Source organism: Tachysurus vachellii, chromosome 24 (genome assembly GCF_030014155.1).
Source record: "Tachysurus vachellii isolate PV-2020 chromosome 24, HZAU_Pvac_v1, whole genome shotgun sequence".
Classification (NCBI taxonomy): domain Eukaryota; kingdom Metazoa; phylum Chordata; class Actinopteri; order Siluriformes; family Bagridae; genus Tachysurus; species Tachysurus vachellii.
This window is the reverse complement of record NC_083483.1, coordinates 13,383,958-13,456,046: the sequence shown is the minus strand read 5'-3', so window position 1 is coordinate 13,456,046 and position 72,089 is coordinate 13,383,958. Positions and strand designations below refer to the sequence as shown.

At 40.2% G+C, this 72,089-nt stretch overlaps 3 protein-coding genes and 1 long non-coding RNA gene across 5 annotated transcripts in view; 3 read left to right on the top strand and 1 right to left on the bottom strand.

Annotated features, from left to right (window-relative positions):
* pibf1 (progesterone immunomodulatory binding factor 1) overlaps positions 1-2,953 on the top strand; it is a 30,138-nt gene extending 27,185 nt beyond the window's left edge. The window contains exons 17-18 of the mRNA XM_060860927.1: positions 1,723-1,875; positions 2,762-2,953. Of these exons, the coding sequence (XP_060716910.1) occupies positions 1,723-1,875; positions 2,762-2,815 (207 nt within the window). The 3' untranslated portion in view covers positions 2,816-2,953. The remainder of the gene's footprint in view (positions 1-1,722; positions 1,876-2,761) is intronic.
* Positions 2,954-4,783: 1,830 nt separating this feature from the next.
* On the top strand, positions 4,784-11,603 carry klf5a (Kruppel like factor 5a). Of its 2 annotated transcripts, XM_060860983.1 has the most exons (5): positions 4,784-4,943; positions 5,145-5,254; positions 6,695-7,565; positions 8,320-8,379; positions 10,456-11,603. In XM_060860983.1, exons 2-5 carry the CDS (start codon positions 5,183-5,185, stop codon positions 10,632-10,634), a joined length of 1,182 nt encoding a protein of 393 aa, XP_060716966.1. In that variant the 5' UTR covers positions 4,784-4,943; positions 5,145-5,182; the 3' UTR covers positions 10,635-11,603. The 2 variants fall into 2 exon arrangements, with proteins under 2 accessions (XP_060716966.1, XP_060716965.1); XM_060860982.1 differs by lacking the exon at positions 4,784-4,943 and having other exon boundaries at positions 4,972-5,254.
* Positions 11,604-44,774: 33,171 nt separating this feature from the next.
* Positions 44,775-68,591, bottom strand: klf12a (Kruppel like factor 12a). The gene is made up of 6 exons (XM_060860123.1): positions 68,289-68,591; positions 59,184-59,250; positions 55,885-56,467; positions 53,681-53,819; positions 47,040-47,197; positions 44,775-46,365 (listed from the first exon to the last, which is right to left on the bottom strand). The coding sequence occupies exons 2-6, from the start codon at positions 59,247-59,249 to the stop codon at positions 46,184-46,186; spliced, it is 1,128 nt and encodes a 375-aa protein (XP_060716106.1). The 5' UTR covers position 59,250; positions 68,289-68,591; the 3' UTR covers positions 44,775-46,183.
* LOC132839248 (uncharacterized) lies at positions 65,842-69,383 on the top strand. The gene is made up of 3 exons (XR_009647718.1): positions 65,842-66,009; positions 68,995-69,285; positions 69,365-69,383. It is a non-coding gene; the product is annotated as an uncharacterized LOC132839248 (long non-coding RNA).
* Positions 69,384-72,089: the final 2,706 nt, after the last annotated feature.

Below are 72,089 nucleotides of genomic sequence, written 5' to 3'. Positions count from 1 at the left end.
ACACACACACACACACACACGGTTGCCCCTGGGTGTTCCTGCTTTGTTGTGCAGGCTCCGTGGACTGACAAGTAAAATGCCAGTCACACATTAGTGACTTCAGGCCTGTGCTTGAACAAGTCTCTCTTTCCCAGCGTTACCTGTGCTCAGTGAAGCAGATTTGCCAGCAGGGAGGAGGATGATGATGATGATGATGATGCCGCCTGTGCAATAGCTCAGTGTGTCAGCCAACTGTTTGTCTGAATGTTTTGATGTTGACATTACTTGCATGCAAAGGACCGGAGAAGAATTTCCTTTATTTAATTATTATTTTTTTTGTATTCAGAAGCCAACTGGAAATTCCTGTAGCGCCGCTTAACAGGTTCTCATGAATTCTCGCCCCATGTGATCGCTACGATTCGGATCTATTTGTCAACCTGCACTAATAATAATAAGAAGAAGAGTATTAAATAACGATACAAAAGTCAGCTCTGCTCGTTTTTTTATTTTTTTTTTATTCGTTCCTCATCCTAATCCATTCGTCGCTGCAGCTTCGCCGAGTCGAAGGAAGCGGCTCGTGACACGTTTGTGAAATTTGGAGCTATTTTCAACCAAACGTTCCCCTCCCTCCTCCCACCAGCTCGGCCACTGCCCGCTGCTGGCGCAGCCTTTGCAGAGTGCACAACTTCCAGTGGCATGTTGGCATAAAGCACGCAGTCCTCGTGGACAGCTGCTCGCTCGCACAGTGCTTTAACATGCCAGCGCATATGGTGGCTGAGTGATAAATAGAAATATTAAATGACCCCTGACACGCACACAACCGGGCACATCTATATTCATCACCGAAGGGTGTTGGATGTTCTAGCGTGAAGAAATAGCGTACGAAGGTTTGGGAAGAAGAAATCGACTAGTCTGCAACCGCCGAGTAAAAAAAAAAAAAAAAAAAGTCCTGCACCAAACACGTCACGTCTGAACGTGTTCACGTTTTATCGAAGAACTCACCGAAGACGCTCAGGTTTTAAGGGGCAAAATCAAAACCAAAGATGTTTTGGCACAATTCAAAAAAACAAACAAAAAAAAAAAAAACAAAAGTGAGAGTGTGTGTTCTGAGCTCTGATTTTCATGTCACAACATTGACGTAATTCTTTTCTCAGGTATCTTTTGATTGGCAGATACAAAGCGTTGAAGGACAGGAAAGTATCTAAACGCAGCACCGAGTTTTTTTTCTCAACGTTTAATCTAAAGTGTTTGTTTTCTGTATGTCAAGGGAAGATTTACTAATGCAACAAAAGGGTAAAATACAAATGAAGAAAAAAGTGTGTGTGTTTGGGGGGGGGGGGGGGGGCATTGTGATTTGACTCCATCATCCACATCAGCCTTTTTTTATTTTTTATTTTTTCGGGCTTCTGAAGCACACGTCTAAAAACGTGACCCCTAACCGACCTGTAAATGACGTGCTACATCTATTGCTTGTTCAAAATGTGTAGTACGATGGAGACTGAGCAAGACTGAGAAACAGCATCTGCAGAAGATTTGGGAAAGTTCTCTTACTCTTCCAGCAGGTTTAACGTGACTAGGCCACGGCCACTACAGCATCCATGGAGATTCTGCTCAGTGATTCCTGCGCTGCGAGTTTAAAATCCGCAGAAATCAGCGTCCGATATTAAACCGACCGCAAGCTTAAATCCTCGCCGACGGATTTACGTGTCATCTGATCGCGTGCGTCTTCCTCGTTCCTCATAGGAGCTGTCTGCGATGAAGCAGGTGCTGGTCAGCATGCGGACGCGGCACAACCAAGAGCCTGAAGCAGAGCTCGACAGCAGAGCAATGGAACTGAGGCCCAGCAGGACAGCAGACAGGGAGCAGAACCAACCCAGACCCAGACCTACAGTGTTTGTGAGCACAAAATAATAACCGCTAATGTTCGTGTCTGCACAACATGCAGCAGCTTCCTGTTACAAATCCTGCAGCTCATTGTGTTAGTTGTCAAGACTCATGGATATATGTATAGAGCTAGATGTATAGAAATGAACAGGGAAAAATTATACCAAGACCTGTGTTTATTTTCAGAAGGTCTTGAGTAAGGTAGATATAAATGCACGTATTCTAATATGGTACTGTTTCTATGGTAACAACTTGTACAGAGACTGCAATAACAGACAGGATACAAAAAAAAAAAAATAATAAAATATTTGATTATAGAAGGAGTCTCCAGTTTCAGTGTTAAAGCTGCAGCATGGGGAAAAGACAGGCTGGTGAGAGAGCGAGTGTTTATAGCCACTGTAACGTGTGTGTTAACAGGAAGTGACTTTCTCTACACGAGATGTAACTATAAACGGATAAAAAACCGTACTCAGCGGATGTGGTCTAAGAGGAATAAAACGCAAGGTGCGATGGGAAATTTATTTACATATCGAAATAAATATATAAATGGAACTTTATACTCCACTTCACAGGAAATGATGATGGAACTTTTCTTTTTCTTTTCACGTTTTGCGTAAGAGAAGCTCGTGTTTATGAGACCCGACACAGAGAAGGAGCTAATCTTTAATCAGGGCTAATAATCTGTGGTGAAGTTACACCACACTATCATTAGAATGTGGATCTCGTACAACCCGTTGTTCGTATCGCTCCAGCTAGTAAACCCCGTAACAGGCACGAGGTGTTTTTTTTTTTTTTTTTTTTACACCAAGCCGGCGTTTCAGATCTTTTCTGAAAACTCGATACGTAGCAAAGTTCAAAGTCACAGACTGAAAAAAAGCTCGTTTTCTCTCTTTCACAGACCAATAAAGACGTTCCTGAGTGGCACCGAAAGCTCAAGGCCAAGTCCAAGTGACCAGCGGAGACTTGTTTTACCAGAGGAACACAACCTACAAGTTTTATTTACAGACTGCAGAGTTCACTTTGATGTCATTTGTACCTCTTAAAAATCTGATTTTAAAGGGAAAAATAACACATTTTATTTATAGCTGAACGTGTTTGTGTGCGTTTGTGATATACTGCAAATTGTGTCTGTGTCTGTGTGTCATTATATTACAAGTCAGTTTGAAGATGACTTGCAGTGGAAATGTGTAGAGGTTTCAGTCCCTCTCTCTTTTGTCTGTTGAGCTTCATTGTAACAGAAGTCTCAGGCCTCTTCTTTTTAACGGAGAAGGCGCTACACACACACAGAGGTTTATAAATAGACAGAGCCTTGCATACCGTAAGACTCATCTGTCTCCTCTTCTCTCGGTCAGTTGTAGTATTAGCAGGAGGAGGCGAGCTGCTTCGATCCTTCTCATTCATTTTCCAGGCGAGATAAAAATTAATCTATCATCCCTTTTTTTTTTTTTTTTTCTTTTTTTTTTTTGACACAACAAAGGATTACAGTCGTTTGTGCACAAATACGTTTTCCATTTTCCTTCTCTGAGCAGAAATATGACCTCAGACTCTGTTATGTCCTAAACCGCATACTCTAGTTCTAACTAGAAGTAGGGTTGCCAGGGCTTGGCCACAAAAAAAAAACAAAACAAACAAAAACTTTTTCAGTTATTAGAAGAATAACAAGTTCATTACGTTCTACTACACTCTATAATGACTATTTTCCTCTCCTAATCTTTTAATATAAAATACAACAGAAACAGTTCAGTGTATAGAAATCATAGAAACACTCCCTGAACCAACACTTTCCCCAGCCTTTGTTTGAACAAATGGGTTAAAACGGATTTTAAACTATCCCAAATAATATCCACCCACCCGCTTGTTTTATCCACCTGCACCTTGTTCCAAAACTGTTAATTACTCTGAATTACGGTGAACTACGTATTGAATCCTATGTGACCTCAAGCCTTATTGTACACGCCTGGTCGCTATGGCAACCTGGGATGGTGTAAGATACTGTTTTGACATTGGTTTTAGGATGTTGGCACACACACACACACACACACACACACACACAAACTATATTGTAGGCAGTGTCGATACGCCAAAAGCCATATTTGATAGTTTTATGACGCAGGATGCATTGTGTGTGTCACCAGGGATTCTTTTTGTGAGGTGATGCAGAGCTTACGTCATGCAGGTACATCTTAAAATACAGCCTCCTTCACCCCCAGTTTATGTATCTATACTGTGTCTACTTTATATTTTACACCTTTTTTTGTTGTACTGGTAGTAATTTATAACACATCTGCTGTTTAAAGGAGCCATAAATTTGAGATTGATTTCTTTTCTATTTTTTTTTTAACATTACAAATAGACAAATTAGATAGATAAAATACATCTATATATATTTATTCTTTTTTTTAACATTACAAATAAACATTAACAAATTATTATTTACATTAATTTTATTTACATTATTTTACATTTCAAACAGACAGATAGGACAGTTTCATAGCAGAAGACGTATTTGAGATGTTATATGTGTAGCTTCTGAATATTGTGAGATTAAATCCCAGGCCAATAGCCGGCAAAAATAATGACCTGTGGTCTCAGCCACAGAGACACTGACCAATCATGTGCGTCTCTGAGGTCGTGTATGTGGAAGAGGGCAGATTGCGCTTTCATCCAAATCCTACACGTGTCTGACTTCATTCAACACGTGTTAACCTTCATCCTGAAACCCTCAGCTTCATAAGGGGAAGCTGGCTGGTGGCAATTTAAACAATGTTTTTTTTTTTTGTTTTTTTTTTTGATCTAATATTAATTTAATGAAATAATGTAACCAAAAAAAATTGACCTTTAATTCGAATATTTCTTTTGTTTACATAATTTTTTTAAAATTATAAATACAAACTATTTTGTTGTTGTTGTTGTTGTTGTTGTTGTTGTGGCTCCTCTTTAATGCTGTATAATGAGATCTGAGACACGCGCAGAAGCGGTGACAGTTGTAGCTGCTGCGCTCCGCCCATTCAGCAGCCTCATATCACCGAGGCCCTGAGACGGGAGGAGACAGAAACCGGGATATCCGCCGTGAGCACGGGGTGTGTATATACACACACTCACTCACACACACTCACACACACAGAAGCACGCACACTCGAGCGTGCACTCGGTCCATGCGCCACGCACTCACACACACACACACACTCGCTCCTTCTCTGACAAGGAAAAGATTATTATTTTTAATTTTTTTTATATTCTATTCCGCGGACGCCGTCCATCGTAGCGGGCCGTTATGGCAGCCACGCTGTTAACGGGACACGAGGACTTTGTGCCGCTGATGAAAGGCTTTCAGGAGGAGTCCGTTCTGTTCACCGACACCGACAGGGGACTGGCTAACGATTACGCGCAGGTAATCATCATCATCTTCATCATCATTATTATTCCTATTATAATTACTTATAAGAAACACAATGGTTTGTTTATTTATTTATTTATTTATTTATTTATTTAGAAACACCGTGTAGTGCATGAAAGATCAGAGGTGTGTCCTTGTGTCATGTCTGAGACGCATGATGCGTCCCGTGCCATGATGCGTACTTGTTTATTTTACCATTCTGGATTTCCCCGCGTGTGTTTATATATGTATTATATAAATATATATATATGTGTGTGTGTGTGTGTGTGTGTGTGAGAGAGAGAGAGATGATGCAGGTTCAGAGTAGAGTCTCGGGGTGTCTTGGTGTCACTGAACCCTCACTAACATTTGATTCCTTCTCGCCGCCTCGCCCTCACATGCTGGTTCCTCCAGTTCGATCCTGGAGTGAAACTTTCGAGCAATCGTGAAACAGACCAGCTGGGCGTCAAAAAAAGTCCCTTCAGGAGGGCAGACCCGACATTCCGGGTGTCATCCCGGCGTGAGCGCGATCCGGTAACCCGCGGGTCCGTCTTGTCGTTTCCCGCTGATTGCGCGCTAATGATAATTGGCTGAGGTTTATATGGAAAAGCTGAGTGTGTGTGTGTGTGTGTGAGAGAGAGAGTGTGTGTGAGAGTGAGTGAAGCTGCCGGTTTCCACGCGTCAGCAGAGTCTGTTTTGGGCCCGCGGTATGTATGAGCTCTGTTTTACAGTGCAGGGGGGAATGTAGCGGATACCTACTGAAGGCTGTGTGATAAATGTTTGGCTGCTGACTGCAAAAAAAAAAAAAAACCCAACAACCTCATCCGTCCCTCGTCGTAGTTGAGGTATGATCGCAGCAGGAAAAAGTGTTCCCTTGTGTGCAGTCTGGACAATTTTTGAGCCCCTGTTGGAATCATCTGCACCTTTAAACCCTTAACATTTGCTCGTACACTGAGGACCGAGTTCCAGTTCAGCCGTCGAGAGTTAAGCGTCTGAACCAGCTCCCTGATTCCACGTCCACGCGTTTTTGTTTCAAACTTATACTGGAAAAGTGAAGAGCGCTGATGTGTTTGTGACTGTGTTTGCTACATGTCTATTTTAAAACTTTCCCTGCTGTTCTATGTGCATATTTCTGCTCAAGTGTTCCCTGCGTCACCTGCTGCTCACATAGCACACATTCCGGGGTGCTTATGAAATTCGGCTGAAAATCATATCAGCTATATATATATATATATATATCTACACACTCATATTTCAAATTCTAACCAGTTGAACATTAATGCTTTAGAAACCTCATAGTGTTTTATGACACGGTGTTCTATCTGTTCAGGATTTCTTATGAATCTTTGTCGAAATCAGCAGTGCATGCATGCCATCTGTTACAAAATGGTCCACCTTTGACATATCTTTGTGTACGGGAGTTCAAAACGAGATCTCTGCTGTTTTTCCCTCCAGGCGAAGCTTGAGATGGACAAATACCTGACACCTCAGCTGCAGGATTCCCCCGCAGTCAAGAAGCAGTGCCAGGATAGCCCCTCTGTGGAGTTTTTCTGCGATGATCAGGGCTCCCCTTACAGCATCAACATGAACGTGTACCTACCTGACATCGCATACCTGCGTGGCAGCCTGTGTCGCCAGCAACGCCACTCTGTCCCCAGCCAGGTGAAAAGCAAACCTGTGTGCACAACCTTCTCTCCGGCCCCAGACTGTTCGGTCCCTCCGTCTCTCCCCGATTTCACTACCATCTTTAGCTCGCCTTCGGCGCCATGCGCTAACATGGGTGCGGGCGACACGTCCAGTGGCATCTATATCAAGCAGGAAATGCCGTCTTTTGAGCTTCCCCAGGATGGCCATCTGTTTCAGCTGCTCAACTCTGAGCTCGACGTTCCCATTCAGGCCGTTTCGGAGTCTCACACCCATGCCATGTCGTCAGAGGTGCCATCTTTCCATGACCTGCATTTAGCAGCCACACAGACTGCCAACAAGCCATACTGCACCATGCCCACGCCCTCGTACCCGCTCGGCCCCTCAGGTCACTTCGCTCAGGGCCACACGCAGGTCAAAGCGTCCTACCTTCCTCCCTCGCCGCCGACCTCCGAGCCGGGCAGCCCAGACCGACAGAAAGAGCTGCTGCACAACCTGACACCGCCGCCATCTTATGCCGCCACCATCGCATCCAAAATGGCAGGCCACATGCCCGTTCATCAAGCATCCACATCCGCACGGCCGCCCGTGACCCCTGGCGCCGGGGTCATGCCTGTCCGGTACAACCGCAGGACAAATCCTGACCTCGAGAAGAGGCGGATACACCACTGTGACTTCCCAGGTACGGAGAAGTATCAATTACTTCATTCTCAACTCATTATTACAAAACAATTGTTACTGAGAAACTGAGCAGGTGGAAAATTCTAGAATTTTCAGGAAGGCGGCGTTGTTGCTGTCGTCTGAGCTGACTGTCGTTTCGTTTTAACAGTTTGAGTTTTAAACATCAAATCGAAGATACCATCCGCTTCACTCACTAAGTGTTTTGTTTAGGAGCTCTTTCATATTCAGGCGTACGTTTATAAATCACACCGATCGCCCCCTCCGACTCTTTCACCGAGTACTCTCTTCCTTTTTCTCTTGCGCTTCCTCACCAAGACCGATCCGCTGTTGAATAATTCAAACCTGGGCCAAAGCCTTTTAACCAGGCCCCTGAATTAATGTGAGGGAGCTGACGTCAGCCCCCCACAACCCCCGCGACTGTTATCGAATCCTGTTGCATCAAATTGACCGAACAGATTGTAAAACAAGGCAAGCCTCATGACACCATTAATAGTGCATTTACGCTAAGCAGTTCATCTGAAACGCCACGCTCCGCCATTTAGAAGCCATCACCGCTTAGCTGGACGAGAGGAAGGCGGAGGGAGGGAAGGGAGGGGAGAGTGGAGGGGTTTACAGCTAACAAGATGAGATTGGTTTTAGCTTCTCAAATGGAATGGAAACATTACTGAAGCCAAAGAAAATGTTCCCACTTAGTCTCTGTTTGAGTTTACTATTGATGTTAATTTCTCTCATTCATAATGCTGCTTTTCTTACAGGCTGCAAGAAGGTTTACACCAAATCCTCACATCTGAAAGCTCATCTGAGGACACACACTGGTGAGAACAACTCTTCTTCTCTTCTCTTCTCTTCTCTTCTCTTCTCTTCTCTTCTCTTCTCTTCTCTTCTCTTCTCTTCTCTTCTCTTCTCTTCTCTTCTCTTCTCTTCTCTTCTCTTCTCTTCTCTTCTCTTCTCTTCTCTTCTCTTCTCTTCTCTTCTCTTCTCGCCCACACTCTCTACCCCACCCCAAATTAAAGCGGGTTTTTATTTGGTCCTGTCACAACAGCGGTGCTTCTTTATTTTGGGTGTTTCGGGTCATGTTGCCAGGCAGGAGGGAGCTCGCTGGCATGCCCTCGCATTCATTCCTGCACTCTGAAAACTCTCCCGCTCGTATCGACCCCAGGAGATTTCGAGATTTCGTCGGGTCGGATCGAATCCTGAAGCTCGAACCTTTTTTCCGAGTGTCTGAACATCTGGTGTCGCGAGCGTCGTTGTAAAATTTGGGCGTAATATGGGCGCGCTTACACGGTGCGGCCTTGAGCGCGTGGAGGGAAAACAAACAAAAGGCCATCGCTGCTTGTTAGGCCGTTTTTCTAAGAACGGACTTTATGACGGCAAACAAGCCGTAAATCTAAGTGTCAGCTTGCTTCGGTCCTCGGCTCGCATTGAGATTAGATAAGGTCACCCACTCCTGACTCCTGACTCCTGACTCCTGACATGACTGTACAATAAATCTCTACAGATTTTAAACAGAACCAGTTAAAAAAAAAAGAACAAACAAAAAACTCCAACAGACTTCCATTCTTTCTCTCTTCCTCTCTTTTATGTCTCCTAAGTCTCGTTTAGTCATTAATGTTGTCATAGCAGTGAAACACACACACACACACACACGTTAGTTGTGTTGTAAAAGGAACTAAATTATCCCCGCTAACCTCCAAACTGTTTGGGAGTCCACATGATCCTCCTCATCAGCATCTATTAAGCCGGCTATTTGAACTGGTACAACAAGGAGGACAGGTTTCTCTCTCTCTCTCTCTCTCTCTCTCTCTCTCTCTCTCTCTCTCTCTCTCTCTCTCTCTTTCTTTCTTTTCCTCTTTATGAAGCTTCTCTACTGTCTGAGAGAGGCTTTACACTGGCTAATCACCTGAGCTACACTCTAATTCCCCATGTCTCAGGAGAGAGGGGGTTGAAGCCCCCCAGGCGTGCCATGTGCCGAGCCGAGCTCGCCAAAACAAGTCATTACAGGATTCCTCATTAGGGACTCGCTTCACCTGTGCCCGAGCGTCACACGTACGCTTCAACTTAGCGCTTCCACCTAATTATCTTTCAGCCTTATTCTTCTCCTCAAGCTTTCAGACGTTACAGGTGACTCTAACCCATAACACACATTTACTTCGCTTCCAATTTATTCCGTTTGTCTCCGAACGTAGCACTCGGCTCCGAGGTAAAAAAAAAAATTTTTCAGGCTTAGGTTACGTATCTTCTCTTTATCTTCTCTATCATCAGCATTCTTCTTCCTCGTCATCGTCGTCTTCTTTTCTCCGAACGTGATGAAAATCGTTCCCGAGCCGTTTTCATCACGGGCTGGATAAACCTGTCAAGGCTCACAATACATTTCTAGGCCAAGTCTCATTCTTTACCTGCGTGGCATTTAAAAAAAAAAAAAAAAAAAAGAAGCAGATTATCAAACGAGGTCCGTTTCAGAAAGAAGATGCTTTGTTTGGTTTTCGCAGAACTGGCTTTAAAACGCTTGGGAAAGACAAACAGTGCAGTCGCGGCTGTCGTTTTCTTCGACAGACTTCGCATTTGATCTTGACGAGCGCTGCATAGCTGTTTTTTTTTTTTTTTTTTAAAGATTGATCTCTAAGGTTGGATTTGAAGCTGGAGGTTTTTGGCATTGTGTGTACAGGTGTTATTCGGTGTGCTTTACTGACACGGAACAAAAACAAGAGGAACTAACATGACCTCTGATCACATTTTTTAAATTGTATGTAGTGAAGAAAAAAAAAAAAAAAGGTAAAAAGAAGAAGGGATCGTTCTTTGTTGTTTGTATGGACTCATGGAATTTTTTCGCTGAATCTGATGTTTATTGTTTCGTGTTCTTGTTTTTTTTTCCCCTCTCGTTGTTGTTCTAGGCGAGAAGCCATACAGGTGCACATGGGAAGGGTGTGACTGGAGATTCGCTCGTTCTGACGAGCTCACGCGCCACTTCCGCAAACACACGGGCGCAAAGCCCTTCCAGTGTGCAGTGTGCAGCCGCAGCTTCTCCCGCTCCGACCACCTCGCTCTGCACATGAAGAGGCACCAGAACTGAGCACTGCACGCTGAACACCGCTAACACACACACACACACACATTTATAGAGGGAATTACTGTACTCACTCACTCATTCACACACACATTCACACACACACACTAACACACACACACGCACATATATTCACACACATATTTATAGATACATACTCATACACACATGTACACATACACGCACACACACACACACACACACACACACACACACACACACACACAATGACAATCAGATTTAATCGCTACACCCACACATACTGCTGTGTTCATCAGAAAAGACACTAGAAAAACATACACACACACATACACACACACACACACGTACTAGGACGAGCCTTCAGTATGAAGGTGAACCTTTTTCCTCTCTCGTGTTTGAACAAGCTCTGAGCTCCTGACTTTACTGATACAACATGGCCTTCATTACATGTCTTTTTACTTTCTTTCTGTTTTTAAACCAGCCTGAACACACACACACACACACACACACACTCACACTCACACAGACACACTCACACACACACACTCACACACACACACTCACACACACACACACTCACACACACACACACACACATGCACTCTTAGCTCCGATCCTGTTGCTTTGAAGCTGTACGTAAACCTGGATCTCTGGATGTGTGAAACTCCAACAGGCTGCTTTTACTTACCTGTTTAACTTCAACAACACGTTCAACAGCTGTAACTTTTATAAAGCAAAAAGAAACAGCTGCATTCACTTGCTGGCACTCATTCAGTAATGATCTCTCTCTCTCTCTCTCTCTCTCTCTCTCTCTCTCTCTCTCTCTCTCTCTCTCTCTCTCTGTCTGCCTCTCTCTCTCTCTCTCTCTCTCTCTCTCTCTCTCTCTCTCTCTCTCTCTCTCTCTCTCTCTCTCTCTCTCTCTCTCTCTCTCTCTCTCTCTCTCTCTCTCTCTCTCTCTCTCTCTCTCTCTCTGTCTGCCTCTCTCTCGCTCTGTCTGTCTCTCTCTCTCTCTCTCTCTCTCTCTCTCTCTCTCTCTCTCTCTCTCTCTCTGTCTGCCTCTCTCTCTCTCTCTCTCTCTCTCTCTCTCTCTCTCTCTCTCTCTCTCTCTCTCTCTCTCTCTCTTCTCTACGCTGCTAGCCAAAAGCTTTTGAAGGCTGTATTTATGGCAGATTCACAGTTACACTTGAAACAGATGAGCGAGTGATGAGCGAGTGAACTGGAGAAACATAGATTTTTTTTAAAACATCTTTTTATTTAAACAAATTGAGTTGCGGACGTTTGACAGCCAGAAAAAAACAAGTAAATAAATGAATTCAGTGTGCAGTAACTTTTCATTTTTTCTCTATTATTAGAACCTTTTGGAAAGACATCATTTTTAGGCATAAACTTTATTATTATTATTATTATTATTATTATTATTATTATTATTATTATTATTATTATTATTATTATTATTACAAACTTGGACCAAACTCTGAGCTCACACCGATTTGCCCTTTGTGTAATAACTAAAGCACTTATTTATCCTTTCTCTTATTTATCTTATTTCAACCCACATCTGGACACTAGCAGCGGTTCCAGATGTTTAAAAGCTTTTCCCTGGCAGCGTGAACATATTCATATTCAAATATATACATAAAAAATCCCTTCTCCTCGTTTTCTCCGACTTCTCTTCCAACGCCGATTTCTGTTTCACCCAGAATTTCACGGGTTGTGACGGTGCACCGTCTTCGAAATCTGTACAATATTTTGTTTTGTTTTGTTGTGCACTCGAATCGAACTGGAAATGGGTTCAATTATCACTGGATCAAGTACTGTTTAAACTGGATATAAATCACATCGTTTAGTCCGAGACTCTCTCTCTCTCTCTCTCTCTCTGTCTCTCTCTCTCTCTGTCTCTCTCTCTGTCTCTCTCTCTCTCTCTCTCTCTCTCTCTCTTTGTGTCTCTCTCTTTCTGTCTCTCTCTCTGTCTCTCGCTCTCTCTTTCTCTCTTTGTGTCTCTATCTGTCTCTCTCTCTGACTCTCTCTCGCTCTCTCACTCTCTCTGTCTTGCTCTCTCTCTTTGTTTCTCTCTCTCTCTCTCTCTCTTTGTGTCTCTCTATCTGTCTCTCTTGCTCTCTGTCTTGCTCACTCTCTCTGCATCTCTCTTTCTCTCTCTCTTTGTCTCTTGTTCTCTCTCTCTCTCTCTCTCTCTCTCTCTCTCTCTCTCTCTCTCTCTCCGACTGTGAGCTGACGTATTTATAGCTTCTGAAAGAAAGGGATAATAATGTACTGCTACTGAGCTGCAATTACGAGCTGAATTATTGAACGGCGAGTATAAATGGAACGAGAGGGATATTAAAGTGATGCAGACAGCTGGATGATTTGTACAGACCTACACACACACACACACACACACACACACACACACACACACACACACACACACGCAAGCATGCCGACCATTTTGTTCTTACTGTTACTGGTGCATTAGCTTGAATGTATAAGACCACACAAACTGTTCTGTCCGAGTTCCACCACAGGAACGTATATTTCATCTTCAAGTGCCTTCTGGGGTTTTCTTTCTCTCAACAAGTTTTTAGAACAACAATACAAAAAAAAAAATGTTTACTCTTGGCAGCGATTCGGTTACACACGACTGCAGCCTTTATAATTTCTTGATAAAGAGGGCTATCTTGTTCTTCCTGTATAAAAAAGAAAAAAGAATAACTTATTTATTTCGTAGGCTTCATGAAGCGAAATTTGACAAATGGGACTTTTTTTTTTCTTTTTTTTTTTCGTGTAACTAAACTACCTTATTGTAAATATTCTTCATTTTATTGTAAATATTATTTGATTCGTTGATTTATTTTGTTGCTTTTTTTTTTTTTTTTTAATGAAATTGAGGGGCACCAACATATAACTGCATTTTTGTGGTGTGTCAATTTTTTTTTTATTTTATTTTATTTTGTACCTATTTTATAGATTCTCAGATGATATTTCTAAATTCATTGTCTTCAAATTGACAAAAGTTGTTTTCTTTTTGCCAACTGAATGAAACAAAAACTAATAAAATAAAAAAAAAAAAATCAGTGATATTTTCACGTTTTGTGTTTTTTTTAAAAAAAAAAAAAGACCACAGGCTGTTCACATAGTTAAGAATAACACACACACACACACACACACACACACACACACACACACAGTATATACACAATATATTACCTGATATAGATTTTTGCTTCTGTTTAACTCTTTTTATTACTACACTAGACTTCCGGAAATGGACTTATTAGAGATTTTCATTCAGTTTAAACAAACGAATGATTTTATCTCCACAGGTCTGATCTATAATGAGTCAGGACTCTGTTGTCTTTCAGTGTGAGACGTGTGTTTTTCCCTCTGTTGATAATCTTACACTGAATTTTAGTGGTTCAAGATAAACACCTTTAAATTTGAGATGTTTATGAACAAACAGGCCATTTTTAGTTTATTTGGAACTTTTTATCGTCTCTAGTGGTCTAGATACAAACAGAAATAGTTAGAAAACACTACAAATTGTTAAAGTCCTGAGTGTCTACTTTCATCTGAGCTTCATAATAAACACTTATGTGGAGTGAGACATGACAAAGACGTTGAATACCGAAGAAATCCACCAGTAGAACAGGTTGCGATATGTGTAATTAAAATGTGTGGAAAGATTTTGTGGATTAATAACCTTAGATTTGTTTTCTTGTAATGCTGTAAAAGGGAAGCCTGACTGCATTCAGTAAATTTTGTCAAGATTTTTTTTCTTTCCCTTGTAAAAAATGATCGATTATCAGTTTCACATTTTGCGGTGCATAGAGGCAAAATATGACTTTTTATACATGATATTTGATATTCTAATATATATATATATATATATATATATATATATATATATATATATATATATATATATATATATATATATATACGTATATATATACGTATATATATATATATATATAAATGAGATACAGTTTAGCTTTTAGTCATATAAATATACTTTATATTAAAAATGGGGAATAAAACAGTATATATAATTGCTGCCATAATAATAATAAAATAATAAAATAATAATAATAAATAAAATAAAATAATAATAATAATGATAATTATTATTATTATTATTATTTATTTTTTATTATTAGTATTTTATTTTATTTTATTTTAGAGTACTGTATATATAATTACTAATATTTCACTTTTTACTTTTTGTAAAAAAAAAAAAAAAAAACAACAGCCAAACAAAAACATCTATACTCAAGAATTTAATCGTATATAGATTAAAACACTCGTTAAACACAAGACATTAAACTTGAGATGAACACTATCGTACCTGCTAATAAGACTTCTTATTTTTGAGTGTTCCTGTATCTGATGATCAGCAGAAACAAAGGTTTCTGTGGGACGGCATTTCCATCGGTTTAGGCTTTCAGCTACACGGTCAAACAAGGACAGACTTTCTGAACTTTGTTTACAAAACCAGCATCTGAGATGACACCAATTTATAAGGGGAAAAAAAAACATCACGAGAACGTAAGACGCAGGGGAGTCCGCTGAACAAAATAAGTCGTAAGTCGTATATTTGAATATACTTAACAATATATTTAAAATATATGAGTGGAAATATTTATTGATTTGTTGACCTGAGAGTAAAGATGAACTTGAGAAGGATCCCTAAGCAGAAGAAGAACTTACAGTATGTTCACACTGTAAACAATTCGATTCGATTCAGTTTGTATTACGGATATAATAACAACGGACCTTCTGACAAAGCAGGTTTACAGAAATATATAAATTCAGGATATAAATTTATCCCTAATGACGGTGGTGAGGAAAAACTCTCTGAGACGACACGAGGAAGAAACCATGCGGGACTCGAAAGGGAAGCCATCTTCATCTGGGTGAGAGCAGAGTGTGTGATTATAAGTCATTCCTCTTCTATAACTGTGCACTACATGCGAAGCAAAGTGCATTTACACAACCAGGAAATTCATCCTAGTTTCATTTTGTTCACTGATTGCGTAAAATTGATCGTATCAATCGCAGCCCTAAAGCCGTCTTCATGGTTTCTAAGTGGTACCATCCACAGCAATTTCATGTATCTCCAGGCTCCATGTTGGAGGTCATTTTAGAAGCAACTAGTGCTTTCTTAGTAATAAGACTCTAACCAGAAATAGGGAATCAGGATTGATCAGGCAGGTCTGAACAGAAGAACTGGTCAATATCTGAATTCACCGTCTTTTCAACTTCTCTCTTCTGCATGTTTACATCCTGTGAAATGAATGATGCCGCTCATGATATGGAGCTTTTAATTAATCACTGCTGACTTTTTTTTATTGTTTCTCATTGTTTGTTTCTTAATTATGAAAAAAAAAAAAAAACACAGCAAAAGGTCAAGACAAAGCAACCACTGTATAAATTACTTATACCATGGCGGTGTACATATCTGATCCAACGGTTGACAGAAGAAAAAGGAAAAATCTTGCTAGCTGTGTAACTTTAAGGTTCACAGGTAAAAGGAAACAGTAGTTGTGTAACTGTGGTTCCATGAACCCTGGATAACGGCCAGAGGCGGTGAGAATCACATGGATGCCTTCTTGTCCTTGCATGCACGCATGCCGAGATGTTCCAAAAGAGTAACAAAGTAATCTATGACGCAGTATTTGCAATAAATCCTTCTGTCATATAGCTATCTTCACCTGGAAGCTTCTCAACAGATAAGCTCAAAATGAACAACAGTTACATAACTAGCTTTCTATTTCACCCCAACTATGAACTGATGAGAAATTGTACTCTTACACCACGCTACATGTAGCTCTTTTTTGTTATATTAGCCAAAACCTGAGCAAAAACCACACCTCCTCCGCCTTTCCTCCGCCTCCGCCTTGTGTGTGTGGAGTTTGCATGTTCTCCCCGTGCCTCGGGGGTTTCCTCCGGGTACTCCGGTTTCCTCCCCCGGTCCAAAGACATGCATGGTAGGTTGATTGGCATCTCTGGAAAATTGTCCGTAGTGTGTGATTGCGTGAGTGAATGAGAGTGTGTGTGTGTGTGCCCTGCGATGGGTTGGCACTCCGTCCAGGGTGTATCCTGCCTTGATGCCCGATGACGCCTGAGATAGGCACAGGCTCCCCGTGACCCGAGAAGTTCGGATAAGCGAAAATGAGAGAGAGAGAGAGAGAGCCAAAACCTATATTTACGGCATTTGGTAAAAGCCCATATCCACAGTGAATAACTTTTTATTCCGTCTCATTTTATACAGCTTTATTGAGGGTTAAGGTCCTTGCTCAGGGACCCAGCAGTGGCAGCATGGTGGACCTGGGTTTCAAACTCATACCCTTCCTATAAGTAGTCCAACACCTTAACGACTAAGTTACCACATCTCGAAAAACAGCTTTTAAAAATACCCATTGTTGTTCAGTATCTTTTGCTAGGGCTCATAAAGAAAAGCTCCAACACAAGGGAGAGTTTCTACACTAGGCTTTGAAGGACCCATGGTGAATTCATAAAACATTCTCGAACAAAATGCATGCAGGTCCAATGTGCTCTTACATTCAGGAGTTTTTCCAGGTTCCACTAGCATGTAACCTGGTGAGAAGCTACCAGTATCCCTTTATGTGGAATAGTATATCTGCTTGTGGAGGCAGTCATCAAGGTGTTCCAAGCACTATCGAATGCAGCATTAGAAAGCATGGGCTTGCTGATCATTTAGAGGTTATAAGCCATGAGTCTGGGGTCTAGTTGCAGAATTGTGTGTAATGTGTGACGAATCAATGGAAAGAAGTTGAACAGTAGATGATTTGGTTCATCCTGGAACTACTTGGGAACGTATATAACCACCAGGTCCACAAATCTGTAGGCACTACAGTTCAATGTGCAAAGTTTCTGAGCAATGCCATGTCCTTCACTTGCTAATGAGTGCCAAATGTGATGCATTTCATGATTTCATAACTCAATAGTACCTCATCAGTGCATCTGCATTCTGTGCTTTTATAGTATATGTCTGAAATAGGGGTGTAATCCAGTGCCACTATCTGTGTCCGAGTCTGTCCCTGTATTCAGATTCTGTTAATTTAGCTCCATTTCCCATGATATTTTAGTTCAAAGTTAATATTGTATTCGGATCCGTTTATATATCGACAACGGGAGTCAAGTGGCCCAGGACAACCGGCTCATTTTCGCGATATTCATTAAAGCACGCACCAAGGAACAAGTCTTATCTTATGTATTATCTATAGCGGTATGCCATAACCTGAACATACACATATTTGAGATTTTCCCATCATAGAGTACCATTATACTAGAATCATTAACATTTTTAAACAGAACTGAATCTGTTACAAAATGGTTGTATTCACAACCTCTAATTGTAGTGCAGCTTCACCAGGAATCAAAGGCTAATAAAAGTGTATTAGCTGCATATTTAATACCCAGACTCTACTTTAGCTACTTTAACAGCACTAAACAGAAGCATTAACAATAGTCTGAGCTCATCTGAAGGGAGGTTTTTGAATTTCTTCACAGATTTGTTTTTTTCCCAGCCACCTACGGTTGTATTACACCGGCCATCGGTTGTGCGGTCCACATGGATTTATGACACGTGATTTAAAAAATCCACCATCTCCCAATATCCCAAAACTGTTAATGTGAGTTGTTCAACCCATCAGCCTCATTATTTCCAATTTGAAACAGGAACTTACATCTTCAAGTTCCATTTGATTCTCATTAAGATCTTGGAATGATCTTTCCTCCGAGCCCCCGTCTATAGGTTCTGGGACTCTTGGTGTTTTTCATTCTCTTGCGGACGGACGTTGTTTGCTGATTGCACTGTTTGCTTTATGAGACATCGGTACTCTCTCGGGGTGCAACCGAATTACAAGCTGCCAAAACGTTGAGGAACCCCTGTGAGCAGAGAAACAATACTCCTTTTGATATGAGATCAGGAAACACGGCAAAGGAAAATAAATGCTTTCATTGCTCCGAACAAGACGGGGAATTTCTCATATGTTCTTGGTTTGATTCTCAGGACGAACCTCGGCCCCTGTCCCTAATAGACTTCAGATGTCAAAAGCAGGCAAACAATGGAGGCTCCATTGGAATTTATCAGGAGGTTCTTCAAGGTTGCTCATGGGCATTCCTCCTACAGGTCTTCTCTCTTTCCTCCCTCTCATTTTTTTTTCATCCCTTCGTCCTCCCCCTTTCCGTACAACACAGCTCCAGACCCCCAGGGTGAACATTATTGCTCTAAAGTTGAAGGCCCCTAACTCTTCTCCCCACTCCCTGGCTTTCGAGTGAGACTCGTTGCACTTTCTCATAACCTGGCCCAGTTTGATCAATACATAGGAGCAGTGCTTTGCCACAACAGAACAAAAGCACGACCCTGAGCGTTGTCAAAAGAATTTGTGTACCGTTGAGCGGCTTGTAGACCGCACAAAGGGAATAATGAAAATTTGATCATGATTTGATCTAGAGAGTTGATGTTGGACACGCACACTGGCTTTACACCGTGCTATTTAAGCCTCCTGAATGCTCTTTTGCTCACTTCTTCTGTAACACAACATTAAACGCCGCTCCCCCGGTGCTGTTATTTTGCAATCGCCGATCTAAAATAATGCTAATTCTCAATCGACAGTAAAGGATTGGCACATTATTGTCAACCATCCAAATAGATATCAACACAGGACAACATGTAATTATTATTGTTTTTACTATCATTCTTTTACTTTTAGCCCTACAATTAAGAAAGCATCTACTGTCACCTCGAAAGCTTTTAAAGATGATGTATTGAGTGATAAGAATGAAGCTTCACTTTCAATTACAATTGTTCTTTTCATCAGAATAGTGATTGTGCTTGTCCTACTTTTAAAAAAAAAACAAAAACAACCCAGAACCAAAAAACAAACAAACCGCAGGCTCAGTGATGAACTGAATTTTTTTTTGATGAACCAAACAGCCATTTCCAGGCCAACTTGCAGACGTCATTGCTTAACTGGATATTCAACTTTCCTTATTTATTAACAGGCTGGATTTGTAACAGTTATCAAATGATAAAGTTATTACACTTATTTGGATCCACTTTGCCTTCCCTCTATGTTCGCAAGCCGGACCAGCTACTGGCTTATGGAGGAGATTAATAACAATTACTGTCACATCTGGGCTTCTGGCCTGGGGCCGGTGCTACACGCTGTTTTCGGTGGGATTTTTCCAGTGTAGCTTTACAGACCACCCACGTGCTAGCACAACATGGGCCATTTGTGGAGGAGGACCTGTTCTCTGCATGCTGTGGAAACATAACAAGCCGTGAGCGAACACACAGTGGCTTGCGCTTATGGTTCTAATCACCATCATAATGCCTTAATGGACAACTGTTTCAAGTGGGTACTTTCCCTTTTCAAACACCAGCTAAGTTTGCTGGATCAGAAGAGTGGCCTTATAGGAAACTTTATAGGGGTGATTTTATTCATGTTAAACCTGATTATTCAAGCTTATTTGTGGTTTCTCTGTGCATGGTTAACATTTAAAATATTAGAAAATAAGTTTTGAAATTTATCCGGAGCATGAATGGAAAACGCTAACTTTTTTTTTCCCCCTGCCTGGTTTGAACACATTGCTAAAGCAGCTGGGATGCTGGTAAGCTACACATGTATGTGCTAAATAAGGAATGATTCATTGACTTGCTGAGCAACAGGGTATGATTCAGACTCTTCACACTTTCACACCAGTGCGTTAGGAAAATAAAATGGAAGACGTGTCCCAATGAGATGGCATTATGAGCTGCTAAAAAAGCAACAGGACTGTCACAACGACAGAGTGTATATTTGGAACATTGGACTGTTGTTTTAAAATCTTACTTGTTATTAATCTGGGACGATTTATGTTCTCAGAATTCTAAAATTATTCTTATACTTTTCAATTTTTATTTTATTTATATAGCTGTTTTGACAATGGATATTGTCTCAAAGCAGCTTTACAGAAAAAAATCAAATTGATGTCAATTTCTTTAAATTTATCCGTAATAAAAGGTTTTACAGCGTAATAGTCCATTTCCAAACAGACAGCTTTTTTTGTTTTTTTATTTTTTTTTATTTTTCCATATTCATGAACAGATTATTTAAAACGGAAGAAAATGAATGCTGAGAAATCCACATTTACACAAATATCTTCAAATGTTCACCCGCATTCTGATTTCATTCAAATGGTAACAAACGTTCTCATCGTCTCTCTCATTACTAGTACCGGTAGCAGTATCACTAGAAGCTTCAGGCAAATCTACAGCGAAGCCAAAAAAACATTCAAATGCCACATTCTCTATCCAGGGACTCCAGTAGATGATTGCTTTTTTCTTTAAACTGGACAGTTTCCTTTATGCGCGCCCTCTTTTGTAAGCATTTATCCAGTAGGCGTTTCTGGCCTATAGCAGGTTTTTCTGGCCTAGAGGAGTAACCAAGCCCACATGTCTACTGGTCATGACATGTATAGAAGACTTGCTATTTCCTGATTTATTCTCTCCATCTGCCTGTTGGATTTCAGGGTAATGCCCCAAAGCGTTATTATTACTCCCAGCTGGTCAACTTTGACCTTCCAAACCTACGGCATGAACACAGGACCCCGGCAAGACATGACATCCTTTGGGATCCCAAACATCCTAAAGAAATAGAGAATATGGCCTACGCAGTTTGGCAGTGAGGCAAAAGATATTACTGTACATATTCAAATGGTTGAGGCACTGGATTGTTGATCGGAAGGTCAAGGGTCAAACCCCAGCGTAGCCAAGCAGCACTGTTGGGTCCTTGAGCAAGGCCCTTAATCCTTCCTGCTCTGGGGTACTGTGTTATAGCTATTATTCAAATGATAATTGGTAATTTCACCACTAAGAACAAGAGACGTGACTATGGTGGGTGTGGCATTGTAAATGATTTCTAATTTAACGTTTATTTTTGGGCTTTTCCATACGACTTGACACCACTGAAAGTCAGATCTAAATGAGAAACACTTTTTTTTTTACTAGCAGTGTGAATGATCTCGCTGGACAAGGCAGCTCAAGCCTAGTTGTACAGGTTTACAGATATATTATGTGGCAGCACATAATAAGTTTGCTTTGTACCTACCTTACGTTACAAGACGTTACAATGAAACCCAGAGGCACTAACTAGAGCAAGGGCCTACACAAAACAGGTGAACACAATGTGATAATGAATCAATAAAAGGACAAGACCTGCATATAGCAAACCGTAGGCAAAAGCACATGAAATGAACTCAAAACAAACCAATACAAGAGCAGCGTTTGTTGCACAGGGAAACACGCTGAGGGTGTGAATTTGTGACAGCACCCAGGAAAATAAGAGTTGTACCTGCACTCAGCTAAACTTCTCACTTATTCTGCTTTGAAATACTCTGATCAGGTGAGATCAATCCCAAACAATGATTCAACTCTTCAGAATCTGTCAGTTGGCTGGTTGTTCATGTCAACAATCATTCATAACAGTGTACGAGTCCTGCTCCTTTAAGTGAGGTAACTCAACATGTGAGCTTTACACAACTAAACAGTGGAAACATGCGATCGCTTTTGTTTAAGTTTCAGCCGTGTGCGTTTGTTTTCGCAAACAGTGTTGTCCTATTATTGGTTTGTTATCATATCGTGTTCACCTTTATTATAATGCTATGATTGTTTCCATCTACTGTATTGCATGTCTTGTTGGTCTCAGGCGTGTAAAACATCGTTAAAATTACTAGAATCATTATATAAAAGGGCAATAAATATTCATGATAAAAAGCCTCGTCAGTACCATCATTGTAATGTACTGAGTAAATATAATATTTTGAGTTTTGAGAACCTCATTAAACATAACCAAATTTCTGCTTTATTTAAAATTATCCATAATATCGCTGCTCCCCCTTTGAGAAAATGTGTCACACTAAATTCACTCACTCACTCTCACTCATTTTCTACCGCTTATCCGAACTACCTCGGGTCACGGGGAGCCTGTGCCTATCTCAGGTGTCATCGGGCATCAATGCAGGATACACCCTGGACGGAGTGCCAACCCATCACAGGGCACACACACACTCATTCACTCACGCAATCACACACTACGGACAATTTTCCAGAGATGCCAATCAACCTACCATGCATGTCTTTGGACCGGGGGAGGAAACCGGAGTACCCGGAGGAAACCCCCGAGGCACGGGGAGAACATGCAAACTCCACACACACAAGGTGGAGGCGGGAATCGAACCCCAAATGTGAGGCGAACGTGCTAAACACTAAGCCACCGTGCCGCCCCACACTAAATTCAGATAGACTTAATAGAGCCACACGGTCGACAGTCAGAGGAGAGTGCAGCGTTCGAAGATGCAGAACCACTTATGGTCAACATTCGTTTTTTTATAAAGCAGCAAGCCTTTGGAACACTCTTCCAAATGATATTATTTTATGTACAAACTATACTGTAGCACATTTACACACCTGACCAAACAGTGGCTATTAACAAAGCAAACTTGTGAGCACTAAATGACTGTGATATGTAGACTGTGAGTGAGTGAGTGTTAGATTCATGAAGTGGAGAGTGAATCAACACGTCTTCTGAGGTAAATATCTTCAAAACACTGGGCTCAAAGGAAAAAAATCTTGACCCCCGCTAGTTCTGGTGCTCATCTGAGGACAGGAATTTAGCGCAAGACAATCCACTGCAGCACGGACTAAACCCTGTGCACTGCAGATAAGGTACGGCGTTTTTTTATTTCCTGAAAAATAACGGTAAAAAAACGGTCAAAAAAAATAACGGAAAAATAACGAAATGTAACATCTCTCTAGGGACTGCAGGTGGAAATTAGCATTTGTTTGCTATAACCTGGCACATGACATCTCTTCTTTCTTAGACTAATGTTCTCTGTGCATTGCCCCTGATTAAGTACAAACAAACTCATTCATTCATTCATTCATTCATTCACCTGCTTTGTGTAAGTTCATGATTGGTTTCTCTATTTATTGCCTCTGTGTTTCATTTTGATGTCTTACATTTTACCAAGCAGACTTAGCTGCTGCCACCTAATATAACCGTACACCTATGTCGCTAGGTAAATAATTTTGAGCTGCCTTGTCAAGCAAGAACAATCAAACTGCTAGACCAAACATAAGAAATTCTGTTTTACAGCACATAAGAAATATAGTACAGAAAGTTAATTATAAAAAGACGAATAAAATACAAAATGTTCAAGACTAATATTAGACTTATATTTACACAGATGTGGATGTGTTTGTATTTATTCCCAATGAACAAGCCTGAGGTGACTGCAGTGGGGAAAAACTCCCATAGATGGAAGAGGAAGAAACCTTGAGAGGAACCAGACTCAAGAGGGAACATCATCCTCATTTGGTGACACCGCAGGGTGTGATTATAAACTGTTATAAACACAAGAGAGTGTTATTATGAATAATGTCCTTTCTAAAATCAGATACAGTATTTACAGTTGTGTATTGATTAGGAAGTTGTTGTCCTCAGAGACCACATGGAGTTGCATCTTCTCTTTAAATGTCTGAAATCTTCATGAAGTGAAATCCTGCTGGAGCTGGTACATCTGTCAGTTGAGAACATCAGCCATGGTTACCCATGCTTTAAAGGTCTTTATGTTATGGAAGTACATGTATCACTAAAAAAAAGATTTAAGTCCAATGTTTACATGGAAAATCCCAACAACCTTTCAATGAGTAGCCTGATGCTCTCCTCTACCCTGGGTCTACTCTTCCACTGCCCCTACTCTTCCAATGTTATGATCATCATAGGATTTTCCACTAAATACACATTTGCAGTGCAAAAGACATTTCTCTGAGGTAATGGCCTCAACATAGATGGCAGAATGTGACGTGGATAAAGATTTTACTAACATCCAGCTGCTGATTACAGCCATCCAGTTTAAATTAGTTTTCTTCTCCAGCGGTGTCTTCCGTATCACTCTATTGCATGATGACGTCCTTCTGCTTTCTGATTCATCTACTTCCATAGCACAAAAAGCTTTTAAGCATGGCTAACCATGGCTGACGTTCACGATTAAAAGGCAGAAGGAAGACAGATCTTAAAGATCTAGGCATCACGTGCAGTTACTTTTTTAAACGTCAGTAAAAACTTTCTTAAATAAAAATGTTGGCTCTTCTTCAACAAAGTCACAAATTGCTTAGTTGACCGCCTACTATAAAAAAAAAATGTCTATTCAGCTTGGAGCCAGCAGGGACTTGTTTTTGGGATTTTTCCCCCACTCAGACATCATAATTAAGCTAAAGAAAAGGAACAGTGACTGTATTTCAGCACCACTGAAGCAAGTTGAGGATAATTGCCTAGCTTAGAGGCACATCAGGAGGACAAGACCTGCAGCCCTTTTGCTACATCAACAAGGCAGCTTCCCAAAGCATTTAACAATTACACACTTGCCATCACTGACATGATGTGTGTTGAGATGAGCTCCGTTCTGAGCATACTTAGAAGTGCCTCATTTAAGAATCAGGTTATATTTAACATTAGAGATTTTGCATCGGGGGCACGGTGGCTTAGTGGTTAGCACGTTTGCCTCACACCTCCAGGGTTGGGGGTTCGATTCCCACCTCCGCCTTGTGTGTGTGGAGTTTGCATGTTCTCCCCGTGCCTCGGGGGTTTCCTCCGGGTACTCCGGTTTCCTCCCCCGGTCCAAAGACATGCATGGTAGGTTGATTGACATCTCTGTAAAATTGTCCGTAGTGTGTGATTGCGTGAGTGAATGAGAGTGTGTGTGTGTGCCCTGTGATGGGTTGGCACTCCGTCCAGGGTGTATCCTGCCTTGATGCCTGATGACGCCTGAGACACAGGCTCCCCGTGACCCGAGGTAGTTCAGATAAGTGGTAGAAAATGAGTGAGTGAGTGAGAGTGAGAGATTTTGTACCACAATCTAGTCAAAAAAGGTCTTATCAAGAAGGTCAAGAGGGGCGCTCGCTCTACAGAACAACCCCCTATTCAGTCTTGCTCAATTTTGTACAAACTACAGATATAATCAGACTATAAGTCCATAAGTTAGTGCGTTATGCTGCGGTAAAGTCAAATGGTGGTGGGTGGCATTTCACCCTTGACCCCTCCAATAACCCATTAATAACCATTAAATGATAGTTTTGTATCGATTTCACTGATATTTTGTTCAAAGTACAAACTAATGAGTTACCATGTTATCAGCCAATGGTTCTGTAAATACAAACTTCAGCCAAGTGCCTTCTTAAGCATTCGCAATCTCCCTCGAGCTGTTTTTACGAAAGAAATCGGTAAGAATAGTTATTATCAGGAGTACGATAAGACACAAAACATATACACATCATATGTCCATAGGTCACTCGAGTGCATTTAGGCTATTTGGGCTAATATTGAACATGTGAGGAAGCTCAGTTTCAGCACACCTCCTCCCTCTGCAAATAGCCTAACAAATTGTCTGCTCTTTCTCACAGAATCGCTGTATGATTTATGACTTGTGATTTAGATACTATTCTGTTTGGGGTGAAAGGCTAGTTTTTAGTTTAATTACCCTGAAGTTTCAGAGCTGACGGCGGTTTTCGATAACCAGGACGCGAGCCACGATCTCAGCTCTAAAGTCAAGTTTTGTCCAGCGACAGTAATTACGAAAGTAAGAATGAAGAACATTTACTCTGTTTGTTCTGCACTGTAAAGATTAAGTGACTGTTTGTTGAGTTTCAACACGTCCTCTGTTTTTCAGAAGAAAAAAAAGAGGGAAATTAGGCTAAATTGTAGACTGTAGTTAAGTCTAATATACTGTCATTATGATAACGTCCCACAAACCAGATTTCACTGCTCTAGAAACACACTTGAAACTTTACCTCGTGATAGTCAAACACTCTGCTTTAAACTTATAGTGAATTTCACTCATATTATTAATAGTTATATGAAACGAGCAGCGATATGTGGGGTCCAATCACTTTTTGCACATAGTGCCACTAATGACATGTCATGCGTGTTCCATAGATAAAGTATGAAGTCATTATTAGATGAACAGTTACAGATGAGCACAGCAATGCTGGACACCAAATTTCAGCTCAGTCAGACTTACAATTCTTGAGAATTTGTTATTTGAACTTGCGTCAAATGAATAACTACATATCAAATTCTCTCTCTCACTCATGCTCTACCGCTTATCCGAACTACCTCGGGTCACGGGGAGCCTGTGCCTATCTCAGGCATCATCGGACATCAAGGCAGGATACACCCTGGACGGAGTGCCAACCAATCGCAGGGCACACACACACTCTCATTCACTCACACAATCACACACTACGGACAATTTTTCCAGAGATGCCAATCAACCTACCATGCATGTCTTTGGACCGGGGGAGGAAACCGGAGTACCCGGAGGAAACCCCCGAGGCACGGGGAGAACATGCAAACTCCACACACACAAGGTGGAGGCGGGAATCGAACCCCCAACCCTGGAGGTGTGAGACGAACGTGCTAACCACTAAGCCACCGTGCCCCCCTCCATATCAAATTGACGCTAAGTAAGTAAGTAGTTAGGATTGTAAGGATTTAATCCATGTGACCTGATACAAAGAGTTATTTATTTATCTAAAACATCACATTTTATTCCTCTTACACCACAATGATTTGTAATTTATTACCGAATGTCATTGAGTGATTTTTGTGCGTTTATTGCTACATTTAAAGGCAAGAAATTGACATAGGTTCCTGTTATGACTTATGTTACAGCAGCTCTAAGAATTCATTCACTCACCAGCCTCTCTGTTGAAGTTAATAAGGCAGAAAATGTAGCTTGTCATGGCCTGAAGAGTTCACTGTCACATAAAGTTCACTGACTGATCACGGATGAGTTGTAACTATAGAAACAATAACGTATTACCGTACACTTGGATTAATGCAACTGCTTTGACAGAATGTTTATCAACACCTTCTTCTGACCAATCAGAATAGAGCACGCATCAATGTTGTGGAATAAAAAAAAATCTGTATTTCATAAGGAATTTATTGCACAAGAAGACGTTTAAAGCTTTTGTTATTTGGTGGCTTGTTCTCTCAGGATAGTCTCGAAAAATCAACAAAATGCAAGCGCTTGTGTAGAAGAGTTGCACCGAAGAAACGAGACGTAAACAGGATTTAGTCTGCGCCGACTGAGCGCTCGCCGTCAATGGGTAAAACTCATCTGTGTGTAAATGTGACTGGCTACGTCCCAAACCACAATTCAAATAGGTCATTAATACTAATGAAGAAATGACTTCTTATGCCTTAGAAGCTGTTCTGTGAGAGCTGCACCCCATGTCATACACACACACACACACACACACACACACACACACAAACACACAGGGAGCTAGGAAGGAAGCTCAAACTATAATACACTTTAACTCTAACTTCTCTTTTTAGTATTTTCTAAATTATTATCCTGATATTTACACGTTACATATTCATTCATTTAATTTTCATTATTCCAGCACCAGAAAACGTTACCGATTTTTAACAGCTTTTTCTCAGAGCAACAGCAATAAAAACAAGCCTTTTTTCCCATACAGGTGCATATGTGTGTGTGTGTGTGCCTGTGTGTGTGTGTGACACACAGAGGATGACAAGGAGAAAAAGAGAGAGAGACTGCAAAAAGAAACGTCTGAGTGTCTAAGTGTCTCCTCCGGGCTCCATGCACTTTAGCTGACAGCAGGAATTAGTGTGTGTGTGTGTGTGTGCGTGTGTGTGTGTGTGTGTGTGTGTGTGTGTGAGTGAGTGTGTGTGCGCTCATGTTCTCAGTGTCTGTTTCTCAATAAAGAAAGTGTGCTTAATAAAAAAAAACTGCTGGTGCTGCAGTAATAATGATCATTGGATCACTGGATTACTGGATCACTGGATCACTGGATCTCTGGATCGGTTGATCACTGGATCTCTGGGACACCTTCAAGTGTTGACTATATTATTAAAGTAAATAATCAAACTCTCTCCATTCTGATTGGTCAGAAGGCTTTGATTCATTTTCTTTATCATTATTATTTTATAGTCACAACAACAAACATCCAAACACTGACATATTGATGGAAGGAGTCTCCAGCGTCAGAACTAAAGCTTTAACAACATTAAATGCAACTAGAAACGGATAAAACATACAAAGAGCCGAATCAGTAATAAATCCGTAGGTATTACAGCTGCACACAGGCTTAAGTGAGCTTAAAGTTTCAGTGAGCTTGATGTACAGTTAATTATGTGCTTCATTTATTTATTTATTTATTTATTTATTTATTTATTTATTTATTTGTTGATATATTTATGACTTAAAACCATCCTAACTTGAAAACTGAAGTTAACCTTTAGTTTAATCTACAAACATTTTCCATGTACATTTTATTTCATGACGATAGATTGTCAGTCCGGAGTGTGTGTGTGTGTGTGTGTTTGTTTAGAAGCAGAACGGTAGAATAGTAATTGGAGCGTAACTTCGAGGCGTGAGGAGAACATACAAGTCGCAACGTGTGAGTGTTTAGTGTGTCACGTGTTGACCACGTTAGCGTGTCATGAAAGTATTTATTTCAGTAACACTTTAAGGTCACGGAGAAAAAAATGTCATTGTCATGTTAGCTGTGTAATATTAGCTCAGACAATTATTTATTAAATGTTTTCATTTTTTAAATGGATATATTTTGAAAATGTCATTTCTGCGTCCAGGTGCTTATGTGTGTAAAATATTTACTAGAAGATTCGACAGAAACGGCCAGTTTCTGATGCTCGGCCATTTATCATCTGATGTTCTGCGTAAACGAGTTTTGTGCTTGAATCTGCAGGATCCAGTGGACGTCCCCGGGAACCACTCGGTATTTCGTCGTCAAGGTTACCGTCCTGGTTAAAGTGGACATGTGTAAGACGAACACTTCGGAAGTCTCTAAACCCTGTTGTTCTTAACGTTAGTGTTTAGCTGCTTCACTAAGCTACTGTCGGGTTTGTTTATATTTTGGTGGCGTATCTGGAATGCTTGTGGCTGTTGTGTAAATCAAGCACTTCAAAGGAAACACATCGACAAGTGGAGAACGATCAAGGCGAGAACGATGTCAGAACTGTGAAAATCCTTAGTGTTTATTAGTGAGCATGTTACATTTGTCGCGTAACTTTAATAAGAAAGGGGACAAATGACACTTTGTGTGTGTGTGTGTGTGTGTGTGTGTGCGCACAAGTGTGCATTGTAATTAAATTCTTTTCTCTAGGCGATGTGGAGCAAGTAGCTGTCCTGTAACACTAAACCAGTCAGGTTAGAAGGAACATGTGCTGCAAGCTGAGCCTCCGTCTCTCTGTGACCGTGTCTAATACAAGAAGAAATAAAATCCACACACGCACTCGTCTTTCCCCAGTTGGACTCGGGATATCGTGTGGGAGGTGAGGATATCGGAAATGTCGGAGTTTAAAAAGCCCACAGTTTTGTCTTATTGTTAGCTTATGGTATAGATACATGTGCGCAGGTGGACAATCGCTCCGAGACCTTCTACTTCTTCTCTCTCTCTTTTTTTCTCTCTGCTCGCTGTTGCACTGTTGCCCTGGAGGCCTGCTAATGGGAGCTGTATGGTTTTTTCCCATGCTCCCTTTTAACACACACACACACACACACACACACACACACACACACACACACACGATACACACGTGGACACACAGTCATACATACACAAAGGTGGTCCAACTGATGGATAAAAACCTCAAAATCTCTCTCTCTCTCTCACACACTCACACACACACACACACACACAGCTGTGAAGCGTTCATTCTCCACATTCTCCATCGTGTTGATGATGGAACACAGCAGTCCAGAACTCCCTTTTCTAATTATACTTCGGAGACCTGGGACACAATAGCATTATAAAAACCCAACAACCGCATTATTCTGTCGACCCTGTAACCTCCCGCCTCTGCTTCATACACACACACACAAACACACACACATTGAGTGGGATGATGTTCTGCAAGGATACAGATGTTCCTCAATTACTTCCATCAGCACTTCAGGATTTCTTTCAGGACCTTTCCACAACAATTCTCTTGGCTCCTTTGGAAAGTTAACATCAGTCAAACAAGCCTCTACCCTGCACATAAGAAATGACAACAGCACACACAATAACATGGACTAATTAACGCTTCGCTGCGTCTTCGTATTAGGGCTGAAGACGATCACTAACACATCATTACATGGACTGTAACAATAAAACCTGTGCACTTTAAATACAGAAAACAATCAGCGCAGCATCTAGACTCAGATCCTTTTCTCATTCTGAGCCCCGATTTATTAATTATTTGGTGTTAATTGTTATTATTAATAGTTTGGTGTGTGTGCTGAACTTTGCTCCATTACACCGACACAATAGAAATGAACTTATGAGACATTTTCATTAAAGTTTAACCAAACAAGTCATTTTTATCTCCACAAGTCTGAACTAAAATGAGTCAGGATTCATTGTCTGTCAGTGAGAGACGTGTGTTTTGCAGTTTTCTCTGCAACAGGAGCAAATGTCATATTTTAGCCTGTGGAGAAAAAGAGAAAAATAAATGTTTTTGTATAAATAGTATGTATTTATTATACTGTATTGGATCCAATACATATATTGGACCACAACATGAACAAAACGAGCCTTTATAACAGATCTACTATGGTGTGTCTTTTGACCTGAGTAAAATGTCTTTTAGAAGAAAAAAAACACATCTTTAACAATTGTGTTGGTGCGAATGGAAAAACACAGTGTATGTGTATGTCATAAATTCTTTGGATGCCAGAAAAAAGAAAAGAAAAAAAAAAACATTTCTTATTTGTTGAAACCTATTTAAAACGGTATTTAAGTGCCACTGGATGATCTATTTGTGGATCTGAGCAAAATTCCATACACCAAAAAAAATCTTTGTTATTTTCTTGGCCAGATTTAAAGACTTTGGTTTGTTTCTGCGGACATACTTCAAGCAGGCTTTACTTGTTTTTGTTACAGAAATGCATATTTGCATGAATATACACACATGACACAAACGGCAGCAGCTGCAGTGACATTGTTCCCTCTCAGACAGTCAAGAATGACCTTCAGGCTAAGGTGGTGAGAGGACAGCAGTAATCAGTGATGCAAATCTCTCTGTGTGAAAGCTGTAATGTGTTTTCTGACCGTCGTCACTCGGATAGCTGAACATTTAAAAGCCTGGGTCAGAGGGAAAGTAAAAATGACATACGACAAACTTCAGAAAAAGGCTTAGTAGTAAAATGCTTACTTAAAATAACACCTAAAACATTTAGTGTACTAAATTTCCCTCAACGATGTTTAGGGATCCTTTAAAATTTAGCAATGTGAGCTTCATCTCAACAAAGAGGCTTACGAATTTTTGCAAAAATTTGTAAAGAAAAGTGTTTTTTTTTTTTTGGAAACTTGTTCCTCATTGATTGCAGTTCTAATACAATATAATCGTTTTTTTTTTTTTTTTTGAGTCAAGCCTGTGTGTGTTTATGATTTATTAAACACAAGCCGAGGAACTTTTCTCAAGATTATATAACACAAATGAATGAGAATTTTACAAACTAGGTCACATCATCTTTCATTAGCTTTCGTGATGTAGGATGCATAAAATCCAGATTTGTTATAGTCACTAATAAAGGTCAAGACACATCACCGAAGGAGAATCCATCCTTCAGTACATGGAGAATCGATGGTCAGGTCTTTGTTACAGTGAACACAGAACAGGTGAACACAATGAGGTAGTCAAGCGATGGCAGGACCAAATCTCAAACAAAAACACACAGAGAACTGGTGGTTCCTTTGTTCTCTCATAATGAAGTCATAACTCATGTCCACTACACCGACATCATCACCTCATTTTCAGACCCATCATATGTGCTTCTTCTCTGAACTGTTTCAGTCACAAAGCTGAAAGTACACAATTGTCTAGAATGTCTTTTACCCCTTTTCCACCAAAAAGAACCGGGTGCTGGTTCAGAGCTAGCACTGGTGCTGGTTCAAAGTTGGTTCCACTGGCGAACCTTCTAAGAACCGGTTTGCCTTTCCACCGGCTAGAGAGCATCACAGAGCCGAGTCTCACGTCACTGTATACGTGTCACGTTACACAGCAACATTAGCGCAGCAGCGGCAAACACAAACACAACATCAACAATGGCGGATTTCGCTTTACTGTTAATGCTCATGGCTTTGTGAACCTACATTAACACCCAAACGTGGCGAATCCAATGTGTACGTGCAGCTCCATGTAATTTGTATAAACGGAGGTTGTAATCGAGAAAGTACGTAACGTTATTTTATCATTAACACAGAAAAAAGTTAGCCTTAGCATGTAGCTACCTACTATCATGTGTGCTGATAATGTATCATATCACAGTAAAGTAAAAGTGTATTAAACATTAGTATACTTAAGGTACATTATCATATGCGCTAACAGTAGCCCCGCCCCCAGGTGCTAACAGTAGCCCCGCCCACAGTCCCTGACACAAGCGGTTCTTAAGTCTAGACCAGCAACGTTTTGGTGCTACTTAAGAACCACTTTTCCTGGTTCAGAGCCGGTGCTTTGGCTGTCGAAAAAGAAAGAACTGGTTCTAAATTAGGCTCCGAACCAGCACTCAAACTGCCTCGGTGGAAAAGGGGCATTTGTGTGCTGTAGCTTTAAAATTTCCCTTCAATTGTACTCGTAATCTTAGACACCTTTACAGCATGAAAATGCTCCTGTGAATAACACATTGCCCCTGAGCTCCATGAAGACATGGTGTGGAGATAAAGGTTGGACAGGAAGAACTCAAGTGTTCAGCACTGAGCCCTGACTCTGACTCAAACCCACTGAACACCTTTGAGATGAACCGGAAAACAACATCAGTGTCTGATCACTAATACTGATGCTCTTGTAGCTGAATGATCCCAAATCCCCACATCCATGCTCCAACATCTAGCAGAAATCCTTTACAGCAGAGAGAGAGAGAGAGAAGAGAAGAGTGGAACTCATTATAACTGCAAGAAGTTATATATGTTAAATGAGATGGTGTGAGGTTGAGTTGTCCTTACGTTTATCCTTACGGTGTATGCTGGAGATGTTTACTATTAACACACCGCTGATGAATTATCTGTAAAGATGTAACTGTAATGAAGTGCTGCTCATCGAGTTTGGAGGAGTACAGTGAGTCAGCTGTGACAATGACTACACACAGATGATGGCAAGGGTGTGTAAACTTTCCATGCTGCTATTACCTAGGAGACACAATCATTGATGTGGGTCTGTGCCGAGGAATTCCTGCTGTGTTTGAGTGTGTGTAAGTCTGGGTGTGTGTTTTCTAGAGATATGGAACAGTCTTTGAGAATAAAGGAAGGAGGATTAAACAGAAAGAAGGAATTAAACAGAATCATATGGTCGAAGGACCAAACGTGGGAAACTGAATCAATAGACAGGAACGTGTGCTGCTCAGGAAGTGAACACTGAGGACAAATGAGATTTGTCTCATTATTTACTTCAGCATCATGCCATCTGTCCTGCACAAATGTGAGCATTTCATGCTAAGTAGCTTAATCGCTAATGAAAGCTAAAGTGGAACAGAAGTTACCTCAGGGAAGTGATGGTTTGATGAATTGATATGCTAGTGTACATGGAAATATAACATGCTAGTGAGTCACCCAATGTAGGGGTTTGAGCTGGCGCTTAGGTTTGAAGGGAGAGACGTGGTTGTGGTCTAATAGAGATTGTGACCAAAACACAAGCAAACAAGATTAAAGCAGGGTAATTTATAACTATACATAATAAACAGACCAGGTTTAAAACCAGGAAGCATAAAACAAACCTGTTGAAATGTGTGGTTATGGATTACACTGGTTTAACTGTGCATGCTTTTGCATGGAGCAGTGGTGACTCAAGTAGTTAAGGCTCTGGGTTGTTGATTGTAGGATTGACAAAATAAAGGCTTCTTCTTTTCATTCCAACTATAGACCAAGACCTATAGTTTACTATCCTGGTCTATAAAGCAATCAGAAAAGACAAGGATTTAAATCAGATGATGCTTTGCTACTATGGAAACACAGACAAGTTTTAAGTTTAAGTGCCCTCATGATGTTCTGTGACCTTTACAGAAAAACAAGAACACTCTGTGAAAAAAATACAACAATTTGATCAACTTCATGCAGCTGATCCTTTATCTGTAACTTTATCATTAACACATTGGCTCTAAGAAACCATACTGGTAGATACTGATAGGAAAAAAAGCCTAATGTAAGCCAGTGAGCATTAAACATGTGGTGATGCTCAGTGGGCGGAAGGTTGAGACATCAAATCCCAGCAGCGCTAAGCTGTCACTGCTGGGGATTTTAGAGCGAGAGAGAGAGAGAGAGAGAGAGAGAGAGAGACCTGTAACCCTTAGCTGCTCTGATCAGCTGCATGTCAACCATTAATGTAAACCATTAAGTTAGATCACATTAGGAACTATGTGGGCAGTGGTGACTGAGCGGTCAACGTTCTGACCTACTGATCAGAAGGTTAACAAGAGTCCAATTCATATCAACCGCCAAGGTTACGACTGCTTAAGTTTTATAAATAATCACCTCAGATTGGAATGATTTTTTTCCACCAGAAACCGTTACACACTTGACTTCCTGCTTATACACTTTTACCTGCTGAAATCACAAACATCTTTATAGGGTCATTATATGAGCTGTGGGATTTTGAAGCAGTGAGCACAAACCAGAAAAAAAAAAACACAAAATTGTATTTTGATTGCATTGCATTTGAGAACTTGTAAGTTAAAGGCACAAATGATTCAGTATTTCAAATTTCTCATGTATATGGAACACGAACAGGGTCACACTGTCACAAAATACAGACGTTTACTTGTATTTAATAGAAAAAAAATCAATTTGCAACATTTTTGACGACAGAAATTGCTGCTACTCCTTTTGTATGGAAATGTGACCCTTTTGGCAGTCCATAGTTGTAGACACATACTTGTAATTTCTTTAATAATATGGCTAATATTTTCAACTACAGTGATTTTACTTTGTAATAAATATGGTTTCATTTTCATTCACCAACCTCTGACACAGGTTCCACAATATATCAAGCGGCAATTCACAAGAAGAATCAAAGTGACAATGTTCCACAGGCAAGGTTCAGAACCTGCAATTGGCAACTGTCCTTAGGGGACCTCTTTGAAAGGACAGCTCCCACCACCGTGTCCGAAGCATCATCCTCCACAATAAACTGGAGGGCTTGGTCAGACAGGGTCAGAATCGGGGGTGGGGTGGGTGGGTTGTTAGGGGGAGGTAATTGTAACCGGACTGCTAAGCTACAGGAGTCCAAGAGAAGGTGGGGCACGTGAGAATTTTAGTTGATGGAGTGATGCCCTCACAGAGCTAAATCCCCTAATGAATGTCTAATAAAAGTTTAAAAAGCTGAGGAAGAGCTGTAGCTGCTTGCGAGACTCAGGTCAGAGCATCGCCTTTATGGCTTTGATGCGGTCCCAGTCCATCTGTGTACTTCTAGCCGAGAGGATGAATCCCAGGAAGGTAGTTGAGGGCATGTGAAACTTACACTTCTCAGCTTTCACATACAGATGGTTCTGGAGGAGCCACTGGAGGACGGATCGAACATGGCGAACATGTTACTCGAGGGAGCGGGAAAAAATCTAAATGCTGTCCAAGTAAACAGAAATGCACACGTCGAGCAACCCATAGAGAACGTCGTTCACACCTGGAACACTGCCGGTGCATTGGTAAGGCCAAACGGCATTTCCAGGTACTCTTAGTGACCAGTGAAAGATGTCTTCCTTTCAGATGCGGACCCGTGGGCAGGCGTTCTGCAGGTCGAGTGTGATGAAGACAGTATATATAATGGTGCTGAGACCCCCTTAATCAATGCAGTGACCAAGAGACTTATCCTTCTTCTTAACAAAGAAGAATCCCGCTCAGGCAGGTGAAGATGACGAACATCCTGGTAAATTCATCAAACAACCAACTTTAGTATTATCCTGATTAAGAAAATATGTTAAAATATGTAAACTTGTTTTATCGGTATTTGTTTATTAGAAATCTGACACAGGCTTTGTCTTTTATGTTAAACTGCTAAAATATAATCCAAAGTCATACAATTAACTGCTTTAACTTCCAGATCACTATTTTTTTCTGCTTCATAAGAAAAACTCTACTTCTATTAATATTATTATTTTTAATTAGTAAGTACTTATAAATTATTCAGAAGTTACAGTGAAACTTATTAAGAAAGGCGAGTAGTTTCAGTAGTAAGGAGTGGAAGTCTAGATGGGCAGATTCTGTGTATTTAAGGAATTACTCATACAGTATAAAGCATTTTGCGCATTGTTCCAGTCCCACCTACACTTAAAAATAATAAAGTTCCTTAAACCAAGTTCCTGTTGAATTCTCTAAGCAGAAGGTGTTGAGTCATTTAACAAAACAGCAGCCCTGGCTATAGCATAAAGGATTTGTATATCAATGCTCTTATACAAACCCTGGTTTACACGGTCTAGTATGGGAAAGGATCTTTTAAAATAAAAAAGTATTAAAAACATTTATTTATTTATTTATTTATTTATTAACTAAATTATTTGTTTTCGTTTTTATTTCTTTTTTCTTACTTTTTCGAATAGAGAATACAAGACATGCTGGTGAGGGAACAGCTGTTTACAGCTGCTGTAACGTTAATGATAACAGGAACGAACTTGTTTCGCAGACAGCTCATGAATTTAAACTATAACTATAACTATAAAGGGTTAAAAAGATTGATGTTTTGCTCAGTAATAAATAATATTTTAGAGGGATATGTCCTATTATGTTTTATTTCTCATGCATAATAGCACCATAAATAGTTCTCTGGTTTAAATGTACAGTAATATGTAGAACCGTAAAAACTGAGGGGATTGTTTTTAGGAACCAAGTTCTTTACAGGATTTTTTTCCCTTCCTTTGCTTGTAGATTGTTGAAAAGACTGAACTGATCTCAGGACAGTACGTAATGTCAAATAATCCTGACCACAATCTAACTCCTGGCCGAATCGCTTTCACAAGAACAAATTCTGCCATTCCTGATCCGAGGCTCTCGTTCTAGTTTTCCATGCTCTAGGCAGGCACACTTGACTCGATTCAGGTGTTTGAGCACAGTTGAAATATGGTACCGTGTTAGAGGATTAGGAGACATTGCTGTTTAACTCTTGGACATGATTGAATAACATGATTCATGACTCGTTTTTTCGTGATTCGAACCAGACGCGTCTGCACGTTTATGGACATGGAGGAGTGCCATTTCGTCACTCCGCCCTTCACCTCACCTGGTTCCCTGATGCAACCTCTGAGCTGCCGTATTGTGCTGAAGGAGATCGACACTTATGTAAAAAGCAGTTAGCAGTTACAGCTGAGAGGTCAGGTTTTTCAAAAGCCGGCCTTTGTGGGAAATGGCGACGATTGTCTAGCTTTGAATGAACTGTAACACACTTTATCCAGGTTTTACGACATGTTCTCTGGTCTACCAACCCTATGTGTACTTTCTGTCGAGGGACGTGGTAAGCCTTTGATGAAGCAACATAAGCATGACATAATGAAAACTTCAAAAGCATTCTTTGGAATATTATAGTGTTTTAAACAAAAGCTCACTCGAAACCTTCCTTCCCAATCCTGTCTCTCTTTGTCTTTTTTTCTTTCTCTCTTTCTCATTCTCTCTCTCTAGCTTCAAGTCTGTTCTTGCAGCCACATAACTGGTAATCCAACAAAACAGAATGTCACCAGTTTTACTAAAACACACACCTTTGCATTTATTAAACACAGTCTTTGATCTGCTGGGTGTTATATCCCAGTAATAATTGTAGTGTCATGACTGATCACAGCTAGACCCTTTCTACGCTCCTGCTTTTCACCTCACAGCCAGCAGGGGGCTTTGTCAACGACAGGGAAAAAATTAAAACAACAACAACAACAACAATAATAATAATGATAATAATAATGACAATACTATATTATACTAATAATATATTATTTTATAATAATGGTATAATAACACATCTGGCATACAACATATTTAATACATGCTTTCATCGATCATCAGCTTATTATTATTCATCAGGTTATTTACCTTCAGCCACGTTGTTCAGTGATAAATTATTCAGTAACTAAACTGAAACTAATAAAAAGGTGTGGAGTTAAGAGAGAGCAAAATACCCCGCAAATGAATCAAGCACAGTGTGGCTTCACAACGTAATTTATTTAGAAAACAAATAAAAATAACAGGTGAATAAAACTAAGGCAGTAGGTTTTCATTTGCTTTGTCATGCTAGCAGCAGTTGGTCAGTCAGCTAGTCAGTTTAGCTTAAGGAACTTAAGGAACTCGAATGTTGACGAATACTGAATGTTGAAGAAGGATAAGAAATCTGTAGCTTGTAAGATTTTTAAAGCTCTTAAACCAATTCATGGCTCGTTTTATTCTTCAGCATTTATTACTTTTTTTTAGCACTAGCTAAGTAATTGTAATCACATTTGTTTTTTTTGTTGTTTGTTTTTATCTTAGCAAGTAGAGTAGTAGAAATCTGAGGAAAATAAGGAACAAAATGAAGTTTATTTTTATTTGATTGGTTGAACTAGCAGCAGGTGATCAGTCAGCTAGTCAGTGGAGTGAGTTAGCTTGTGAGCAAACGAGCACACAACACTGTCAGAGATGTTGATAACCTTACACAGAATTTCAGTAGTTGTAGATAAACACCTTAAAATTTTAGATGTTTATGAACAAAACACTTGGAGCATCTCAGAGCGCAGAATTGGGTTTGATATCAACATTTACTTTGAAGATACAAATATTTGGGTGGGAAAAAATACCCTGTTTTGTTTTTTTTTTTAGAACTTTTCTATGAATATATTGCCCCAAGTCATATAGATAAAAACAGAAATAGTTATAAAACACTACAAATTTTCAATGTCCTGAGTGTCTACTTTTATATACTGTAAGCTTCATATTAAACACCACTGTGGAGTGAGACATGACAAAGACGTTCAATACTGAACATGGACACGACATTTTTTAGCCTCTGGGAAAAATTTCTGTAGCTTTTTTACTTCTCTAAACCTTTCTAGATGAAAGCATATTCAAGTATATACAAGTATATAGGAACACTGTAAAAATAACTCATCAGCTCACACAGGTACAACAACAACCTATACAGATCATTAGAATATCTAATCTTATCCTTCGCAGCTCTGGGTTTTTGGATTTTGTGCTGAATCGCTACAGGCTTTTCTCTTCAGTATCATGTTCAAACTGAACTCTGTCTGGAAGGGGTATATCAGGAATTGATTCGAAAAGTCGGACACTTAGATCAGATTCTGTGAAATGCCCCTAAACCGTACTCCAAGCCTTCAGGTATAATTGTTTGGAATTGTCATTAATTAATGGCGGAGACTTTGTGCAGTTTGTTGGAAGTGTGAGACGAGTGATCACGTTGTTCACCGTTGGCTCGTCTCCCAACGCCTCCAGGTTTGACCTGAATCTTTCAGAGAGCCACAAAACAGACAGGTTTGTGTGCATACCTGAGGTGAGTTTTGCCTACAATGTGAGAGACTTTCTGCTTCTTCTAAAATGTAAATGTAGAAAATTGAGAAAATGTAAATTGTTTAAATGTTACTGATTCAGTAGCAGGATGAATCGTTTAAATAACGACTCTTTATGATGATCATAATGTTTACTATCTTAAATATAAAGATATTACTAGTAGTAGTATTAGTATATTTTTGTTGTTGTTAATAAATAGCTTTAGTATATACGTTAGAAGTATGTTTTTATTTGTTTTTATTATATATATATGTATAGTATATTAGTTGATATTGTATGATAGCTTTAAAATATAGTTTAAACTTTTAATTATTCATTAATTTACTATGTACTTAGTTGGTATATTGCTGTTGTTGACATTGGTAATAAATAGCTTTAAAATTTTTTTAAAAATGTTAAAAATTTGTTTGTTTGTTTAACCTTTTATACTTAGTTTTTGCTTATTCCCTCACAGCCAGCAGGTGGTCTCATCACGTCCAAGTGAAAACTAAGCCAATAAAAATAAAAATCATTCTGTAACAACACATACTTTTTAAACAAAACAGCTCAGTCTGTAACAACAGCACATACTTTTTATCTGGTTCTAGTTGCATTTAATGTTATGAACCATCTGTGAAAAAAGGAGAAATGTTCCTGTTCTGTAAACAGTCTTACAGTCTCGTGTTTTCTCTTTCATAAATTAAATATACAGTTAAGACCAAAACAAGGTTAGTTTATAGAGAAAGGTTTGTCAATCTGGCAGCAGTCAGCTAGTCAGTCAGATAGCTAAACAAGATTTTAATGCTATTAAATAGGATGAACGCCTTCATCTGTTAGCAAGCAGTTTCATGAGGTTTGTTTCTCTTTCATAATGTTAAGACAAAACAAAAAAAACATAGAATTTCATGTTACAGAGAAAGCATGAATCCCTCCATCTTGAAGACTTGTGTAGGAAAACTTACAAATTTAACTCTGACTGTTACACTTGATTTAATATGTTTATTTAGCATTACTGCTATTCTAGATAATTATTCAATTAGCCAATTTTAGCTCCAATTACAAATATCACATATGACGTACAGTGACCCATACTCAGAATTTGTTCTCTGCATTTAACCCATCCAAAGTGCACACACACAGCAGTGAACACAAACACCCCGTGAACACACACCCGGAGCAGTGGGCAGCCATTTATGCTGCGGTGCCCAGGGAGCAGTTGAGGGGGCTTCAGTGCCTTGCTCAAGGGCACATCAGTCGTGGTATTGCCGGCCCGAGACTCGAACACACAACCTTAGGGTTAGGAGTCAAACTCTCTAACCATTAGACCACGACTTCCCCACGATTGGACATATCTAATCAACTGCGATAAAGTATCAGTACTTTTCTTCTTCTTCTTCTTCTTCTTCTTCTTCTTCTCACCACACTAAATGTTTCTCGCCCTTTCTACAATACTAAAAGTCCTCGAATTTCAGCACAGATTAAATATTGCATATTTACCCGATTGAGTAACGACTAATCGAGACGTGTGACTAATAATCTGACGTCCTTTAGAGATATTTGCTGCTGTTTTGTTTTTCCCAGCCTCCCGAGCCCTTAAGCAGCTACGATCCGAGCGATCATCTCCATCAGACTCCAGCATTGTGCTGGATAAGTAGCTTTTCATTCATCTGTCAGCGCACAGACTGTGATCTTAGAGACTTAAGCGCCTACGAGAAAATAAAAAGCTAGTGCACAGGAGGACAATGACGAGCATTACGGTGCCAAATAAAACACTTTTTTTTTCTTTCTGTATCTCTCTCTTTATCTCCATCTCCCTTTCTCTCACACTCTTTCTCTCTAACATCTTGTCAACAGCCTGTTTTTCCTCAGAGCACTGCAGAGCCCAGGGGTTGTGTTATGACAGAGATTCTTTGTTTGGATTATAAGACAGCGGCGAGAGGAACAACAGTCCACTGCGCTGTTTTCATTGACAGAGAAACAATATTTTCATAAGGTGTTTCTCATCTCCTTCCGCTGGACGATCAGAGAGAGACGACCGATCGAGACATGCAGGATCCATTTGCAACCCACACAAACACACTTCCTCGCCCTGATACGTCTCGGGCCGCTTTTCTTAAAGCACTCGGAGTGTGCGGTTTGCTCAGAAGAGCATTAGCTAATGCATCTGGTAATTAGCTATAATAAGCAACGGCCGAAGTTAGCATTAAACGCCGCAATCAGAATTACGTTTGCTTCGTGACATATTACCACAGATTCATGTTTCATAATCGGTTTTTCAGAGAGACATGTAGAGGCTGAAATAGTTGAGGTTTTAATGCTGCAAGCAAACACCATACACTTTTTATCCACTTAAGACAAGGGATTATCATGTAGCAATTATGTCTAATCATTTTACTATTTTCTAACTGAAAGTAAGTGACAAATGGACAGCAAGTCAGGTTTATATAATAGATCTAGCCTTTATATGTAGATTTTAACTCTTGCTCTTTATGTAACTGAAACCATCAAGCTTTAATAAGATAATCAGTAAAAAACCCAAGCGGCGGTGCAGCGTGTAGCGACTCTGACTCACAGCTTCCTCGCTTCGTTCCTCTCCTAAGGTTACTGGTTGTGTAAGTCGGGTTTTCTTTGGATTCTCAGGTTTCCTCAAAACTTCTTAAAACATGCCGCCAGGTGGCTAATATTCCCAGGATCAATGGGGAATGAATGGATGAACGATTGACAGCTTCATGTGATTACTAGTGATCCTGTAAACCTCAGGATTTCACACGATACCATAGGATTTTATTCATTTAATCTGCTTGGACACGTTACGATTCGATATCATTTACTAGCTTCTTGTTTTAAAAACCTACCATTTTGCTGCTATGACAATTGTAAAAGTAAATTTCATTTTCCAGACCAATTGTTTGTCATTTGTCAATAATTGTCACATGGAATAATTAGACATTATTTTTAAAACTGATACAAATTTGAATAATTATATCGCTGCACCCCTAATTAGCCTAGCATAGCCTAGCCTAGCCTATATGGATAGTTTGGTTTATTTTACTCTGCCCTAGTTATGCACTAAAGCCAATATTTTACTAATTGCATTCAAAGGTCAGAAAAGGCCAAGAAAACATCAACATTCATGCAGTCATTTAGGAATCCTGTCCTACGACTTAGCATGCTCTTCATATTCAGGACCAGGCTTAAGTCAAAGGTCAGCCCTTTAGGCCACTGTGTGCTTTCCATCAATTAGGTAAATGGTATCTAATAAGAAATAAACAACTCCTAAAGGGTAAAGGGTAAAGAGAAAAGCCTGGTGGTTTATTCTGAATCAATAAGAGCTCTTTCTTCACATCACAATATCTCTAAGATCTCAGGGGCTGTGTTGAAATCATGGCTTGGGAAATCCTGCCACCTAGTGGACAGAAGCCACATCACGTATAAATCGAGTTCGGTATCATAATAATGATATACGATGAGTGTTATTCATAGTAAACCCTGCCCAAAAGCGGCATGTGAGCAGGAATATTTCCTGTTCACCAAAAATAACCAGCCCTGTTTCTAAAATAGTGCTCTACTCCATGTTCCCTATAAATGTCAAAGTGTACTATTGATATTCTCACCATCTAGGGCTCATCATTCATGGACACACGGGATAGTTTTCATAACTATGAAATGACCAGTGTCCAAAATAGTGCATTGTATGTACTATGAAGAGTTGTATAAGGAGTTTTATTCGATTATTATTATTATTATTATTATTATTATTATTATTATTATTAGTGTATCGATGAATATTCAGAATAAATGCAGGACTGTGATGCAGCGTTCAGTGTAACAGCATACAACCAGCAGTAGAAGCAGTACATTACAGGTAACAGTCATCCAACTAAACATCTACCCACCCAGCTAACCATCCATCTATCCATTATTCTATCCATCTATCCAACCGTCCATCCATCCATCTAACATCCATCCATCCATCCATCCATCCATCCATCCATCCAATTCTGTAGTGCATATCCTACACATGGTTACAGGGAACTTGAAGTCTACGAGATGCACAAGCCAGGGGACAGGGATCTGGACCTGGTGCTGACTCATCACTAGGCACAATCACACACATGCACACAAACACAGACACACACACACACATACACACATACACACACACACTATGGACAATTTTGGAAACCCCAAAAGTACAGTGAGAAGAACATGGAAATCACACACACACACACACACACACACACACACACACACACACACACACACACTCTCAAGACAATGGAGAGAATCAAACCCCAGGCCTGGAAATTCAAGACAAACATGCTGCAAACATGCAAACAAAATAGAGGCTGGTGAAGGAGCAAATGTTTATATCTGCTATAACGTAAGTGGCAACAGGAATTAATATTACATTAGAACAGAGACTGTAATCACTGGCATTGCGATGTCTTTATTCATTCTCCTACTTCAGGATTTCAGCATGTCATCAGAGTATAAATGTGGATATATAATATATAAATATATAAATGTGGAATGGATAACGCTCAATAGACTCTTTATCAGGCTTCTCCTTCAATTATGAATTAAACAAATAAAAATAATAAAAGGAGAACAGACTGTGATGGAATTAAAGTGTTAAGTGACTTTATTCATGCCTTCATTTGATCCATTAAACATATATTTATATATATATATATATTTATGTATAAATTCACAGTCAATCCATATAAAAAAAGGAAATGTATACAATAACATCATTTACAAATACATAATTGAGAAACAGGATTAAAGGTTAAAGGAAGGTCCCAGATGATGCTTTTGACCGGCCGTCATCGGGCTTCAATATAAACAACACTTATATATAAATGGTGACGTCACATACGTTCAAAAAAGGGTGCAATAAAAATACTGAACAAATACATGACATGACTTAAAATGCACATAAGGAGCATAAGATTTTTTTTTCTTTTTTTCTTTTAAATGTACAGACATCTGCTACACTATGTTTGTGCACAAATTATGCAGTTTAAATGAAAATGAATCTCTCTCTCTCTGTCTCTCTCTGTCTCTCTCTCTCACTGTAGCAACACAGTACATGGACTCAATAATAATAATAATAATAATAATAATAATAATAATAATAATAATAATAATAATTGTTATGAACTTTTGACTAATTTCTGTGAACACTCACTCCATATCAAAGCTGTGCAAAGTTTCATTTTTTTCCCATCAGGAAATAAATCACTGACCTTTATTTATTTACTTTTTTTTTTTAATGATTATTATTAAGAAAATGATATTAATTTAGTGGATGAAATAGCGTTTTTTCTTCTTTTTCACATTGTGATTTATACCCTGTTAATTATCCATCTGTGTGTTTTTTGTTTTTTTTTTAATAAAATCCCTATCGAATTACGTCATCCGCTCCTCACACGCTGGTGAGAAACAAATCGAATCAACAGTTTGAAGAAATGATGTGATTTTTTTTTTTTCTTTTTCTTTTCACAGTTCACGACTGACTTGGATTCAGTCAGATGGGAAACAAAAAAACATACAGCGAGTTACATCAGGGTTTCTGACTGGCTAAAATATACTGGTGTAATAGTCTCAAAGTGGGTCATAAAATTGCAATGATATAACATAGAAATGCTGAATATGATCGACGTGACGTGCCCTGCAATATGCGCTGGTATTATTTAACTCTCTCTCTCTCTCTCTCTCTCTCTCTCTCTCTCTGTAAGTCTTTGTAATATTTTGGAGTATGATCAGTATGATCAGCTCCTTACAGATAGATATATACACATGTATAAATGTATTCTTGAGGATATAAACGGTTAAATACTGATCATCACTCCTTACTCTTCATCCAGGACTAGACTCCTAATACCATGAGCACATTTAGGGAAAGGTCCAGCCTCTCCCGGGCCACATCCTCCCAAAACCGCTCTGTGTGTGTGTGTGTGTGTGTGTGTGTGTGTGTGTGTGTGTGTGTGTGTGTGTGTGTGTGTGTGTGTGTGTGTGTGTGTCCTCACACCAGTGCATGGCGGCGGCGGTGGAGTGCCAGGTGATCCGAGCGGGAGAAGCTGCGCTCGCAGTCGCCGCACTTGAACGGCTTGACGCCGGTGTGTTTGCGGTAGTGACGTGTGAGCTCGTCAGAGCGTGCAAATTTCCACGCGCAGCCATCCCACGTGCACTTATATGGCTTCTCACCTATCAGAAAGAGAGAGAGAGAGAGAGAGAGAGCAACAGAGCAACCGTGTTCATATTCAGATCCCATTTGAAATGTGAGATTTGATGCTGTGTCTCTGTTCAGTTCATTTAACTATATTCTAAATATACTGTCTTTCTATACACTATATTTCTGACTCACAACATTGTCAGCCATCTGCCTAGTTTTTTTTTTCTGGCCCTGAAACGAGCAACGTTGCCATTCAGAAAACAGCTTTATCTGGACTGTACATCATCACAGAACCAAACACCTTTCTATTCGCCAGTTATCAAATGTTTGGATTTTTTCCATCTAAATGGTTCACGCTTCTGAATGAGACCCTGTGATTGGCTATCGTGTGAAGCATCAGAGCAAAAACGGCTGATCACAGAAAGATGATCTATCAATATATACTCAGCAGAAGTGTTAGGAATGCACCAGGCCCTGAATCCCCAATCAGAAACCAAGCTCACTCACATAAGCTCCTCCATTTACAACAGATGTCTAATTTAAAACTCAATAAACTCTGTACACTCACTTTCCTGCATGTTTTCTCTTGTGTTATTAAGCTTGGTGCTCAGATTTGTGTTTCGCTCCTTGTATTGATGACACCTTTCTGGAATACACGTCACTATACCTATGTCTGATGTAGGAGTGTTCAGTCTTTCAGACTCACCGGTGTGTGTCCTCCTGTGGGCCTTGAGGTGAGAGCTCTTGGTGTAAACTTTACTGCATCCATCAAACTCACAGCGGTGGATGCGTCTCCTCTTGGTGTCAGGAGACTCGGGTCGCCTCGACCTTCGCATGCTCTCGATGCTAAACGGTAACATGGAGCTGCAACGACAATAATACAATTTTTTTTTATTAAAAAAACATCTTATTTTATATTGTTACTAAAGCCGGAAGGGGCTGAAGGCTGCTGATGTTAGTAAGGTGTATCAACTGTATGGACTGCACAGACCTACACCATATACACACTCTTCCAATATACATCCATCAGACTGTTTATATGCTGTTTTGCACACTGTTTTTGCTCTTTGCACATTCTGTCTCACATTTCAGTTGATTGCTGTTTTGCACAATACTTTACATCTTATGTAAAGATGCTTTACATCTACAATACTTTACATCATAAATACTTATGTCTCGTGTAACTGCTGCTATAATACTGTGTTCATTCCTGTATTTCTGCACATGTAATATTGTTGAACATACAGTATTTACACTGGTCTGTGCTGTTTTTGTATAATGTCTTGTATTGTTTGTTTCCACTGTCTTTTGTCCTGCACTGTCTTTTGTCCTGCACTGTCTTTTGTCCTGCACTGTCTTTCTGTCTTTTGTCCTGCACTGCCATTATGTCTTTTGCCCTGCACTGTCTTTTGTCCTTCTCTGTCTTTTGTTTGTACTGTCTTTTTGTCCTGCACTGTCTTTCTGTCTTTTGCCCTGCACTATCTTTTGTCCTTCTCTGTCTTTTGTTTGCACTGTTTTTTTGTCCTGCACAGTCTTTCATCCTGCACTGTCTTTCTGTCTTTTATCCTGCACTGTCTTTTGTCCTGCACAATCTTTCTGTATTTTTGTCCCAAACTGTCTTTCTGTCTTTTGTCCTGCACTGTCTTTCTGTCTTTTGTTCTGCACTGTCTTTTGTCTTTTGTCCTGCACTGTCTTTCTGTATTTTATCCTGCACTCTCTTTCTGTCTTTTGACCTGCACTGTCTTTCTGTCTTTTATCCTGCACTGTCTTTTGTCTTTTGTTTGCACTGTCTTGTCTGTCCTGTTTGCACCAGGTCACACAGATGCACTTCATGTATCTAGGGCTAACTTAACTTAAGTCCTTATTTAGCTCTGTCTATGTTTTATGTAGCACAACGTTCCTGGACAAACGTCGTCTTATTTCACTGTGTACTGTAACAGCTATAGATGGTGGAAATGACAATAAAAGCTTCTTGACTTGACTTGAAAGGTTCCCTGTATATAAATGCTGTAGTTTACTGTGCTGAATTAGATCAATATACATTATTCTAAGAAACACTTTGTCTTAAAGTTAATCATCATCCAAGACTTCATCAAACATCTAATCAAGTCATCAAAAATCCAACAATGAGGGCGCCAGATATACCTTTATTCCTGAATATGGAGTGATGACGGAGGTGAAGCATTGGACAAAATTAAATCATTGACCATTTTCCGAAGATAACTAACTGGACAGTGAAGAAAGAAAAAATAAAGAGAAGAAAAAGTGAAAATAAAAGAAAGTAATTGCGAAAGAAAAACCTATTTTTTCTTTGTACCAGTTTTTCTGTAGTGAAAATTAAAGAAAGAAAATGGAGCAAGAAGAAAAAAAAAAGAGGACTAAAGAAAGAACAAAAAGAGGGGAAATTAAGGAAGGAATAAAAGAAAGAAGAAAAATAAAGGGAAGAAAAGAAGGATATAATAAATCTCTATAAGAAAGACATTAGAACTGTTATTCCTGCAATACAGCTATATTTCAGAAATGTTATTAATAATCTTTAATAATAATCAGGAGAAGGTGTGTACGGTACACTGACCCTGTATCCCAGCTCTGCTTCACGGCTTTGTTGTGACTGTAATATTAAATAGTTCACCGCAGGACTGTAATGTAAAAGAGGGAGCCACTTTAGCAGTAATAATAAATCCGGTCGCTAGAGGGAGCTGCAGCACTACTATTAAAGTTCCAACACGCAGCTCCTCCCTGAGTCTGTTTCTGATCCCAGAGGAAGAAGGAATGTATTTATCCATAAACAGATTCAGGGAGACGTAAACGATTTCCACATAAAAGTTTAAAAAAGATGAAAAACAAAAGAAAGTAAACAACATCTGAACATGGTCTCTCTCTCTCTCTCTCTCTCTCTCTCTCTCTCTCTGAACAAGTCATACATGGCACACAATAAAACATAAAGCAAACTCTGCTCATCTGTGTACATATGAACAACACACACACACACACACACACACACACACACACACACACACACACACACACACACATACACACACACACACACACACACATACTGCAGATATGATCCTGGATCAGTGGTTTGAGTCCAACAGGATTTATCTGGATAAGATTGGGAGTTGCTCCTCACCCCCTACAGACTCACTTCCTGTTTCTCTTGGGCTACAGGGGTACATCATTTGTGTGTGTGTGTGTGTGCTTGTGTGTGTGTGTGTGTGTGTCATGTGGAAAGGGGAGAACGGCCACCTGTGGCTGTTGGCAGCTCAAACTCTTTTGGGAGCCTAGAGGAGATGGAGGGGAAAAAGAAGCTTGACTCAACTCCCAGATCTTCTCTTCTCTCATTCTCTCCCAGAACAGGGAGGAGAAAACGATTCAGCACAAGACATGACGGAGGGAGCGAAGTGAGCAGAGGGCCGTCGTCAGGCTGGTTTTAAGAAGCTCTGACATGACCACGTCTCGGGAGATGCACAAATCTTATTGATGATGGATTTGGAGATCATCAGCAGATTTCAGCCTCCACGCAGTGTAGTGTGTAGAGTTGAGGTCAAAGCAAACAGATAGAGTTAGGAATGAAAGCATTTTGTGCCAGTACACTGGGCCAAGAACTAAAAGTAATGGAGGGATGAAATGATATTCCCTTTAATTAAATTGATGAGCTTTAAAACAAACACAGAATGAAAGAAAGAAAGAAAGAAAGAAAGAAAGAAAGAAAGAACTAAAAAAACTAAAAGACTAAACAAGTTTGATTTTTTTTAAACATAGCTCCTGATTGGTCAGCCTTGATTAGTGAGACCTGATATGTGGTTGTGGAGGTGTGCGCTGAGTAAGTTTTGAGCTGATGGAGATGATAGAGGTTTGAGATGATGGAAGTTTGAGCTGATAGAGGTGTGAGCTGATGGAGGTGTGAGCTGATGGAGTTGTGATCTAATGGAGTTGTAAGCTGATGGAGGTGTGAGTTGATAGAGATGTGAGCTGATGGAGTTATGAGGTTGTGCAGGTTTGAGCTGATAGTGGTGTGAGTTGATGGAGGTTTAAGCTGATGGAGGTGTGAGTTGATGGAGGTGTGAGTTGAGGGAGATGTGAGTTGATGGAGGTTTTATCTGATGGAGGTGTGACTTGATGGAGGTGTGAGTTGATGCAGATGTGAGTTGATGGAGGTTTTAGCTGATGGAGGTGTGACTTGATGGAGGTGTGAGTTGATGGAGATGTGAGTTGATGGAGGTTTTATCTGATGGAGGTGTGACTTTATGGAGGTGTGAGTTGATGGAGATGTGAGTTGATGGAGGTGTGAGTTGATGGAGGTGTGAGTTGATGGAGATGTGAGTTGATGGAGGTTTTAGCTGATGGAGGTGTGACTTGATGGAGATGTGAGTTGATGGAGATGTGAGTTGATGGAGGTTTGAGCTGAAGGAGGTGTGAGTTGATGGAGGTTTGAACTGATGGAGGTGTGACTTGATGGAGGTTTGAGCTGAAGGAGGTGTGACTTGATGGAGGTTTGAGCTTATGGAGGTGTGACTAGATGGAGGTGTGAGTTGATGGAGGTGTGAGTTGATGGAGGTTTGAGCTGAAGGAGGTGTGACTTGATGGAGGTTTGAGCTTATGGAGGTGTGACTAGATGGAGGTGTGAGTTGATGGAGATGTGAGTTGATGGAGGTTTGAGCTTATGGAGGTGTGACTTGATGGAGGTTTGAGCTTATGGAGGTGTGACTAGATGGAGGTGTGACTTGATGGAGCTGTGAGTTGATGGAGATGTGAGTTGATGGAGGTTTTAGCTGATGGAGGTGTGACTTTATGGAGGTGTGAGTTGATGGAGATGTGAGTTGATGGAGGTGTGAGTTGATGGAGGTGTGAGTTGATGGAGATGTGAGTTGATGGAGGTTTTAGCTGATGGAGGTGTGACTTGATGGAGATGTGAGTTGATGGAGATGTGAGTTGATGGAGGTTTGAGCTGAAGGAGGTGTGAGTTGATGGAGGTTTGAACTGATGGAGGTGTGACTTGATGGAGGTTTGAGCTGAAGGAGGTGTGACTTGATGGAGGTTTGAGCTTATGGAGGTGTGACTAGATGGAGGTGTGAGTTGATGGAGGTGTGAGTTGATGGAGGTTTGAGCTGAAGGAGGTGTGACTTGATGGAGGTTTGAGCTTATGGAGGTGTGACTAGATGGAGGTGTGAGTTGATGGAGGTTTGAGCTTATGGAGGTGAGACTAGATGGAGGTGTGAGTTGATGGAGATGTGAGTTGATGGAGGTTTGAGCTTATGGAGGTGTGACTAGGTGTGAGTTGATGGAGGTGTGAGTTGATGGAGGTTTGAGCTTATGGAGGTGTGACTAGATGGAGGTGTGAGTTGATGGAGGTGTGAGTTGTTTGTGTCCTAAAGGTTTTCATACTGTTGTTTTTTTTAGCAAAGGCTGAATGAGGCAGAGGGAAGCTGCAGCTGAACGCCATCTAAAAACGGTAGAGCTTGTTCTTTTGTTCCGTCCTTTGTTTAAACATTTTTTCCTCCTGGAGGCACGGGAAGGGGCTTTCCTGCAGCGAGGACGTGCATGGCAGTGCCACTGAGCTCGGATCAGTTCGTAAACGGTTTCTGACACACAGGACAATGGCGTACGGTGCGTTCTGCTGACCTGGGATCAGGAGAAGCGAACTGGGTTTATGTGACATGAACCTGGTCGCCTCATGCACCTGCGTCCCTGAAACACACTCCCTCTGAGACCTGTGCAAACAATGATTTTAAGGAACGGCAGAGTGCATTAGCCAGCTCATCCGGCCTCTCTCTCTCTCTCTCTCTCTCTCTCTCTCTCTTTCACACACACACACACACCCCATGACACAGTCAAACACATTGTTGCCTTGAGGCTTGGCACAGAGCTTCACACTGCTGGCAGCCATGTTCCTCTTCCTCCCCCTGGTGTGCCCATCAGCTGGCACAGCCGCACCGTAACACACAAGCCTTGCGGGCATTCTGAATATGGAGGAGCCTCTGTCACCCTCCGGGGAGAATTCCTTTATTAATGAGCTTCCCTTTGGACTGAGTTAGACACACACACAAACACACACACACACACACACACACACACACACACACCTGCACATCTGCCATTCCTTCACAAGTGCCCATTTATAATGATGATGAATTCATGCTGACATGGAAAGTGTCTCCACAAAATTCTATCAAACTGAGAGACAAAAGCAGCTGGATCACACACACATACACACACACACACACACACACACACACACACACACACACACACACACACACACACTAACACAATGACAGATTATTGAGGATCTTTGTGAATTTTCTTGTATTGTGCATGTGTGTCTGTACGTGAGATACCTAGAAAGGCTCTTTGATTTACCATCAAAGGAATTTTTTAAAGTTATTCTGTAGAACTGTACAAAAGAAGTTGTTGCTTTCAAGAACAACGATTTCCACTTTTCTCTAACTGTGTATGAAAATATTACTATTACATTTATACTATTACTAAAATGTCACACAGAGAGCTTCTTAATGTTCTCATTTGGAGAACCGCTAACGCTTCTAGATTATAAATTTTGAATCATTAACAATCCGAAGAACCCACAAGATACAGGTCTAGTAGTACAGGTAGTCTGACCATCTTAAAAAGAAAAGTAGGGAATATATAAAAAGTTGATAGATGACACTATGATATCAAACACAGTTTTCCATTCAGAAAAGGATCCAAGTTTCTGTTCCCTGTTCTTGAAATTGTACATACAAGAGATTCCACTGAACACCTGAAAGAGTTCTTTGATTTGCCTCAATAGGAAACTCTTAAAGTTTTTAGGGTTTCTCATTGAAGTGTCCATTAAACTAGAACCACTTCAACAACTTTTTGTTAACTGTTAACTGTCCGAGGAACCCTGAAGATTCTTATTCTAAGGAAGTTCTCAAACAAGCTAACAAAGAAAATAAACACCAAATAGTTCTCCAGCATTCTTAAAGGTTCTTCAGTTTGTTCTTCTGAAGGTTTCCCACCATTCCCCATGTAAAGAACCACTAAGAAACTGTTTTCTAACAGTGTATAAAAATAATGTTTTTTTTCTTCTTAACAAAAGTTAGCTAACATCTTAAAGCATTCTTCAATTTGTCATTCTGGCCCTGAAAGATTTTGGAAAATGTTCCACCTAGAATCTCATTAATACAAAAAAAATTGTAATAAAGGTGCATAAATGTTTTACTAAAATTAACTGTAAACATTAAAAAAATGGGTTTGTTATTCTGGGCTTAAAGGTGTTTTTTTGTACAACTTGAGGATCTAAATAATTACACAGAAAAACAATTATTGTGTGTGTGTGTGTGTGTGTGTAAAACTCACTCCTGTACAGCACGGGCGATGGTCAAGGCGGTAGAGCCGGTCTCGTTCACGCTGTCCAGCGTCACATTGGGCAGGTCATCATCCTCGCTGTCACTCAAAGATCGCCGTGGAGACGGTCCATCTTGTACTCTGTGTGTGACTGGAGATAAGGATGAGAAAAAAATTTACATTTAAATTTAACATTCAAACATAAAACTTATTATGAGCCTGGTTTGACCTAAAAATGGACCTAACAGCTACTTGGTAATGATGTGGCTTCTTGAAACTTTAGTTAAGAGAATTTGCATGCTAGTCGAGCTAACTGGCTAACTAAGCTAATCTATAAATCTAAAAAGGTTTGTTTAAATACATGACCAAGGATATGATGATATGATAATACATAGACTGAAATCTTCCTCATGGCTATGACAATCGTGTGCTAGTTTACTAGCAGTTAGACTGTTTATTGTAGATATTAAATCACAAAACATCATGTCTACAGGTGAATTTGAACTAGTCTGAAGTTCCTCAGTCATGCTTATAAGATCATGTGGAGAAAAAAAATAAAGTTTATGCCTACAGATGTGACATATGAAATGACAAATATGATTTGTGACATATGAAGTGACATATGAAATCACAAATATGATTTCTCAAATCCTGATCAAAGATTAACTGATCATTTTTTTTCTTTTACTGTAGTCTGGAACGAATGAAGCTGTTATCTGGAAAGATATTTTCATGAAAAACAGAAAAGACTTTCAGGAAATAAAGAACGTTTTATTTGAGCAATCAGATGCTGGGATTTTCCTTACCTCAGGTTTTTCTAATAACTCTCTGTGACTCAGCTTAATTAATGCTAAATCTGAAGACTAGCGCTCTGAAACGTACAGGATTTCCTGCTAAACACAAAAGCGTATAAATCACATCCTGTGCAACTGTAGCCGGATGTGTCTGTCTGTGGAGTTGTGCTTTTATTATCGATATTATTTTACAGTGATCTTTTATAGTTTTACAGTGATCTTTTTATATCTTTTAACACTTATACAGAAGTGTTACGGCTAATTGCGTTGTCTTGTTGTTGCCATAGAAACCTCTCTAGACACAGTAGAGGGCATAGGCCCTTAAGATTTTTACATTTTTCTTTTTTATTTTAAACAGATCATACTTGAAGTGCATATAAGCTGTGTGTGTGTGTGTGTGTTACAGGAGGTTGGTGTTAGGTAACCTCTCTGTCTGCTCTGTTTCAAAAGAACGAGGTTAAAATGAGAAAATTCACAACTGCCACTAAGCCTGTTATAAACAGCGCTCGAGCAGGAAAGCAGTCAGGCTGCCCTGAGAAATGTCTGTGTCTGAGTGTGTGTGTATGTGTGTGTGTATATGTGCATGTGTGTATGTGTTTGTGTGCGTTCAAAGCCTACATATCAGTCTCCTTACACAATAGAAAGCACATATTAGTTAAAAAAAATCTAGAAGATACTGTATTAACCGTACTTTAATTTAAAGGGGCGGTTCATAATTTTTAGCGCCGTCTGTCTTCTGTTAAGTGTCTTGCAATTTTTTTATTAAAAGGTGTTTACCTTTCTCCTCAGATGAAAATGAAAACTACAAATGCCTAGTAAGACGTTCAGATAAAGGGCTAGAGCTATTTTCCAGGCCAGAAAATTTCAAAACAGAGAATGAAATCAACAAATCTAGCAGATCCATTTTGATAATGATGTAAATCACAGTTTTTGACTAATGTACATTTTAGGATTGTTACAGGGGCAGAGAGCACGGTTAAACTATATATAAACGGGTACCTTTAAATAAACTGAAGAAAGACTGTGAAGAAATACAACAGAACAATCTTGAAAAAAATCAAGCGGTGGCTGTTCGGGTTCTGGGTTGTGTCATTAACGCTGATGAGTTTGCAGGGAGGATTTTGCAGACGATGAAGAAAGCGAGACAGATAGAAAAAGGGGAAGTGTGTGTATGTGTGTGTGTGAGAGAGAGAGAGAGAATGAGAAGGGGGAAACAGAACAAATGTCAAAGCCAGTGCCAGAGCTGGAAAGGTACAGATGTTAAGGAAGGGGAAGAGCCGAGAATCTGTAAACTATACGGAGAACCATCAGTTATTCTGCCATGTTTGTCTATTAAAGCATACATTCTCTCTCTCTCTGTGTCTCTCTCTTTGAAACCTCATCTCTCTCTCTTTCCCTCTCTTGGCCTGAACTCTTTCTCACCTTTTCTATGTATCCTGCTCTCTTCCAGCATGGGTGCCATGAGACCACCAGGTCCCAAAGAACCGACCCCGGCGTAGACCATTGGCATGGGCTGTACCACCACAGGGACTCTACGGGAGTGCAGGTGGATGGGGCTAGGGCAAGGAGGCATGACCTGGGGTATGTGCAGGAATGGCTGCCCCCTGCGAGTGATGGAGGGAGGAGACGTCACTCTTGATGGAGACATCTTTAACCGTGGCACGGGAGTTATGACCGACGGAGGCGAGGACGAAGGCAGCGATAATGACGATGATGAAGATAATGATGATGCTGACGATGAAGAAGATGATGAAGGAGACTTGGTGGAGGAGACTGGGGGGGAACGTGGCGAAAAACGCAGCAAAGATGAAGAGGGTGATGATGATGATGATGATGACGACGATGATGATGATGGCGAAGAGCGGGATCTGTTGGTGGAAAGGTCTACAGGCTCAGTCTGCATCTGGAACAGGTCTGACGGAAAGCGTTTTTCAGGAGAATGAGTCCGGAACCTTCTTTCCATCACCAACACTCCCATGTCTGCGTAGCGACGGATCTCAGGAGACTAAAAAAATGAATAAAAACAAAGACTCATAAATTTCATTTGTAGGATGAATTTAAATTTCTGTTTAAAGGAAAACAAATATTTATACTTCATTATTTAAGTTAATTTAAGGATTTCTAGGACCAGAAAACAACAACAACAACAACAGACTGATAAGATGAAGGTAGTCAGATCTACTGCATGACAAAATTGCAAACCATTATCATTTTTCACACGGTTTGATTTAAATGACCCGAACTTCACAGGCTTTTAAACGATCCAGACGGCATCTTTATTCTCCTGACACATGCAGTAAAACCTACTTATTTGTCGGTGCGCACATGCACATTATAGACAGTGTCAAAGAAAATGTGCCCTAATTTTCCGCTGTGTTTCCTGCGGTCGGCTGGCTTGGAGGTTTCTCAACTGAAATGAAACTTGTTTTGAAACCTCAACTCTCTCTCTCTCTCTCTCTCTCTCTCTCTTTCTCTCTCTTTCTCTCTCTCTCTCTCTCATCTAATTTGCTCATCTTCATCCTTCCTCTTCTCCCCCTACACAGTCAGTTTCCAACCCCTTATTCGGAAGGGAAAATGAAGGTGGGGGTTCCTTCTGTTGATTACCTCTCTTTTTCCGAACTCAGAAAGCTTCTGGACAGCATGGGGGGAGCAAAGTTTCCAAGAAAATAATAAAAAAAAATGCTTTGGCACCGATCCTGATCAAACAGCACATGCATGCTTCAACTGTCCGCTCTGCTATTTCGCACTTCTGATGCGGGGCTTTGTAGCCCACACACAAAAAACCTCAGGCAAACAACCATGAACGCAATAGGACAGAGAGAGGGATGGGGGGGGAGACAGAGAGAGACAGAGATAGAGAGAGAGATACAGGCAGAGAAGGACAGATAAGGTGGGGGGCAGAGAGAGACACACAGAGAGAGACAGAAAGAGGTAAAGACCGAGAATGGGAAAGACAGACAGAGTGTGTAAGAGAGAGAGAGAGAGAGAGAGAGAGAGAGAGAGAGAGAGAGAGAGAGAGAGAGAGAGAGAGGGAAGGGCAGAGAGAGACACAGAGAGAGACACAGAGAGACAGAAAGAAATAAAGACAGAAAATGGGAAAGACAGACTGAGTGTGTAAGAGAGAGAGCGAGAGAGATATCTAAAGACAAAGAGGGGGTAGACAGACACACAGACAGAGAGAGACACATAGAGAGACAGACAGATAGATAGAGAGTAAGAGATAAAGAGATAGTGTCATTATTGAGGTTCAGGTAGATTAAAAGTTAAAAAAAAAAAAAGAAAAAAAAAAAGAAAAGAAAAGAAATCCCACATGCTAATACAAAAATCAGCATTTTTAAAAAGAAATATAACCTTTATGATTTCTGATTATATAAAACAGTGATTGTAAATTGTATTTAAACACAGTGCTGATTTCACACTTTTCTATTTCTTCAGTTCAGAGGACTAGCCACAGATGCTGTGTGCTAAACTAGCCAACTAATGTTATTGTTACTTAACTAAACAGATTGGTGCACGTTCCTGCAGTTAAATCTATCACTGAAAAAAATCATCTGGTATAATCAGTGTGAGAGAGTAAAATACTGAATACTGAATATTTCACTGAGACAAACCTGAGCTAGCGGTTAGCTATGCTACTAGTTAGCTAGGATAGCCAGCTAGTGTATTCACCTCATGTTGTGATGAACAAAATCATGCTTGTTTTGTTACTTTTGCATTTTCACAAGTTTGATTGCTATTAAATAAACTGCCTATAAAAAGTATGCTAGATTGTTTAATATCAGCTAGCTAGCCACCTAGCCAGAGAAGTAGTTAGCTAGGTAGGCAAAGTGACTAGCAAACATATATAATGTAGCTAATCTAATACTATAATGTTTCACAGGTTTGGCTTCTGTAAAAATATTTGTAAAATTGCCACAGGCTAACTAAGTGTTTAGCTAAATAGGCAGTTAGCTTGGTAAGCAAGCTAGCAGATATGGGGGAACTAACTAAAAAAACATCTAACATAGCTTTATATTTCATAAACACACACACACACACACACACACACACACACACACACACACAAATATAACAGTTATAAAGCTTATATTTTATATATACAAAGATCTGTCCACTGGTAAATAAATTGCATAAATAAAGACCTAATGTATTTTTTTTTTTTTTTTAGCTAACCCCTATATAGGTGGCTATCTAGGTAAGTAAGTTAAGCTAGCATAATGTAGCTGAGTACATCTTGCTTGTAATGTTGTAGTAACATACCAGTGGTTTGGCTGCTGTTACAATAGTTTGCTAATAAAATTATATTTTAATAATAAACTCTGAAATCTGACTTTAAGCTAGTTTACTAACAGTTATTTAACCACCCGGCTAAAGATGTGTTTAGCTAGCTAGACAAGTTACGTAGTAACACAGTCATGCTTGTTTTCGAACCGCATAAAATATCCTGCTTAATGTGCTAAGGTTATATTAACTATATCTTAGCTAGCTATTTTTTAGCAATGTTTATAGGAGTTTTTAATGAAAGGAAAGTTTTTAATGGAAAAAAGGCTTTGTAATATAACTGACTTTGCTTTATAATAACATTTGATGCAATCATTTAGTGTAGTATTTCATAGTTGCAAAAACAGAAAATTATCAGATTTCCAGTGATATCTGTTAGCTGGCTGATGTTTACACAATGACGTCATGGCGTAACGTTTTGGGGCGGTGAAACTGCTTACCCTCCGCTGCATCTGCACGGGCTCTGCTCTGACTCGCAGGACAGGCATCCCGTCCAGCATCAACATCCTGATCATACACACACACACACACACACACACACACACACACACACACACACACAGAGAGAGAGAAAAGGGACGTGTTAGTTTTTCTGTTCAAATGATAAAATGACCATATGAAAATCAGAGCAGAAAATTTTGCCTGACCACATGAACAAACTTAATAAAAACAAGATGTGGGTTAAATAGAGAGATAAATTGAATGTTTAGTTTAACAGTATGTGACAAGACAGACCCGGCAGGGCTGGTAAGGTGTAACGAACCGTTCGAACTGTGTAATAAATCCTTTTGACAGTCACGCTGCTCGTAATATCAGTAGTGCTTCAGTGAGAGGGTCGGATAGTTAAGCATCTTCACCTCAACTGAGTTTGCTTGTATGTTGTGTCTCTCAGTCTGATTTTATTCACTCTGTTTGTGTGTGTATGTAGGTGTGTGTGTATGTAGGTATGTGTGTGTTGGCACATGTAAAAGTAAAATGCCATTAGGTTCAAATATATTCCTCCAACACCTACTAAATCAGTTCTTATTTTTTTATCTTTCTTTTTATTTTATTAATACTGTAAGAGATTCTTGCCTGCAAGAAAAAAAAACTACAACTTCGGCAGCATTTTATTTCTGGTATTTATTGTTGCCATTAAAGCTTTTTATTCCTCGATTTTTATTATCTTAAGAGAACCCAAACCAATTGGGACCCCTGGAATCAAATGTATGCAACGATTGCGTTAACTTTTGTATAAATCAAATGAATTTTTCAATCGGGTTTATCACTGTAATATAAAACATTTGTGATAAAATCTCCAGCAGTGTTAAAACAAGGAAAAGGAACACTTTCTGTTAAAGGGTTCTGCATAGAAACTTTAAAGAGTTATATGTTGTCACTTTTAACACAACCTGTCCTTTAATGTGGTTATACAATCAACCAATCACCTAACAGCAGAGCAGAACAGGAAAACATGCAGACCACAGGTCATAATTGCAAATATTATAATGTGGGGGGAAAAAAATGTGTTCACAGTGACGTTGACCGTATCAGTTTCATGTTTGTGGGTGCCAGACAGTCGCGTTGAGTATTTCAGAAACTGCTGATCTGTGATTTTCACACTTACCAGCCTCTCGAGTTTATACTGAATGGTGCGAAAAACAAGCAAGCGAGTAAAAAAACATCCAGGCAAGGGCGTAATGAGAAGGTGCGAAAGGTCAGAGGAGAACGGTTCAGTTGATTTGATCTAACAGGAAGGGTACGGTTTGTATCTTAAATAAACACTTGTTACATCTGTGATGAATAGAAATGCATCTCATATCGATCTCAGAGGTAATGAGCTACAATAGTAGAAAATCGTATCGGAGTCTGATTAGATTATAAAAAAGTCTACTTAGCTTTTAAAACTCATAAAAGATAAACTAAAGCATAAGATTCTAACTTGTTAACTTTTTTCTTCCTCACAAAGAATTTTCTTCCTCACTAATTCAGGAACCTGCAAGCAACTAGAAAACCATCTTTATCAGTATTCTTAATCAGAACTATTTTTTGTGCAGCTTGGATTAAATGAACAGACCGTGTGCTGGTCAAGGCAGCCTGGTCACGGACGTGAAAACGTGGAAAGAACGCAATAGAAGCTGCCGCTCGTATAAATGCCGGCCACACAAGCTTCAGAGGTTGAGGGGGGGGTCAATAGGTTAGCTATGCTTTTACAGCTCAGCATATACAGTAGCATGGTGATAAATGGTGGCGCTTGAGAATTCTGTGGCGAGCTTGCTGATTCAGGAGAGACCCGGGGCAGGAACATGCTGACTGCTTTGGCCTCTGCTGAACTGGATTTTTATGTGTGTGAGCAATGAAGCAGACAGGATGTCAAAGGAAATGGGTGGGGTCTTGGATGGCTGCACAACAATTAGAATTCCTTGACCCATGCTCCAAGTGTGTGTGTGTGTGTGTGTATGTGGATGTGTTTAGTGAACTAACCAGAACCTAACCTGCTTTAAGAGGACTGTAATCTTTCCTGATATACATAAAATATTCACCAGAGGAATACCATTTACAGGTGGCTCGCCGTACCTCAGGCCATCATCATCATCATCAGCATCTTCATCAAGAGCCGTATGTTCGACAGCTGTGCCCCTGTAACACCTAGAACAACCTAGAAAAGGCTTGAATGGACCCCTAAGCATCAATAAGTCCCCACTCTAAGGGTTTGTTGCCCTGCAAAAGGGTTCAGGAAGCAGGCTCTCAGCATTAGCCACAGGATCAACCAGCAAAGGGTGACATTGTAATGGTTACAAATGGCTAATCAGATTTGCATTAATGGTAAGGTACAGGATCAATGAAAGGCTGAGGTTGGGATCCGGATCGGAATCAAATAGCCTTTGTGAGAAGGAGAGATTTTCTTTGGCACCCGTTTTTGATGAGGGAGAAACTTTGGTGAAAGAACAGCTGGCCAACATCAACCTCATTCAGAATGAGGCATGACATGTCAGTGATGGAAGTCAGAGATGGACAAAATCCACTTCAGCCTCCACTCTGGGGAAAGGATCAGGGGCCTACTAGAATGAACAAGACAAACCTCAGATGTGGTTAAGAAACGCTTCTCACAAATTAGCGACTCAAGTGTGTTCTTCATATTAATTCAGTGCTCAATTTGTCAGGAAACTGATCTGAGCGTTCTTATCGCAAAGGCCATTTTTATTCCAGGACTACGCCTTATCCTTGTCTGATAAAACTCTGTAAAAAGTTTCAACTCTGCAAGTCATCTTTTGGCCCAAAGTGCAAAGAACCAAACAAAGATGAGAAAGCATTGAGTCAATGTTTTTTTTTTCTTTTTTGTAAAGGAGATGGTCGGTTTCATCAGAGCTCAAGACCTCAGTCAGTCAGCACAACTTCCTTCCACCCTGTTGCTCCGCCAATAACCAGTTTGAGCTTTGTGCCTTCTGGATAAACACCACCTACTCCACCTCTACTCAATAATCTCCCTGGTGCAAGAGACAGATAAGAGTGCAGATGGAAATTGGACCATGTGTTTGATCTGGCCACAGCAGACTGGAAGTTCTTTTTAAATGGATCTGTAAAAAGATATGAAAAAAATAATACAAGTGTACAAGTGTAGTGTTGTTTCTCTTTGGGAATTATATAACACTACATATAATCCTACAACAGATGTTTTCTCTTTCAGAATTCTTTCCAAGGAACACTTGAAGAACCTTTTTTCTCAGAATTGGTATGATCTAATTTGCATAATGGTATATTCCTTTAGGGTTTAGGCTAGGGTTTAGTTTAAATACCAAACAGTCAAAGGAAAGGTTCCACAAAGAGTTCGTCCACTGCCATATTGCAAAGAGATTCAAGAGAATAGAATGATCCGTTTACAAAAGCAAAGAATTACTACACTCTCAAAACAATCCTTGAGAAATGTTTTCTATTATTTAGGACTCTTATTTAAGGCTGGATTGTCATAAAACATCTCCAGGACACAAAGATCTGGATCTTCTAGTCCTAATCTAAGATCGTGGTCCTTCCAAACCCCCCCCTGAACCCATGCCGAACTTTTACCTAACCATATATTTTGGAGTGTCCGAAGCTGATGTCACTGACAGATAACAGAGATGTCTCGGACTTCCCGGATTGGACCCGCATTCAGGAACATGCAGACCCCTCCTGCTGGATTCTCCTGCTTTGCGTAATCAGACCTCGCCAAAAAAAACCCAGAGTGACTTCAGACTTTCCATTTCAGCGGCTCTAGTTTTCCTTGGCGGATGACTCGAGTCGGATGGGGGCTGCTGCCGGGCAGAGCCAGGACGCTGCTCAGCCTCACAGTATGTGTGTGTATATGTGTGTGTGTTAGGAGAGGTGCACTATTTAAATGTCTGTTTTCTACGAAAGATAATACGCTATGTCCAAGAAATAACTGGAAAGGCTTTTGGATGCGACTGACAGCAATATCAAATGAAAGAACAAATCAAAATGTTATTTTTTTTTTTTTTTTAGGTTTTAAAGGCTCACTGAATCCTGCCAACAAAACAGGGACAACAATTCTCTAGTAAAACCCTCTACTATAAGCTCATAGATTCACAAATCTTGTGGAATGATTAAAAAAAAGTTTTCATTATGAATACAATAATAAACACAATCATATCCTGGAGCTTAAAAGAGTCAGGACTTGGTATCGCTATATAAATAATTTTTTTTTTTTTGCCTCACACTGAAAGCACTGTCTAAATAGTTCCCACTTGTCGTCCAAGACACTACATAAATATTTGAGACTATCTCCTGCAGATTTACTAAGTTGCTTCTGAAATTAAGCTTCTGCACTTTCAGTGTCTCTGGTGTCTCTCTCTCTGAAAGAAAGCTAGCCAAAACACACTCTCTTCTTACATCTGCTATTGATTTGGGGCATGGCCCAAACACCTCGGTTTCTATCTGTCTATGTAGCCACACAGACACCCTACAACTAGACTGAGAGCGGATCGAGCTTCCTGGAGCCTGGAAGTATGCAGGAGGCTTTAATAAGGTATATGCCGCCTATTAAGTACAGCGCGTCAGTACAGTGAGACTGATAGCATTTTCTTTTTTGCAGTAGACTCATCAGAGCTGACAGGATGTGCTCCAGACCGACACATGCAAACAAAAAATGTCACAAGACTGTCTTTCCTGTCATCGATCCAATAAGCTTGAACAAGACATTTTTTTCGCCCCAGATTTTGTTTCTTTATCGCAACCTGGACTATCACCAGAGTTGACGCTCGTGATTTGACGCGCCAGAAACTGATCTAAGATCAGCACAAAAACAGCCCATTCTCCCTCTTAGCCTCTTGGGCTCAGTCTGGATCTGGTGCACTCTTGCCATACGCTCTTGCATGAAGACAGTGAGCCAGAAAGATCTGAGGCTGCCTCTTTAGTGTTCCCTTGGACAGGCTAAGACAGATGTGTGCAATTTGACTTGAACTGTTGAACCGCACACTGTCAAACTGTTTATTATCAGAGGGCCGGGATTGCGCAATGGCTGAAGGACATCAATGTTTGGCGATATTGTGCAATGGTGCAAACAGGACCATGAAGGAACTCATGAAATGGCAGATTTAAAAAAAAAATTTCCAGACAACATACCAACCTCTTTAGGAATACTTCAAGTGGTGACATCACTCACTCACTCACTCACTCAAGCTAACTAAGTGACCTCATGCCTTTCATCGAAGAAATCCATGGACAATTTCTAGAGGCGATCTATATACCGCAGCCCTGCCGACTTCTTGTTTTTTTAACCCTACTAATTAGTGGAATGGCTTGAAACCCAGGACCCAATCTGAAATAACCTTGTTTGATGAGGACAGATATTTGCTTTGTGCATGACCATAAACGACCAAAAGGTGCTTGAGTATGGTCTGGTCTGCTAGCACAGCTGGAAGAGATCTGTGCACATTCTCATCAAGCTCTGGGGGGCAGTGGCTGGCCCTCCACAGCTGTCCTCTGCATTGTGGGAAAGCTTGGGCTTCTTCTAAAGCCCTGCCAGAAAACACTCGTGTGGCATTGTGAATGCCAGTGACCGAGAAGAGAAGAGAAGAGAAGAGAAGAGAAGAGAAGAGAAGAGAAGAGAAGAGAAGAGAAGAGAAGAGAAGAGAAGAGCAATCATACAGAAGAGGAAGAGACAAACACAAAGAAAGATGACAGGAACTTTAGTTTTTGGCTCAGAAGACTAGAGGAGAAGTGAGAGAGAAAAAAAGCCAAGACACAAAAAACAACAGCAAAAAAGAGAGTGTTTCTGCAACACATTCTTGCTGCACTCAATCTCACCTTTAGTGACACCTCCAGTTTCGCTAGACCTTCTGAAATCGTGTCTCCTTTTGTCTCACCACATTTTTTTCATCCAGCAAGCGTTATCATGCTGCTAGCTGTAACGAGTCAAACAGCTGTGTTTTCCTTCAGCACCACACACATACTAACACACACACAAACTCTTAAGAGTCCTGGGCAAGGGGTGTTTTTCTCACTTCTGCCCTCTGCACTGCTGGAAGATCTGCAGCTGCAAGGAGGGAGGGATAGAAGTATGGAAGAAACAGAGAGATAGTGAAAGAGTGAGTTTAGATTTCTTTTGCGCTGTGTATGTGTCTGTGTGTGTGAAGACAGAGAGCTACAGACAGAGAGAAACTTTAAACTCACACCGACGCGCTCACACCACATCACAATGCCAACTCGGCAGAACACAGCTGTTGATCAGTAACAGACTGTTAACCAGTAACCCCTTCCACATGCATCTCTCTCTTTCTTTCTCTCTCTCTCAGTGCTCCCCTGTTCTCGGGTGATGTGTGCAATTTGACTTAAACACCAGGAGGGCCCTGGGAGTCAAGGGGTCAAAGTTCGGCCACAGGAAGTGCATCCGCTGTGCTGTTTTGGCCCCCGGCTCTTTCCAGAGCTCAGTTTAATGGCCCTGGCAGTCGCCACGAAGAGCCCCTATTTCCCGTACACTACACAAATCACTCTGCCACTCTGTTTCAGTAGGTCTGTGAGTCATAGACTCACATTTGCGTTTATGTGTGTGTGTGTGTGTGTGTGTGTATGTGTAGGAGTGGGAGTGGTTGGAAAAGGAGACAAGGAGTAGTGGGGAAGGGTCATGTTTTTACAGAAGAGTGAAGTCGTTGTCCCCACATGGATAGGAATATCTGATGGGTGTAACATTGTGGGCAGCTCCCTGTGAGGAAAGTTGCTTCAAAAAGGCTGCAGCTTTTATTTAATGAATTGAAAGGACTAAAAAAGATTCCTTTTGGTTACTGAGGTACGGTAAGTATAGCATTAATCAGCTGCATTAATAATTAGTTCCTTACAAAGATGCATGTGTGTGTGTGTGTGTGTGTGTGCGTGAATCATTTGGATCTGCCAAAACAAAGCAGTACCAGTCTGAAGCCTAGAAAACTTGAGAAATTAAGCATCATATTTAGATCATGTTTAGAATCCAAGCCAAGCGCAGTTCATCGTCTCCATGCAGTGCATCGTATAAAAAAAAAACAAAAAAAAAACAAGAATCTGAGTTCAAGGATAGTTACACAACAGCAGTGCCACAGCTGCAGCAAACTCAAAGAAAACTGTGTTCCCTATAAATCGTAGCGTTCCTTCCCGTCGTAATAAAGATTTCAGACTCCCTCTCCTGTGAACCCTCGGTGCAAAAGCAGACGTTTGTGTTGATAATTAGTGGAGATGGGTTTGATAATTAGACAATGAGTTAAATCAGTGATTGGCTTTGCAGAGCACAAGGTCCATGTTGGACTGTGTGTCCTGGTCATGTTGACAGACCTGACCAACCCCCTTGCTATGCCTGTGTTTGCACTCATCCCATGTTCCCTGACCTTTAGCCTCTTTCTACATTGTACACGTGCAACCCAACTACGACAACAATCTCTCCAGAGCTAGGAACACTAGGCCAGTGCAGGGTCAGCAGGAGTCCAAGACACAGTGAATGTTTGCTTACGTTCCAGCTGTTTCAGATGTGTAACGCTGTCAAAGAAGAGCAAGCGAGCTTGAGCCCCTTGAGCCCCTGTGACTGGAGGCTATAACTCAGCGCTCCAGACAGGACAGTACAGATACGCTAATAGGCGTAAAGGGGGAACGTTACGGGGCTGACGTGCTCGTGAAAGCTCAGAGCATCTATCTAAAGTTTCATACCATATGTACAAGAAAATATAAATCTAAGCTGTGATATTATAATTCTTAGCTAAATTAGATAACACTAACTAGCTATTAACTAGGCACTGAATTATGTTGAAAACTCAACCATCAGGCATGAAAAGAGGGATGGTTGAGCTAACAATCATTTAAAGTAACGGTTTATAATATTTAGAGACCTCTACTGCCTGTATTGTGAATTACAAAAAAATAAATAAATCATGGATGTCACAAATCTCTGCCATTTCCGTTAAACCTTAAACCAAAGCTGCAGTCGGGGTCATGTCATATCATGTCTTTCCATCTTTGAAAAAGTAGCAGCTGTTTCCTAGCTAGAGGCGGGGCTAATTTCTGGACCAGAAAAACGTAAACTGTCGCTCAGGCTCCTCAGGCTCTTGCTTTTATTTTTTACTTTTTCAACATAGTAGATCTGTCAAACCTGTTGACCAAAATGTTTGTTTGTTTGTTTACTATCTGAGCTGGATTCTGGGCCAGAAAAATCTAAAATACAAGCTTGAAATGAAGAAGCTTGTCAAATCTGTTGCATTGCAATATCTCGAATTGTAGATTTTCTACAGCATTTATGAAACTATGTGACCGTATCAGAGCCAGAAGCATTTCAAAATTTCACATAATGACCCTTTAAGCTTGAGTATCCATCCATCCATATAACCGCTACTGACTCGGCTGTTCGAAGAGGCCAGCCTTCATCGTTCTGCAGATATTGTTGTTCTGAAGAGACGTTCTTGGTATTTGGAGTGGATCCAACATAACTATCACCCAGCGAGTGAAAGGAAGAATGGAACAGCGGGGGTTCACACAGAGTGCATAAAATATACATAGCTATCCATGTGCTTCATATATGCATGGGTGGTTTGTTCTTACTGGAGTGTTAAAGCGTTTAAAGGAAGTCTATAACTATTGGAAGCATCGGTGTGTGGTAGCGTGGATTGATATGTCATACGTTAGTGTATAAATGTGTAAATTATAGGAACAGAGTGGTATTAGATTGAGAAAGATCTACAGGTGAAAAAGGTGTTTTTTCTGTCGAATCAAAATTTGTAACGTCATAATGTACATTCTTACGAATACTCGTTTGTTTTGCTGAAAATGACAACATGATCCTCAAGTGTTCCTAATTACTAATTAATGAAGCACTAATACTTCTAATAGCACTAATATACCTCTTATGTATTGTGAAAATATTCAAAGCCATTTGTCAGTAAAAGGTCTGGTTTGAATTACTCAAGTTTGAGGTTAGTCTGTAAAAAGATGGCAACGAAAAGTCTTGACAGGCAACTCGGTGAAATGACAGCTGACAGCTAAGAGAAAGAGAGAGAGAGAGATAGAGACAGAGAGAGAGAGAGAGAAAAGCAAGCAATGCAATTTTAAGAACTGACCTTGTTTGAAGTCTCGGAACGTGAGATAAAGAAGTGATATCCTTATTGCGTCCTTTTAGCTCTCTGTCTTGTTTTCTTGTGTGGTCAGACTCTTGTCTCTCACTCTCTTTCACTCTCTCTCTTGCTCGCTCGCTCTGTTTTTTCCCTCCTCCTTCAAAGGCTACTCAGGAGGAAATGAATGGGGAGCTCTCACAAAGCTGTTGTACTCTGAAAGTGCACATCACATGACTATTGTGAATGAAGAGGGGGTGGAACCTTAGGCTGCCAGGGGCGAGGACAATATAGCCCCAGACTGGTGGTGGTTGTGTAGGTGGTGGTGTCGGCAGTGGTGGTGGTGGTAGTGATGTGTGTGCACGTGTGTGTGCAGATTGCCTCAGAGCTTCAACTCTTAGATTATTGTGAAACAGGCAAATATGTATAGAAGCAGCAGCTTTTGGACCAGACCAATGTTTGTTCAAGCCAATCTAAGAAAAAAAACCTTCAAGTGACAGTATCCTGTGATTTGGAGAACGATCAAAGCTTTGAAGATCACAGCCACCGTTCTTTCGTCCCACACCTTTTTTTTTAACAATCTGATTTCCAGTAGACGGAATTTTAAATAACAGGAAATAGAGTGCATGAAAAACACATCCCAATAAACAGAAGCAAAAGAGATGCAAGTGCACGAATGGCTAAACCCACGTTTTTTTTTCTCTCCTGCATCCAGGACTGTGTTCCAGCTGGAAGCAGGAGGGTGGAAAATCCATTTGGGGCTTAAAGCCTGGAGCATTTCCTTATGGTGTACACGGTCCAGCACTGCTACTGTGGTAAAGATTACCACCCCACACTGGGCTGCTGCTGGGTCAGCGCTGGGCCAGATATCACAACCGCCAACCCTGTCTACATGAATGTAATGGAGCAGACTATTACATCTTTGCCAGTTTATGGACCTGTGATAACCGTGTCATTGTATCTTCAGGAAGCAGTGGATCCACAGTTTATCCTCGGAGCTCTGGGGGTAAGGAGGGAATACATCCTGGATGAGATGCCAGTCTCACAGACACACATTCACAATTCTCCAATCCATCTACAAACAGGTTTTTGTGAAATAGCAGGAGAACATAGAGGATCTCGAGCTCACGATTGAACCGGGGATTCAGAAGCTGTGAGGCATCTTATCTTCCAATATTCATTTGATTGTTTTCTACCATCTTATACTTCCAATATTCATGACCTTATCTGGTTTTGTATAACTTATTTGAAATCATAGGCTATCTATTTTAATAAATAAATAAATAAATAAATAAATAAATAGTGAGCCTTATCATACTTTATAATAACATTATATAATTTTGCCCAGAATTCTATTTTATTCTCCTTTATTCACATTGCAATGAAAAAAAAATGGGGAAAAAATGAAAACAATTTTTAAATGACATATACAGTGTAGGAAATATAAAGAATTTTATTTCCTGGTTTCATTTCTATAGTAGTTGGTTGGTTTGCTTTGCCTTGGGCTGATGACCAGCTCACCTAATGTGAGCCCCTTCACTTCACTGCCCACACACTGGGGTGTGTGTGTGTGTGTGTGTCTGTGTGTCTGTGTGTGTGTGTGTGTGTGTGAGTGAGGGACTGCCACAGGCAGAGCTAATTGAGGAGGTCTGAGGGAGTGTGTGTGTGTGTGTGTATGTGTGAGTGAGTGACTTTCCTTGGAGGCCACTCGTCAGTTGCCATAGCGACCTGCCTTCCACCTTGTGTCCGTCTTTTTGTGGAGGTGTGTATGGAGGTGGAGGGCTCTTTCTCTTTGTCTCACTCTCTCTCTTTATTTCTTTCTGTCTCCCACACTCTCATTCTCACCTTTCACTTCCTTATTTCTTTTTTTACTTCATTTCATTTTTTCTATCTTTCTTCTTCAGGAAGCCTTTGAAAGCAGTGAAGAAATGAACAGGTCACAGAGATAAAATTTGGATATGTGTCTATAAAACCATGCAGGAAGACATCAAGGGCTTCAGCGAATATTCACATCAAACATCAGAACAAGAGGAAAAGCTGCTCTCTCTCTCTCTCTCTCTCTCTCTCTCTCTCTCTCTCTCTCTCTCTCTCTCTCTCTCTCTCAACCACGGCAGTATTATTGGTGCCAGAACGGGTGATTTAAGTATTTCAGAAATCTTTTCACACACAACCATCTCTAGAGTTTACACAGAACAAGAACATCCATCTCAGGTAGAAACATTTGACAGGAACCCAAATAATCACTCTTTACCTCCACCGTGAGCTGAAAAGCATCTCACAACATGTCGAACCATCAAGGTTCTCTCCTGTTAGCCAAGAACACGAATATGAAGCTACAGGAACACAAGCTAATGGAAATAATTTTTCCAGTGTACAATTTTACACTCTTACCAATTATACATTTATATAGTATGTATACATCTATCCTCTTTAAGTACACAGGCAGTAAATGAAATAAAAGTAGAATGCTATTTAAAAAAATAGTCTATAAAAATCATCCTTTCTGAAACTCAGGCTTCACTGGCTCTGGGTATTTAAATTGCAGCATGGTTTATTTTAATCAATCAGACATAACCGAGAGAGCTGATTGGACTGTTGATATTGGCCCGGATCGGTCAAGTCCTCTGGTTGAATTTCCTATTCCCGTGATAACATTCAGAAAGTGCGGAAAAACCCGGAATGTATATTTATTATCTTGGATTTCAGAGTTTGCCCAGTAGCTCACATGGCGACGTGTGGAAATCATTTTCCTCTACTTCACTTTAATGATATAATTTACCAGAAAGTTGATACAGGTGTCAGTCGATCCATCGAAACGTCACACGTGAGACAAATGTCTTCTGAATACATAAACAACTTGTATAAGGACTTGTTTTTAAGGTTATTGCGCTTATTTCTCAGTTGTACAGTCACCTTGATGACGCAACTGATGTCACAAAGCACCGACGATCAGTGTGATGATATTTCTCAATTCAGAACACACAATATAATTACGCTAAAAAATCAGCATTATTTGTTTTGCCTATGGTTTAAGCTAAGCTGTGATCTAGCACTAAGATAACCGACAAGCAATAATGATGGATTGTACACGCTTATTTAATGCATCATCCTACCTAGCTGGCTAACATGTTATATGCATAATTATCTAGTTAATGTATCTTCATAACTAGCTAGATAACATCTTATTTTACTAAGTAACTAGCTAACATGTTTTATTCATAATTAGCTATAGCTAATATATGTGCCCAACTAACCAGCTTGGAACATCTTCTAAACTAGCAACTATCATTAAATATGGCTAGTTTTCAAGCTACCATGTTATCTGCCTAACTAGCTAGCCACGTGTTAGGTTCTAGATTAGCTAGGCCAACTTATTATCAGCGTGACTACAGTAGCTAGCTAAAAGTTTCTGTCATATAAACTACCACATCTTGTTGCTAGCTTGCTATTGACTGCTATTCTTGCTATATGAATGCTATTTATTCTACATGTCATCGTTATATCACTAGTGTATGAGTTCACTGGAAAGTTCAGGGCAGGCTAGCTAATAAACTTCTGATTTATTTACTGCTGTATACTAGCATGAAAAACACTGAGGCAGGTATCGACATGAAAATATAATAGTAATGCCTGGAGAAAAGACCAGCAAACTCTCTTTTTTTCATTAGCACCAAGTGGCTTACTTTCCTAGCATTCTCCTGTGATTGTGTGATACAGAGAGAGAGAGAGAGAGAGAGAGAGAGAGAGAGAGAGAGAGAGAGAGAGAGACTCATAAAGGGACTGATACCAATATGTACTGCATAAACCATA

Bases quoted from the DNA above. Each gene is read 5' to 3' on its own strand.
- klf12a (XM_060860123.1), bottom strand. From the start codon at position 59,249: ATGTTGATGCTGGACGGGATGCCTGTCCTGCGAGTCAGAGCAGAGCCC. The intron at 56,468-59,183 runs GTAAGCAGTTTC...TCATTTTTTTAG, and splicing joins CCGTGCAGATGCAGCGGAGG to TCTCCTGAGATCCGTCGCTA. The intron at 47,198-53,680 runs GTGAGTTTTACA...TTGTCGTTGCAG, and splicing joins ATCGCCCGTGCTGTACAGGA to CTCCATGTTACCGTTTAGCA.
- klf5a (XM_060860982.1), top strand. From the start codon at position 5,138: ATGGCAGCCACGCTGTTAACGGGACACGAGGACTTTGTGCCGCTGATG. The intron at 5,255-6,694 runs GTAATCATCATC...TTTTCCCTCCAG, and splicing joins TGGCTAACGATTACGCGCAG to GCGAAGCTTGAGATGGACAA. The intron at 8,380-10,455 runs GTGAGAACAACT...TTGTTGTTCTAG, and splicing joins TCATCTGAGGACACACACTG to GCGAGAAGCCATACAGGTGC.